Raw genomic sequence first — 71,787 nt, 5'->3', positions numbered from 1 at the left:
GCCAGTAAGGAGTTCATACACAAGAATCCCAAGGGACCAAAAATCCACACTGAAGTCATGGCCCTTACTCAGAATGACTTCAGGGGCAACATACTCAGGGGTTCCACAAAACGTCCAGGTTTTCTGCCCTGATCCAATCTTCTTTGCAAATCCAAAATCAACCTGATCAAAATCAACATATGCTGCATAATGCAGAGGTGTTTTGCACTGGGAAACCTTAGGTCTTAATTGCTTCCTCACCTCCTGAAAAGATCTCAAGAATTGCCAGTGTACAGCTAAAGCAATTACACAGTGTTGTGAAGGAGAAAGAAGTAATTCCACTGGTTTACTGAATGTTATAGAACAGATTCATTTATTCTCATGGGTAATTTCCTGAATTGTTTTTCTTTTGGATAGAACAATCTATGCTTTCCTTGAGGACTCATGATTTACAGCCCATGGAAAATGGTTCATTATCCTCAGAGTGGATATTTCAAGCTCTTTGAAGAGTATTCTCTTTGCACTTTCCATGGTGGAACCTGTGATTACTTAAGGCTGGACAGGAAGGTGATTCTGCACCTGGGAAATGTGGTTCCTGCCTTTACGGTAAGATTGGCTGCTCGGAGAAATTACTTTTGCTGTTTATGCTGTGGCAAGAGCCCTCGGAGGCTGCAAATCCCATTTGTCTATGGCTTGCAATGCCTTTGTTTCTTACCGTGCAATGAGTAGCCTGCCCTCTTTTTCCAATGAAGTATAAGGGTTATTAAACTCCGGGATCCTCATACTATAATTACATGGTACCTATTTATATCCCTCTGCAAGGGAACAGGTTACAGGCACAAAAGGATAACATTACAAAAGGATTACATCTTACCAGTTTTATATATCCTTCAGCATCCAAAATTAAATTTTCTGGCTTCAGGTCTCTGTAGATAATCCCTATGTGATGAAGATAGTCAAAAGCCTCTGTCACACACCCAACACAGAACTTCGTAGTGGCTTCATCAAAGCTGCCTCTGGAACAGAAATAATCACTATCCTTGCAGACCAGTAACTTCTAAAAAAGCCCCGCTCATTAACGAGATAACATACATACACCCAGAACATTAACAGCTTTTTTTTGCACTGACATTCAGTACGTCATTCATATAGTTGAAAGCTGAACTAAATGTCTTTTTATCAGCCCTTGAATACAGTACACATATGGAGCTGACTGGTGATTTTAAAGGACAAAATTCCACTTCATTTGCCATTACCTGTCTCTCAGCAAGCTCCACAATTCCCCTCCAAGGCAAGCCTCCAGTAGCATGTACACATACTTACTATCTTTGAATGTGCGATATAGTCTGTAAAGACAAATAGCAGCTATTTAGGAAAAGCAAAATAAAACACAAGGCTTCAATGTCTCTTCTCCAGAACTCAGATATGCCAACCCTCATTCTTAATAACGCTGCCCCATGGGTCAACTGGGGGTCAGCTTTCATGGGAATCTTATGTTCAACTTACTTGACAATGAATGGAGAACATATCTGCTCGAGGATTTTCTTCTCAGAATAGATATGTTCTTGTTGTTTGGTGTCCACTACGTGTTTCTTCTTTATACGCTTCATAGCAAAAGCCATGCTCTCATTTTTCACTTTAACCTGTGAATAAAAATGATGAGTATGTTGAGACAAAGAAAGGATGTTTTACCAATCTGTTCTCAATAGATACAGTGATATCCATCTTTTTCACCACAGCATAGGACTGGAATTGATGACTGTAATGAGGGACAAATGCCAGATTTTCTACAAAACTGTTCTGTATGATTTTAAGTCAAGTCAATCATCAAATCTTTTTAGTGTCCCAGTGGCCACTTGTAAACTGAAATAATCTCTGCGGTCATTTTATGTATACAAAATAGCAGCAGTTTGGATAGGTGCTACATTTTAAAGCTCCTAATTTCAATTTAAGATTTCTAAACAGTAGCATAATACAAAAGAACAAAAAGTAGAGGCAGTTTATGAAGAACATTCACAAATAATTTTGTGTTATACTGAAATATTATCCAGTATGCAATAAAAAGACGGAAGTTAAAACGGGGCTTCCAGAAATCCAAAGGAACAGCTATCAATGTTCTTCAACTGGGTGAGAATTCAAGTCTTAGCTTCCCATTCAGGTGATGCTGTAGAATTTCCAATCTGGCAGTCAATCAATGTGGAAATTTGTTTTGTGAAGCATGAATCACAATAAAATGATTGATGGTCTAACTACTGTAAAGGATTATTGACTTCACTAAAATCACAGTCTCCTTTAATTTACTGTTACTTTCAGCAGCCTGCAGAAGAAGAGTTTTTCTTCATGCTCTCCCCTGAGTTTGCTACTCAGCCAGAAGAGAGTTGAATCTACAAATTTAGTGTAATTAGGCTCTTCACATCCTAGAAACACAGTTGCTCATGCTGTTGAATACCACTCAAAAGGGCCAGTACAAATTGTTGGAAATTTCAAAGTCAATGCACCTCAGAAGCTAGATTACACTGGTTATAGTTGCTGTGGGGCATACCAAAGTAATTCTAACAGCACAGACTATGTCATGCTGGAGATTATTTCAGGTCCAGACAGCATCTTGGGAAAAGACTTGCAATTCAGGGAACACAATGCAGGTAGGCACATCTGAAAACTCCACACACAAAACCTGATGAATATATGTCTAATGACCAGGAAGATACTTCTAAGAGCACGAGATGAAGGCATGCAAGAATGGATTTTTTTTTCCTTTGAACACTGAAGTCCACAAAGTGTTTTTAAACTATACAGAATTACCTCTGTCTGAGAGGCCCAAGTATTCAGAATATTAAAATCTCTCATATTTTTCAGCAGTTAATCATTAAGACAGAGAACTACTTGAATATGTTTAAAACAAACCCTTACAAGCTCAACCCTTCCGAACCCACCAACACCCAGAGTTGTGATAACTTCTAAATTCTGGAACGGGGAAGGAGGGAACTGGGCTACTTTTTCCTTCAGCTCTATCATCTCCAAAGACACGTCTTTGGCCAACTGTCCGCAGAAGGATCTTCCTCTGCATTAAGAGAAATAACATAGGTTAGTGCTTTCCTCGCCAGCAACCTGTATCACAGTACTCTAATACTCCTATAAAAAATAAAAGAAAAACCTTCTTAATTCTTCACAGAACTTAATTTTGTTTTATGCAGAAGCACTTTCTCTCTGGACATTCTATTGAAGTAAATTAGAAACAAAATGCTACTGAAGTTCACTGAGTACAATCAATGGTATTTTTATCAAGATTAGGTTGATTAGGCTGATTAGGTTCCTAATTACAGTCAGCTACAAAACTTGAGGCACTCCAAGTTGAAGAACCAATTTCTGAAGGAGTGTGTACCAGTTCCAGTAGAATGATCAGAAATAAAAATGCAGCTTTATCTGTAAATAGAAGAAAATCATACTCTGCTAATATCCCAGTAGTGCTCAGGTTGAACTCAGAGGCAGATAAAACTACAAATGCAGTCCAGAGCTAAAAAAGGGAACTCTTTAAAAGCACCAGTGCTACACTGAAACATTAAAAATAAATGGCTTCTTTTATGTCTGCTTATTTCTATTTGAAATGGCAATTAGTCTTTTGTACAGTAACACAGTTTCTTTAACTTCATTGGGAGTTGGCCTTTAGGGGTTTTGCCAGCCAAAGAATTTACAATCAAAATGCAAGAAATTATTTGAGCACGTTTTCACTTCTTTTCTGTGCTCAGTTTTCATGGGATAGAGTGAATTCTTGGTTTACAGTCAATAGACTGAGATTGTACGCAATTTTTGTTTTGGAAAAGAAATAAATTATTGGACTCCATAAGCATATCCAGTTATTATTATATTGATTACTTTCATTCCTAGGGCCCCATCTCTATCAACTACCATCCATGATTTTACCTACATATCTATCACTCTTTTTTATGATTACCTACTGAAGATGTGCCTAACAAATGATCTGACTTACTTTGCATGTCGCTTTTCATCAGCGCGGGTCAGATTAGCCACATAACCTTCCAGGTAAGTTTGAAGCTCCTCGTAAGTTCCAACAGTTTGATTAAATGTCCTAAAACCCCAAACAAAACAGTGTAAACCACTGAACACACAGTGGAAAGACAAAAACCCCAGTATCTGTGCTGCTGCACCAAGGCTTTACATTGCCTGTAAGTCATGACCCAGACTGAGCTTTACACTATCACTCTGACAATACAAATTCTAAGAGCTTTGAAGAGGCAGTAACCAGCTGAAGTACCAAGCCTGGTTTACTGAAGTGTAGGGGGACAAAGTACCTGATTTCCTTGGGTCATTTCACGTTATGTTTAAATAATTCGGAGCAGGCTGGGCGTCCTTTGACTTCCACATGCTTATTAAATGTGGTTTCACCATCCCTACCACAGGAACCAGGTTGGCATAAGTCCACACTATCAGTCCTTCCATTCCAAAGGATACGGCACTGTGTACCTAGGGCTCAAGTGACTGAAAACATCTCTGCCTCTTCATAGATAAGTAACAATACTGTAGGCAGAAGAGGCTTAGAACAGTACTAACAACAATCATCTAGTAAAACAATCATCTAGTCCAACTGCCTTACTGGCTGGTATGCTGTGTTTGACACACCCCAGGATATGGTTTGCCCTCTTGGCTGTCAGGACACATTGTTGACTCACCTTGAGCCTGCTGTCAGCCAGCACCCACAGACGTGGTTCTGCAGGGCTGCTCTCCAGCCACTCCTCTCCCAGTCTATACTTGTGCCTGGAATTACTCCACCCCAGGTGCAGAATCTGGCACTTGGACTTGTAAAATTTCATGTCATTAAGGACTGTCCAATGCTCCAGTCTATGTAGATCCCCCTGCAAGGCATTTTGTCCCTCAAGAAAGTCAAAAGCACCTCCCAGTTTGGTACCATCAGCAAACTTGCTAATGGTGCATTCATCTCCTGCATCCAGATCATTGATAAAGATGCCAAACAGAACTGGCCCTAGATTGACCCCTGAGGAAAACTGCTGGTGACCAGCCAGATGTAACCCCACTCACTATAACCCTTTGAGCCCTGTCAATTAGCCAGTTCTTCACCCAGTGCACTGTGAACCTGCTCATCACACAGTTGGACAACTTGTCCAAAAGGATGCTGAGAGGGACAGTATCAAAAGCCTCACTAAAATCCAGAAAAATTGTATCCACGGCCTTCCCTTCATCCACCAGGCAGGTGACCTTGTATTGAACGATACCAAATTAGTTAAACTGGACTCTTCCTTGAGGAGAGGTAACCCAGGTTGACTGTGCCTGATGACTGCATTGTTCTTTAAATGCCTTTCAGTAGCACCCAGTATAATGCTCTCTACAATATTTCCAGGAGCAGCAGTTAGACTAAGGTCTGTAGTTGCTTGGGTCTTCCTTACTGTAACAAGAATTTCCAAGACCTGCTTGTCACAGCAGTATGATATTCCTAGTTCATGTCTGGGACGCTGAAATCTCCTACAAGGACAAAGGCTACCCATCCAGAACTTTTTCATAATTGCCTATTGAATAACTCATCAGTGCTTACATCCTGGCTGAGCAATTGTTAGTAGGCACCCACTACAATATTTCCTTTGTTTTCCATCCCCCTAATCCTCACCCAGAGGCTCACAAACACATCATCACTAACTGTAAGGGTTGTGCAATCAAACCTCTCCCTTTACTGCAGTGCGACACCTCCACTTTGCCGGCCCTGGCTATCTCTCCTGAACAGGCTGTAGCCCTCCATGACAGCACTCCAACTGTGGGCTTCATTTCTCTAAGTCTCACTAATACCAATGATATTGTAGCTCTGGCAACTGACCAGTTCTTCCAGGTCATGCTGTTTTGTTTCTCATACTGTGTGCCACCCTCTGTCAATGCCATGTCAGCCCTTGATTTATCTACTGCAGTCCTGTTGGTATCCCCTTCCCCTAGAATGTACCAGCTTTGGTATGCTTCTCTGCAACCTGTTTAAACAGGCTAAATAAAAGACGACAATGCATTCACAGATCAAGATGCCATTTCCTAAGTAGGGATAGAATCTTGGCCCTCAGCAGGAGCCCGTCTGGGATTCAGCAAGGAAAAGCATGGTGGCTGTCTGCACTTCAGGTAATCATACAGCTAGCTTTGAGAAATACAGGTTTTCATCTCACTTTCCACAGGGAGCTTCTTTTCTTTTATCTTCTGTCTGCTCCATTCTTTTCCACTTTAGGAAGTGTAAAATTCCTAATAAAACCAGGCATTTATCTGCATGTCCTGCTCAGCAAAAGGACATCCCAGAACCAGGGACAGCAGGGGATTTTGATGTTCCCTGAGCCAGTGAATAGTACTTAACAAATGTGAAACCTCAGCACCACAAGGAGAGAAAGAAAAAAGTAACTCTGAACTACTCTGAGCTTCCTTGCTCCTGCATCCTCTGTCAGCTTCTCTTCACAAAGTCTTTGTCTAAAGCATAGCCACAGCTCAGTATCCCAAAAGCATAACCACTCATTCACTATTCATTTAAGAAAACTGTGATTACGCCTACAGCGAAGTCACATCTTACTGTTAACTTACTGAAAGAGAATGCAAATCTTTCATTAAACAGTAGCACAGTACTTACTCTCTATCTATAACGAGGCACTCCACATTGTATTCATCTGCAATAACATTTGCTGATCTGACATCATCACTAAAAATTGAAACAGAAGAATTCAGAAGCATGCAAAAATCCTCAAAGCACCACACACTGTACTCATAGAGGGTCACAGCTGCTATAGGTGACACTCCTCAAAGGCCTCTGCAGCCTGTATTCAGATTAGTATTACTGAACCAAGTACATAATTACAACATTTTACTAGCCATTCTTACTGTCTAGCACAGTATTTGTTTTCCAGTTTCAATAGAGTTTGGATCATGACTTCCTTTAGCAACTTTCCAAGTATTTAGGATGAGCTGTAATTGGCATTACATTTATGATGATCTCAATTACATGAGATGTAATTAGCATTACAGCTTACCTTTCCTGAGATGTAATTAGCATTACATCTAGTAGTATATCAGGATTTACTACTCACTTCTGAAATAATTCTCAGATATAAAGCATCTTAAAGACCTAACAATCCCTACTCCATTACCCACATAAACATGTGCTATATATTTGAACATATCCTCTCTCTTCTCCTTTTCTCTATTTCTTACCATCATTAGCACCATCATGGAAACAACACCTTAATCCGGTAATTATGGTACCTATCCATACTAGGAGTCATATAGAGCCTGGCATAAGGTTTCGTCACAGCTTTTACTGAATTATAAAGTACAAGCAACAACGCAGAGAAGGCTGGCATTTGACTTTTGCAGGGAAAACCAAAGGTAGATGACAGTGTGTACGTTCAAGTTCTCTCTACAAAAACCAAAACATTAAGTCAAATTCAGTCATTGCCTTCATCTGCTGACATCACAATCAAAGCAAAGATTATATTAAAAATAGCCATGAGCTGTATAATCTGACACATAGTGATAGGTCATTTGAAATACCATACATCATGAATCAGACAATGTGAACTAACCTGATCAGAGCCTTTTCTCCAAAGTAATCTCCTTTATAGAGATTTTTAATCAGCTGAGGCTGCGAGTGATCTGCAGTACTCTGGGTAACTATTACCTGGAAAGTACAGGAACAAAAAATCAGTAAGGAAAGTTTCCAAGTATTGCATGGTTTCCCCTTCCCTTCTGAGTATTTCATAAATGTCTTAAACTCAGTAATGATGCAGAAAGAGTTACAAATTTATATAATTAGTCCCTCCTCACAAAAATTAAAACCTTCAAACATTCTATGATTCTGTGATCTCTGAGTTTTGCTGAGATGGAAAAAATAATACATTCATTACTGCCCAATCCCCACATTTTCTCCTCTTATCTTTTAAAACAGAGCAAAATAAATTGCATTTTAATGAAAAACTGAAAAGTGCTTCAGTTCCCACAGCGGGCAGGCATCATATGAGCTTTTTGTCTTCTCCTGTCATTAAATTCCACTTCCACAGTAGCACACATTCTGCTGATGCCACAAACCAAATCAGAATATCTCCAGACACAGACATGTTTTGGAAACTCAAAAACCCAACTAGAAGTTTATTGATGAAAATTCTGATTTGATTCTTTAGAGTCCCGTGTCTGCCTCTAATATAACAGCTGATGGATAAAGGCTGCTGCCTTACTCTTCTGGGAGAAGGAAAAGACCCTGAGTCACCTAGAAGGCCATTCTCCATTTAACTTAGGACTCCGTTATTTCTTAGACATTTCACAAGCCTATAGCTTGCCCATCAGATACTGAAACATTCAGGATAAGACATAGGACCAAATCTCATTTACAAAAAATAGACTTCACATCTCTGTGTCAGTGTCATGATGCTTCAGGACATACTTCAATTACATTATAATTAGAACAGTGTAACATGGGTTCAGTGTGAAAATTAGGCTCCCTGAATCCCTGAAATGCTGCTCCAGGCTTTTATCATAGTGCTATGAACTTAACAGCATCCTCAAAAACTCTCTGCACAGATTTTACTAGAGACCAAAGACCACATCCTTCAAAGTAGCTTTTGAAATACAGATGTATCTGTTACTTTGCAAGTTAGGTTTATTACATCTTACCTTTCCTTTTGCGATTATGAAGAAGGTATTGCCTTCTTCTCCTTCCCGAATAACATAATCTCCCTTGTCATAGTACTCCTGTTGTGGAAGGAGGCGAAGAGAGACAATATTGTTCAGTACATGATTAGCTTCTTTGAAAATTCTGATTACTATGCAGAGTTCTTAATACATCTGGATGTTCCAGTGATGTTTAACTTCCTATCTCCTGCGTATGTTGCATTCCATAATATGCAATCATTCCCCTAAATAAAGCACAGCATCCAATCTGTAACATATCTTCATGCAGCAGCATGCTGCTTGTTAAAAAACATACTAACACTGGTATCATCCTTACAAAGCAGGGGAAAACGAGGGGAAAAAAACCCAAAATAAAAAGCTCTTAAAAGAGTTCTAGATCAAAATCCCATTTCCAAAAGTAATTCTGGGATTGACACCTCAGTGGGAATGCCTAAGTCATTTATTGCAAGCTATGAAAGCATCAACTTTACTGTGTCTGCCAAGGAACCCTGCCTTCATTGTTAAACATTCAATCAAGAATTTTTCCATGTTAACTTTCAGCTTTGTAATCTGTTTCTCATGAATATTCCTCATTTTTTTCTCCTCTAAGTGTTTCATTTTAATAAAGGCTGGATTATAAATCCTCTTATCTACTTGCTTGGTTCCTTCCATGTCAAAGATATAACTAGCTTTTATGCCACTAAATGTTATTATTCGCTGCAACCTGGAATTCCACTCCAACCACTCCAAAACCACTGTCATGTTAAAAAAAAGCTTGGCTGTTTTTTCATTATTTTTTTTTAAACTTATTTATTCTTCTTTGTTATTTTGAAAGCTTACTGAATGCTATTTAGAAAAACTTAACAGCCTCTTACCACCTCCAGGCAGTCTATGATCTTGGTCAACTTATCCTCAGGTAAGTTTTTCAGCAAGGACACGCTTCCAGAAAACAGAAATGCAAAACAAAACAAAATAACAAAAGTAGTTGTCATTAACACTGTTTTAATGATCTCATCTATACAACTTCAGTACTACTTGGACAAGTACTAAAAGAGAATCCAACCACGGTGATGATTTAGTGAACTTGCTGGTGAGAAAGAAGAAACTTCCCATCCTAAGCACTCAGACTTGTAAAAGTTAGGAAATCATAAAGCTCTCCAGCCACCCAGGCTCAGCTAAAGAGTATTTATAGAAATCAAAGGTGGAGATGGATGCAAAAATACACACGACATTCTCTGCATGGCCAGGCCTGATGTCTTGATTTGAAGCCAAAACAGAATGGTAATTCTTTGTTAAAGAAAGAAAATATGAAATCAGCTGATTATGGTTTGGAACCTCTAATTTGTCTTTCTTTTTTAGGAAAAGCACTGTACTATTCTGTGTTCCATGCAGGAGTAAGAATTATTCTACTCTGCAGATTTGCTAGTAATTTATATTGGTTCATAAATTGAGAGACATTCAGTTCTCATATTCAAGTCTCCAAGGGATGAATATTGCTTAACCTACTCCAGCAGCAAATTAACTTCTACCTGGAGGATTTATTTAATTCTATTTATTTAATATATTGTTTTAACTTCTAGCCATGTAACCTTCCCATACACTTCTTCCATTACTTAAAAGCATTCGAGAACCTATTGCTGTTTCCTAATGTAATACAGGATAAGAACATTCAAAATGAGAAGAAAGATTTTATGACTCTTCAAAAGAAAAATCAAGAGAGGTAAGTATTGAGGCTTTTGAGGCCCTTTGCATTATGAGCACTTCTTTCTCTTTGTAAGGCAGACTCCATATTGTGCACGTTACGAAGAAGCTGAAACCAGTATTAGAAATCTAAATGCATTATACTTACCTTCTAAGGAAGTTTCTGTATTGCTCTTGTCTTGTTTGTGCTGTCACCCTCATGATATTTTGAAACACTTCTCTGTCCAATGCCCATGTTTTAACACCGGTGATTGCTTAAGAAAACAAAAACCAACAACAAAATCAACAATGCTTCCCAATAATGTGATGGAAGATATTACAGTATCAGGTCACAGTACTAGGCAGACTAGCTCTTCCAAAATGCCCACTGCCAAATTTTAGAGTATATAGCACCTACTGCAATCGTACTTGTAAAAGAATTCAGCTTCCACTTAAACAATGCCCCCTGAAGTAAGGCATAGGTTTCCAAATGGCTCCTCCACACAGCACTTTCCATGCAACTCCACAGGCTGGGTAACCTTGAAAACCTAGCCATTTACTATGAGCACAAACAGGGCTGAGTACTTCTAAAGATCTATTTGTAATCATGGACAATCATTGCATTCAAAAGCTGCAATGTAATCTGCAAAGAAGCTTACTTGAAAGAAAAACTTGGCTGAATTTTTTATCATTTATGAGATAAATGTTGAATAATGTGTCTTGGACCCATTTCTAACTCACATTACATGCAAAGTTTGTGAGATAGTAACATAGAAATAACAAAGGTCAAGAAATACATTTTATTTAATCCTGTGATCCTCACACAGTTTTCCTCCAATGTAGCCATTTTGTAAGGGAATAAAGAGTAATCAAAACATTAATCATTATCTTTCGAGGGGTAATCAAAATATTAATACAGTAAACACGCATAAGATCCAGCATCAAAGGTGCAAACCACTAAGCGGCCTCTATGTGCAATCACTGGCATAACAATACATTGCCCTTTTTAATTTAAGCAGAATAAGGTGATTCTTTTCAATTTAATATCTTATTTTAAAAGATGCTACACCATATTCGACAATTTTCCTTCTGTCATAAGAAGGAACAAAGCTGTTTTCTCTGGGATAAAGGAAAGCTGCAGAAAAAAAATAAAGCAATTGATCTCAATTTATCATGCACACAGAATACAGGAAAGAAAAATGCCAGGTTTAAAATGATGCACAGTCATTCCTTATACTTAACCCTGATATACACATATGCTCTCAACAGCCATTTATCAAAATAACTCAAAAATAGTTTTGGATGTTGGAAGGGAGAACAAAGGTATTGCTTTGGTTTTGCTTTTCTCCTAAATAACATCTTTCAGGTTACTTTGCATGAAGAAAATATGGCAAGTATCCAAGCTATCGTGGATGCTTTTCCTGTATCTTGCACCTTAACTAAAGAAAACAATTATATAGCTAGAAAAGCGCATGTAATTTCAAAAATGAGACAGAGAAATTTATAAACATAGGAGTAAATCACATTCTCAGTGTCAAATACAGCTACTGAATGTAAACATGCTGCTGTATAGCAGCAGCCATTGAAGTGCTGTCTGTCTTGTCAGTTTTCAAAGACTGCAGGCAAAGGGCATCTCTTAATTCAGTATCAAGAAAGAGTTTTCACGTATGTATTTACTAGTCATTTATGGCATTGCACTGCTCTTCCTTCACAACAAGAAATACAGGAAAGATATTGGGGAGGAGCAGGTTTCTGCAGGGATTTTAAGTAATCAAACACAGTTGTCCATAATTGGACAACTCTTATCCTACCTCAAAACCAATTAATGTTAAAGGTCTAAAGCAGCACAACATCTTGCTATGCAGAAACACTACTTTATAATGCTAATACTATACAGCAAGCAAAACAGGAAAATAGGGAACACATTCAAGTAGATCAGTGTGCTAGTAAGAAAAATAATCACATTATTGATGCTGCTCTCTTTATCAGCAACAACAAAAGCAGATTAGATGTAGTAATTTCCATCTGCACAGCCATCAATGATTAAGTGCTTAAACTGGGAGCAGGAAGAAAGACCAGGAGCTTTAAAGCAAACAACTTCTTGTTTTATTCAATTTGCTCATTTTTAAGTCAACATGAACTCTTCATTCTTACTGGTGGTTCAAAGTTCCTGCATATTTAGACAGGAAAAGAAATTAGCCTTTAAGGAAATCTTTATGGAATGGTAGAAAGTGGGAAAATTAAGATTTTTATCATATTTGGTCACTTCCTGGTGTGTCACAGAATAATTATGTCAGGTTAGAAAATGAATTAAAGGGTACTTAGTGGATGAATACCCAGTTTTATGCAGGAAGAGGCATATATGTGTCAGAGCAACACTTAACAACTCCATCCTGGTCTGCTGGTAAACACAAAGCAAAAGCCACTATTTGTGTCAGAGAAGCACCACATCTCACCTGGAAGTTTCACCTTTTCTACTACCACATTTGAGATCAAACTGAAATCTCCTGAGTGCCAGTTGCAAATACCAGGTGCAAGTGAATATTGGCAAGACTCAGTAACTTAACGATACAGAACTAAAAGAAGTAAAACAGCAACTAACTCCTATATATTTTATTTCCTCTTGAATTACACTTTATCTGCCCTATTAAAAACACCACAGTTTCAAACTAACTGTAATTTCAACCTCAGAGTTGCATTTGATACAAGAAAGAACATAAGAGTCAAAGACCGCCACTGCTACTGAATCATTCAACCCTAAAACATAGTCCTTCCATAGCAGATAGTTTGGTACAGATCTGGCTAAACAGCAGATCTATAGATGCCTAATTGTTTATCAAAGGTCATGATAGAGATGGAATTATATTCATAGCATAGTGTTAGAGTTCCCAAGCAGAAAGAACTGAAGAAAGGAAACATGAGCTGAAGAACTGAAGAACTGAAGAAAGGAAACATAATCAGGACACGCAGAAATGTATTCAATGAAAACTTCAAAGATAACCTGGCTATAACAAGGACCTCACAAAAAATTCACAGTTTTCTTTTTGACCAATGTTGTCATAGTAAACCTTAGGTACCTTTCACAGAGGCTGTCCTTGTGCAGTTGTATAAAATGGCTAGTTCACCAAATGCCGTCCACACAGGTATTGAGGAGAGTAGTTTATCCTGCTGAAAGACCTCCAGGCTCCCCTCTGTCAAAAATCATCAGGATAATAGGTGTTAAAACTGAGCTCAACTGCACAGAGTGAAGAGAAAACAAAACAATATTCTGCCTTTGCCACTCCCTGGAACAAAGAAATAGGAGCAACAACTGAAAAACAGTAGAGGTTTGTGGGGCTTTTTGGTGTTTACTTTGTTGCGATTTTGGGTGGGAGGGATGCTTGTTTTTTGGTTTGGTTTGTTTTTGTTTTTTTTCTTAATGTATTGGTAATCTAAAAATCTGCTCTGGAAGGGAGGGAAAACAGAGAGAAACCTTTCAACACTAAAAGGCCATAGAAAAGAGCCCTTCTAAATCCTGATGGGATAAACCTTTGCTACAACAAAACAGTCAGTACAGGTTCAGATAGTCTACTGTAGCGTAGACAGACCAGTCTTAACATAGTGAGCTCCTGAGGTTTGCCTGTTTATACATGCTTATGTATATATGTGCAGAATGCAAAGGAAAGGACAGAAAAACAAAAAAGCACATTAAATATTCAATAAATTGTCTTTGAGCCTTACTACAAACCTAGGAAAAGTCAAAGAAAATCTGAATTTCTTCATAGGTTATGGTCCAAAAAACCCTTCTCCTAAATATGCTCTGAAAGCTTAGCCCTCTTCTCTCCAAGAGACCCACTGACTCCTCAAAAAATCTCATGTGCCAGAAAAATTTCCATGTGAACAACTTCCTCATATTTTATCTGTTTTCCAAAACGTTATAATTTTATCTAGCAAGAATATGACTAACACATTACAAATCCTGCCTCCTCTTTCTCCCTGCACCATCAATGTTATCCTAACATAATGACCATCAATCATATGAAGCAAGAAGCCAGAAGATGTGCTTTCCAAAAATCTGTGATTTAAGATTTGAGTGTAAGCACAGTGGCAGTCAGCACAGATGACTACTGCAGTGAGATTACTTCAGACCTGCTGTCAATACTTTAGGAAAGTTTTCCTATCCAAAGGCTTTTTTGTTGTTGTTGCACCTCTAATCTTTGAGAAAAATAAACTCAGACCTCATCTTGCAATTTCCCCATACACTGAAAACAGGTAGAAGCTTCCATGAATGTTGAAAAGGAAATTTGTTTCAGAAGTGGCTTCATTATTGAGCAGTTTTCTGTATTTTGGAGTATACTTGCTCTTCCTTGGGCTATAGCTACAACAGAAAGGATTTGCTAACCTCTAGGCTTTCAGAAATGAAAGAGGCCATGAAATAACATTAAATCAAGGTTTAAGTTTCTAAGGGTTTTTTTATTGCTCTTACTCTGTTTCATAAAACTCACAGGTAAAACTTGCATTGCCCTCAGTAGGGCCGGCAAAAATGATATAAGAGCACAAACATCATCATTGTGGTTTCCTGCAAAGACTTCTAAATTGCATTCCACTTTCTCGCACTTGTGGGTTATGAGTAAGCAGTATTCACCTTTGAGCACAAAAATGTGATTGCCTGGCTCTCCCTGTCTGATGACATAGCTGCCTTGCTGGAAAGTCCTTTCATACATACATTCCACCATATCTCGGATCTGGTGAGGCTCCAGTCTCTTCAAGAACTGATTTTTATTCAGGGCATCTGTGATAAGTTTCTTCTCACTGGTTTTAAACAAACAAACAAACAAAGTTTAAAGATCTAGCATGGTTGAGGTATATTATTGACTTGGCATTCATTCCTCTCAAGATGTTTTCTCTCATTTCTGACAGTCATATGACCAACACCACTGACAAATGTTACAACACTTGCAATCAATATGCATACCCATTAGCAGTACCATGCTACGGCCTCTCTTCTCCTACGTGACCCTGCCTGCAGAAAGCATTATTTTAGATGTAAAAAAGCTCCCAGTAGAAGACATGCTCCCCAGAAAGTTTTGCACTGTTTCTCACCATATTCTTTCCCCATTGCACAACTAAGATAAATGCACTTGCTTACCTGAAGGAAAGAAATGTGAAAGGTATGCCTTTCTATACCCCTGCCTCTACAGGAATGGCAACTTGGTATAAAATCAGACCAACTTCTCTAAAATTCTATCACGTTTTTCCTAATGCCCAGCAAAAATGTAACACTGATAATAGTAATAAGGTTAAAATCAACACTGATGATACTAAGACCTCATCAAGGTGGTGAGGAAAGATGCAAGGAAAGAAAAGTACACAAAAAATGATTTAACAGCTGCTGTTGTTGCTTAGGGGAATATTAGAAGGCACCGTTGGTGGGAAAACCAAAGCAAGTTGTACTGCTTTTAGGAATGTTTAGAGTATAATCAGAAGTAAAAATGTAATACAAGGGCTTGTGGATATAGGTATGCAGCCATTAATGTTGACCTCTTTGCTTTCTGAAATTCAGTGTTTATAGCTGTCCTGGGTTCAGCAGTAGCAGTCATGTTTCTCCTCCTTGGTAGCTGGTGCAGTGCAGTGTTTTGACTTTCGGCTCGAGAACAGAGCTGATAAAGATGTTTTGGTTTGGCCAAGGACTTTGTGAGCCTCATGCTCTGCCAGGGAGGAGGGGAAGCTGGGAGGAAGCAGAGACAGGACACCTGACCCAAACTGACCAAAGAGCTATTCCATACCACAGCACGTCATGCCCAGGATGTAACTGGGAGTTAGCCAGAAGGGCTGGGAGACTGCAGGGTTGGAGGAGGTATCGGTCGGAGCTTGGTCGGGCTTGGGGGGCGAGTTATCGGTCAGTTGGTGCTGAGGTGTTGTATTTTCTTCCCTTGTTATTTCCTTTATCATTATTATCATTGGTGGTAGCATTAGTGATCTGTGTTATACCTTAGTTACTAAACTGTTCTTATCTCAACCCGTGGGAGTTGCATTCTTTTAGATTCTCCTCTCCATCCCTCCGGGAGTAGGGGGAGGGAAAGAAGGGGGGGGGGGTGAGTGAACGAGTTACCTGACTGGGTTTAAACTACGACAGTTCTTTTTGGCGCCCAACGTGGGGCTCGAAGGGTTGAGATAAGGACAGATTTGACTGGATTAATAGTCATTCGTCACAATGCTGATTTATTGGGTATCAGAGTTGTTTTTCTTGATCTCACAGCTTCAGACCATTGTAACTTACGTAGAGCCGGTATTCGCTGTGATAGTGTTTATCAAGTGTGGGGCCTGGGCTAAGGTTCTTGTCTCACTGTGCTTTGTGGCAATGGCTTGTAATACGGGTGGGCTCCAGCAGCAGGGCGGGACGGACGTGGCCGTGGACTTGTACCTGGCCGTCCGGCTGCTCTTCACCGTCCTGGCCCTCGCCCTCGCCTCCATCTTCGTGAGGCTGCGGGGAACTGAGGGGGAGCGGTCGCGGGAGCCGGCGGCTGCTGAAGCGGCCCGGGAGAGCGGCCCCGGGGACCAAGCGGCGGCGGGAGCGGGGCCGGAGGTCGCCAGGGGACGGCTGCCGGTGGAGGAGGCCGGGGCGGTCGAGGAGAGGAAGGAGGCGGCTGCCGAGCAAAGGGAGAAGGCGGCGGAAGAGCCCAGCCCCGCGGAGGAGCCGAGCCCCGCGGAGGAGCCCAGCCCCGCGACGGCCGAGAGCATTCCCCGGCAGCCACCCGCCGAGCCCCAGGAGGATGCAGGAGACCACGCAGCATTTCCCAGCAAGGCAGAGGAGGAAGAGCTGGACTCAGGAAAAGAGAAGCCGGTGGTGGGAGAGCCGGCAAGCACAGCAGCTACACCAGCCCCAGTGACAAGCACAGCAGCATCGTTTGAGAGTTCTGAAGGCTCTGAATGGCCTTTGGGTATCCCTGGGACCTGCCTGCTGATTGTGATGGGGATCAGCATGTTGGCACACACACAGGCTGTGTTCTACCCACAACCATTTTGTCTGATCTCAAAAGTTAAGCAGAGTCAGGTTTGGGTCTTGTCTGGGGTTAGACAACAATATAGGGGGACCAAGAGATTTTCCCCAAGGCTGGAGAGTCATGAGTGGCAGGGTGTGTGGGACAGTATGGGCAAGTATCTAGTCCACTGGGCCCCTCCAGTGCTTTGGAAGCATCGGAGATGGAAGGCAACTGTATGGAGTCCCCAGCAACAAGCTGCAGAAACTGCTTAAGGGGACAGTGAATTATTTTAAGCCTGGTGGGCCCATGGCACTTCAGGCCATCAGAGCAGAGATGCAACATAGAGATGGACTCATGATCGAGGGGTGGACTTAGCAATGGACACTATTGCCCAGGTTATTCACGAGTGTGAACACTGCACACAGTCTCTCCTGCTCTGGAAGACTGTTACAAGAGATGGAGCCTGACATGGACCAGATGGGCGCAGCAGCTTTATAGGGACTGGTCCATGCACTAAGATAAGAGTGCACTGAGATAAGAGTGATGGTATATTGAAAATGTGGGATCTGAGCATGACGTGAATGGTATGGAATAAGGGGTGGATAATGTCCTGGGTTCAGCAGTAGCAGTCATGTTTCTCCTCCTTGGTAGCTGGTGCAGTGCAGTGTTTTGACTTTCGGCTCGAGAACAGAGCTGATAAAGATGTTTTGGTTTGGCCAAGGACTTTGTGAGCCTCATGCTCTGCCAGGGAGGAGGGGAAGCTGGGAGGAAGCAGAGACAGGACACCTGACCCAAACTGACCAAAGAGCTATTCCATACCACAGCACGTCATGCCCAGGATGTAACTGGGAGTTAGCCAGAAGGGCTGGGAGACTGCAGGGTTGGAGGAGGTATCGGTCGGAGCTTGGTCGGGCTTGGGGGGCGAGTTATCGGTCAGTTGGTGCTGAGGTGTTGTATTTTCTTCCCTTGTTATTTCCTTTATCATTATTATCATTGGTGGTAGCATTAGTGATCTGTGTTATACCTTAGTTACTAAACTGTTCTTATCTCAACCCGTGGGAGTTGCATTCTTTTAGATTCTCCTCTCCATCCCTCCGGGAGTAGGGGGAGGGAAAGAAGGGGGGGGGGGTGAGTGAACGAGTTACCTGACTGGGTTTAAACTACGACAATAGCACACATTGGTGATGCTATAGCAAACTACAGCCATCCTGAGTTATTTTGTTAAAAAGTCTTTAGAAAAGCTTCAACCCATAAAAGACAGTGGATGGATTTTTAAGAAGAAAATGTGGAAAATGCAACAGTGGTCAAATCCACTAACCAATCAATACAAACCTGGCTATACATACATACATACATACATACTGGGCAATCTATGAGTTCTGGCTGACTTGCATACGTTCTAGGTCAAGGGCTTTCTACAAAGCAGTGCCTTGAATCCATGCCAGAGTGAATGCAGTTAAACAACTGCTGCACTGATGGAGTTCTTATGGACCTACTGATTACTTTGACCTTACTGCTGAAGCGAAAGATAAATTCTGCCTTCAAGTCCTTTCCTTAATGTGCATGTGTAAGGAAGCTGTATAACAAAATAAACACCCTAACAACTTTCTGAGGCATTTAAAGTTCACTTTTGCTTGTATTCATAAAAACACAGCACAGTTATAATCAAAAATAGGTTGTACGAGAAAACCTCCTGAAGAATATCCAGGAATATCCCACCCAGAGGGACCCTGACAAGCTTGTGAGGTGGACCGATGCCAACCTTATGAAGTTTAACCATGCCAAGTGCAAGGTCCTACACCTGGGTTGGAGCAATCCCAGGCACAGCTACAGGTTGGGCAAAGAAGAGATTCAGAGCAGCCCTGTGGAGAAGGACTTGGGGGTGTTGGTTAATGAGAAAATGAACATGAGCTGGCTTCAGTGTGCGCTCGCAGCCCAGAAAGCCAACAGTACCCTGGGCTGCATCAGAAGGGGTGTGACCAGCAGGTCGAAGGAGGTGATTCTGCCCCTTTACTCTGCTCTTGTGAGAACTCACCTGGAGTATTGTGTGCAGTTCTGGGGTCCTCAACATCAAAAGGACATGGAGCTGTTGGAACAAGTCCAGAGTAGGGCCAAGAGGATGATCAGGAGACTGGAGCACCTCCTGTTTGAAGATAGGCTGAGAAAGTTGGGGCTGTTCAGCCTGGAGAAGAGAAGGCTGCGTGGAGACCTCATAGCAGCCTTCCAGTATCTGAAGGGGGCCTATAGGGATGCTGGGGAGGGACTCTTCATTAGGGACTGTAGTGGTAGGACAAGGGGTAATGGGTTAAAACTTAAGCAGGAGAAGTTTAGATTGGATATAAGCAGGAAGTTCTTTACTGTAAGGGTGGTGAGGCACTGGAATGGGTTGCCCAGGGAAGTTGTGAATGCTCCACCCCTGGTGGTGTTCAAGGCCAGGTTGGACAGAGCCTTGGGTGACATGTTTTAGTGTGAGGTGTCCCTGCCCATGGCAGGGGGAGTGAAACTTGATGATCTTAAGGCCCTTTCCAACCCTAACTATTCTACGATTCTATGAATGAACAATCCGTTAAGGCAATTTAAGTAGACTTACAATGTTACTAGCCATATAATGACTGAAAATAAATAAAAGGTGATGAAATGAGACAAGAAAAATAAAATCAAGTAGCTATGGTGAGGAGTGGGTTTAGACAGAGCTATAATAACTCAGCTTCTGCTGAAAACAACAGGGTTATTAGAACATAAGATCTAACTTTGTTTTCTGCTTGCTTATTTAATTCACCCTGCCCTCATCATGCATACAATACTGCAGTAAAATGCAGTAATGGCTCATAAACTGTTACTTAAAATGAGCAGTAACGCTTCCAGAACTACAGGAGACTATGCTGTTTTCAAAAAATGCAGTTGGCCACAGACCAAAGGACACATGAATATCATAACCATGGCTGAGGCTCTTGAATGAGTTTCTTGCTCATTTCATGGGCAAACAGCATAGTATTTGTCTTACAGTTTCATAAAACTGTAAGATAAAAAAAAAAATAAATAAAAAAAAATAAAACTGTCTTTGCTGTTTCCTCATTTTCTCATATACCTGCCCTACTTCTGCAAACTGCTGCTGGGCATAACTAGATGTCCTGAAAGGACAAAAGATGTTTAATCCTGTACTCGAGCCAGTCACTGTCCTGATGAATACTACTAAAAGGCCAAAAAGTGGTTGCACAACTCCACAAACTGGTCTGGTGTTGAAGTACTTATTGGACCCACCACTAGTAGGACTTCATCGCCTGGGGCTAGCTAAGCCATTAGCATCCTTCTCCAGGCTTTTCTCCCCTCATTGCTGTTAGCTCTCATGGAAATGTTACCCCTTCGCCTTTCAATACATTCCCAGTAAACCCCTAGGAATAGCATTTGAAATTCTATGAAAGGCTTCTTCTTAACAGAATCGGGAATTTAGTCCCATCACGAGACAGTCATTTCATAGGTACAAGTGTACAACATATACTTTACAGAGCAATGCTGTCTCTTAATATATGTTTCTGCTACTAATGGGAGATTTTTGGTTATCTGCTGTCTTTGACTGGTAAAAGACATCAGTGTCAAGTCTCAAGATAGTTCTTCCCCAACAAATAACTGTTGATAACAGAACTGAGTCACGATCCTGACTTGATGTAGCCAGCTTAAATTCTGAGGATGGTGATAGCATGCTCTGGAAGGACACAAAAATAGAGAAACAGGTCCTAGAGATACTGAAACACATAGATTCTGAACACTGCAAAGGGTAACAGATAAAAAATTTTCATTTGAAAGACCTTAGAGACCTGCTTTCATATACCTTGTTCAAACTCCAGAATATTGAGGCTTTAGTTAAATTTTAATGCTCAAACTTCCATTAAGAAAAATCTTAAACACTCAGTTTTGGAAACTGAGATGGATTCATCCAGCTAGCTCAAGAGATGAAATATATACATAAGTAAACATTCAGTAATACAGACAGATCAAGAATTACTGAAAGCTTCTAAAACTGTCATTAAAATAATTCATGCTGAGATACTCCAAAGTGTGCCACCTAAACCCCTACTAAATGAATAGCATAAAATTGTGCTGTTTTAAAAATGCTTCTAAAAGGGATTGGTAAAACTCTAGACTCAAAGCAAATTCAAGAATAAAGCATGGAGCTTCCCTTCCTTCTGAAATAGCTCCTTTCACAACTGTGGAATAACACAGGTAAGGAAACCTTCCAGCATTTGGTTGTCTCCGTAACAGGTGATGGTGGCTTAAACAAGTGCAAGTGTAGCACAGGCTTTCCTGAACAGCACAGTAGTGCTATGTGTAAAAACAGTTTTGTGGTATTTTCTTTGCATCTGTTTGCTTCCAAAGTATTTGGAAGATCAAATGATCTTCCACTATCACGTCAAAAGATGTATCTGCCCTTGAGAAGTCTGAGCAAATTCTTTCACTATTACTTGACCTGTTAGAGAAAGCATAAATTCTTCCCCCTGTGACTATAATGTATGTTAGTTTACAAACAGAATCACAGAAAAGCTGGAAATGGTGGGAAAGAAAGGGGAGGATGGCGTGCTCTTACTGTCAATGCAGTGCATGCTTAAGCAGTCAGTTACTTCAGGGCAGTAAATACCTGAATAAATTTAGGAGTGGTGTGTTCTGAATTGTTATGAATCTATGGGAGACTCAGCAGTAACAATGACAATCTCTGAATCAGACTGTAAGAGATGAAAGGAGGGAAAAGGAAGAGAACTGCTCCTTTATCCTGTTACGTTACACTAAATCTTCTAGAAAAACAACGGAGATGGCATGCAACAAGAAAAAAATAAAACGTTTTTAGAAGTGCTGAATGAAGAAGGAAAATTTTAAGACAGGTAATTACGAATAGAACACTCCTAAAGCAAATGATTACTTAAACTGCCCAAGTACCTGTGATAAAATGTTAATACAATCCCTTTATTCTGGAAAAACATTGCTAGTTGACGATTTGAGCTCCTTATGGTGATGCTACAGCACACTGGTGACTCAGGTAGCTTTTCTGTTTCACAAGACAGCCTCTAATGTGCAGTGATGTATATAATGGAGGGGGAATCTAATAACTCTTAGGTCTATTACAGTACAGACTCAGATTGTGCCATGAATTCTTAACAGAATGATAAAGATCCCCACAAATCTGAGGCACTTAAGATGCTGGCTGACATCCAGATAGATTCTGGCTACCAGCATGCTAAAACAGATACTCAGGTTACGTCTACACTGCAAAGCAAAAGAGGGTCTAAGGTATGCTGAAAGTTACCAATCTGGTACCTCTGTCCACAAAGTCAGCTGCGACCACAGAGCTCCACAAGGAGGTTACCACTTCTTGTATGTGAGTTGAAGAAGAGGTATTTTTTCTTTTGCAGAGGCTAGAAGTGTATTCACAGAGGAACAAGTAAAACCAGGTTCCTACACCATGACTGTCAGAAGCTGGGCAGGAGGGTAAGAGGAAGCTGCTAAGAGGATAATCACACTACACAACAGATTTCATATTTCACACCAGACTGAGTTGAAACTAGGCTGACAAACTTTGTACACAGCTCAGAATCTGTGTCCATACCGCATCTGAAAGAGCTGAGCTGGGGCTACCTCCTCCTTTCTAAAGTTGTCCATGCAATGGGAATAAGAATCTGAAACCATGTGAAGGCCTCCAGCCTTCTGCTCATCAGTGTTCCAGAGTACATCTTTAGCTGCAAGCACTAGGTGAATCCAGACCTGAGAAGAGGTTTAGGTTCTTCTTCACTGGCAGTAAAGATAAATCCCAAAGAGACTTATTGTAAGAGTCTCTCCTCCTCTAAAACACAGAGGCTACCCACCACTCTTCATCTGCAGTCTGTGGGACACAGATGATTCTTGTTTAAAGTTGCACACAAACTCAGCCAGCACCAAACTACCACAGTGACAAAGCCTATATAAACAAGATGGATACTTTAATCTTGATTTGTCATAAGGAGAGGATATCATTGTGATAACATTTATATCTCTGTAACTCAAGCATGTAATCTCCCTGAAATGAGCTCACCTGGAATCCTTTCGGACTGTTGCTTTTTCCAAGGAGAACGTAGTTTGCTTGTTCAAATCATAGAGCCGTGTCGTTGGCTCTGCAGATACACCTTCCTTGGCTCCTCTTCTCCTGTCAGCAGATATCTGAATCCTTGAAGCTGCTTTAAAAGGAGAAGGCTGAAGAGAATGCTCTCCTTGAGTGCTAACAACATCCTGCAGCTTGTTCAACTGTATACACTTGTTGTGAAGCTCCTTGGTGAGTTCTGCTATGACCTTAGCCTGCATAGCCAGCTGTTCCTGAAGCTCAGCAACACGACTTTGACCCTCTTGCAACTCTAGATCTTTTCTCTTCAGTTCCTTTTCCAGTTCAAGCACCCTGCTGCAAAGAATATCAGCTTGCTCGCTAGTCACATTGATGCCTAGCCCTGGGTCCTTCAAAAACTTACGGTTGCCACCACAGCCAATAGAGAGGTTTGCCACATGTCTGTCTGTTCTTCTCAGATGCTTGGGTTTCACTAATCCATTCCCCATTTCGTCCAGAGACCTGGGTGAGAAAATAAATTTGCAGGTTTACTTCATTCACCAACAAGAAAAAAAAAATAATCATAGAATGGTAAGTAATGAATTTAGTCTTTAACTGGCAGCTGAATTTGAGACATACATACAACTATAGTAAACATAGCTGATTGCTTTCATCCTTTACAGCTCTGAAAATTGGAGCATGGCAAAGAGAAGAAGTAGGTAGATGGCAGATACAAAGCAAAGGATCTGATGGTTACCACTTCTTGTTTGTGAGTTGAAGAAGAGACGTGTAACAAAGAAAACCTCAAAAACCATCAGGAAGGAGGAAAGCTTGCACTGTACTGCAGAAGCAAGAAAACTGTTAGAAGGAGGAGCCTGTTACACAGGATCCCCAGGGAAGCAGTCAGAGCACCAAGCCTGTCAGCATCTCGATGATGCTCTTAGTTGTGTGATTTAGGTATTTGTGTGAGGAGCAGAGAGTTGGACTTGATGATCCTTATGGGTCCTTTTTACCTTGAGACAGTCTATGAATTCTGTGATTAAAAAAAAAAAAAAGAGTTGGATCACTTTCCAATTGAGGAATAATTACTGATTACACAGACTTGTTTAATCTGTGGGTGCGCAACTGCCTGGCACAAAGGATATGTGATTATTAAGCACATGTTAATAATACTAAAACAAACAAACAAAAAACTTTAAGGGTTATGACCATAAAAGAACAGTCATACTGATCAGAACAGGGGTCTTGCTGGCTTGTAAACTATCACAACTATGGCCTTAAGATGCCCAGCAAAGGATGAGCACATAGGCTGCTTGACTGAAATACTGTCTGAGATTTCAGATTTCCTGAGCCTGATATGCTTTATTTAATCCTCAATGGATCTGTAATACTAGTACTTGTCCCATTTCCCATCTAACCCCTGTAAACTTCATATCTGCAGACCCTGGTAGGACCCTAGTGAGGATTTACACAGGTCTACTTTTTGCATGAGGAACTACCTCCTTTAATTTGTTTCTTCCAGTACAAAACCAGAGATATAAAAAGTAGGAAAATTCAGTTTCACAAAGATTTATCTCTATTAACCTTTTCTCTACTATTTTGTATATTTCTGTCCTACCTCTCTGCCTGCGCATATTTCTGAATTCTTTCCCAGAATGACAAGTCCTAGCTTACTCAGTCCATTCTCATATAAGCATCACTCCAAAAGTTTGACCTACCTTGCTGTCTTTTGCTGATGCCAAATTCAGAGCATCACAGTTACACCTAATTTAATCCTATCAAGAGCAGGCAGGTGGCACTGTTTCTATAGCTCTGTGATTTTAAACTGCCTCACATTTGTTAGTGTAACAGCAGCTACTGCCTTCAAGGAACAATTACCTTTTGAGAGGTATGGGGAATTACCCTTTGGCTAGTCTGGGTCTCTGCTCCCTCCCAGCTTCTTGTGCCCCTCCTCAATGGCAGAGCATGAGAGACTTGAAAAGTCCTTGGTCAGGGTAAGTGCTCTGAGGAACAACTAAAACATCTGTATGTTATCAGCATTACTTATACTAAAGCCAAAACCCAGCACTGCACCAGCTACTAGGAAGAAAATTACCCCAGATGAAACCAGGACACTCACCTTCTTCCCTGGACACTATCTTTGGTATATTTTATTGTATAATTTCAAGAAGACCAAGGAAGAAGTGCCTGCTGCTTAGGTCAAGCTATATTAAATGCACAAGTTGAGGGGAAGAGAAAAATTAACACATTCCTTCTTTTTAGTCTTGGGAAGCAATGCCTGCCTATAAATCCACCTGTGAGCCAACAGTGCCAGGTTACAGTTTGGTTTAGTTGAAGCCTAAGGAGACCTTCACCAGGAGAGAAGGAATGAGCATAAGGCTGCATTTCCACGCCTTAGTACCACACTCAGAGCTTTTCCCAAAACACCTGCTCAGGCTCTTGAATCCTGCTCAACTGTATCCTGCTACTGCAAAAGACCACAGCACAGAAAATACCTTCCTTAGACTAAACAGAGTTTTCTTCCTCAGACTCTGATTTTTGCCTCATCAATAAGCTATTTTAATAAGTTTTATAAAAGTACTGGTGTACTAACCAGGCACTAACCATACTGCTATAGTGATCAGTCACCCGTACAGCCAAAAGTAGCTGTTGTTCTGCCTCATGAATAAAGTACAACATTTTCAGGTTGAACCACAAGTGATATGGCTTAAGTTTTAACCTCTTTTAACATTTCATTGGGTGAGGACATGTCCCTGAAAAGGTACACTGATCAGACAGCAAGAAATAAACTGGGAGGCCACAGCAATTTGCCTTTCCTAGCTATTACAGCCACAATTCTGTTCTGGTTTGCAGCCTTCAGTGGATTAGAACTGAAATACCTGACAAGGCAGCTCACACTGCAGATCTAGTTTTCCTTAAAACAGTCTTGCTGCTCAACTCTGCTTTGCTTATTGTGACTCTACATAACGTTTTTGTTTTACCCCAATTGCTGTATGCATTTTGACAGCTGGTGCTTCAGCTCAGAAACAGGGCAGTATGTCAGAAATAAAGGTAAATCTGACTGCAGAGGGGGACTTAAAAAAATGGCACATCAAGGTACCAAATCAAATAACTCTCAAGAGGGACCTATGTGTCACTGCATGGCTTAACCAAAGATCTTGGCTCAGTATGCAACCAAACACAAACAAACCAAACACAACAACAAACCAAACATACCAAACAAACCAACCAAACACAACAACAAAACAACTACCAAGCTAAACTAAATGTTGCAATATTTATAGAGTAAAATATAAAATATACTCATTTTTACTCTATAAAACAGAGTAAAAATGGAGATTACAGGAAGCATGTCATCACACACAACAGGGCAGCAACATCTGCTACCAAATACAGTGGCAGTCACCACATTTCACAAAAAGGGTACCACAGACATTTTAAAGTTACCTTTACAAATGGATAGCGTGACTGCCGCAGGGCACAGGAAACCCTGCTATTTATACTGTACCCAGAAACAGAGCAAGTCCACTGTACAGAGATGATGATTAAAGTTCATAATATAACTGCACCAGAATGAAAACATCAGGAACTTCTGTCTTCCCATATGCACAGTTAATCATCACGGTACAATGGGACAAGCTAGCTGGATCTGAAAGATCCCTGTTTCCACCTGGTGCCAGTTATTGGATATTTGTAAAGGAAACTCATGGCCAAATGTATAGCAGGAATCAAGAAAAGACTGACAGGTAATTCAGCATTACATTACCTAATTCTAACAGAAAAACCTTTAATGCGTCCGAGGTTTGACCAACCTTACCCATAAGGAGTAAGACAAGAAGCAAGAGCAGTACATGCTCTGCGTTTAGCCTGGGCACCTCACACGCTCCCTGAGGGGTCTGCCACCGGCAGAGACGCGGCCAGCAAAGGACAGACCCAAAACCCACCCACTAGAGGATGCCGCAGGGCTGCTCAAGCGGTTCAGTGCAAGCCGGCTGCCCTCCTCACAAACCGGTGCACCCCAGGCCAGCGAGGTGCCGCTGCTGCCCGGCCAGCCGAGACCCCCGCCCCGCCGCCGGACCCCGGCGTCACCCCGGGGAGGCCGCAGCTCCTCCAGGCTGCGGTCCCGGCCTCCCCATGTCCCCACACGCACCCGCCGGTCCCGTCCCTCACCTGCGCGCTCGGCTGGACCGGGACCGGGGCCGGGGCCGAGCGGCGGCAGGCACAGAGGTTGATGCTCCCGCGCTCGCTGCGGAGCCGGGCTGGGCGGGGACGCCGCTGCCTGTCACGGGCGGCCGGGAGGTGCGGCGGGGCCGGGGGGGAGCAGCCGCGGCAGTGCCCGTGTCCGCCCGTGCCTCCCGCGGCGCTGCGGCGGTGCTGTGCTGTCCGCCCACAGGGGCAGGCAGAGGAGGCTCGCAGCGCGCGGGGAGCCGCCGGCGCTGCGTCCAGCATCGGGAGGGAGGCGGGTGCCTGTGGGAGGCCGGCAGGGTCAGGAGCTGCGGGGACGGACCAGACTCCTCAACCCATTCTGCTTCTCAGAAGGGTAAACGCAGGGCCCAGCTCGGGCCATGTTGGGAAGTGTTTGCTTGATTTCCACTGCCCTTTGCTGGGGTCCTAGCGTGACTGTTGGCTGAGCTACAGCAATGGAACCGCAGCCCTTATTCTCTGGAACTGGCCCCCAAGCCTCACTGCACAGGCCTCCTGCAAGGCACCTTCTCATGCACCAGGGTCTGTCCTCACCCAGGCTGGAGCACCACAGCTCTCTCCAGAATGGAGCATGGCCTCTGTGGGCAGCACTGGTTCTTGGTAGAGTACAGGTTTCACGAGGGCTGTTCTCTCCTGGCATGATTCCAGTGATTCAAAACAGCTGCGTTCAAATCAAGTTTTCAAACACCCTGTGAAACCATGAGAAAGGGGCTGTACAACAGCTGAAAAGCTGCATGTACAACTCTGCTGTCAAGCAGACTTGGTCTAAACCCAACCTGTAGCTTCTAGGACAGTGACCCTGCAATCTTCAGCAATGGAAAGCTGGAGAGAGACTTTTTAGCCGGGCCTGTTGCAATAGAAGGGGCAGTGGTGGTAAAATAAAAGAGGGGAGATTCGGGCTGGACGTGAGGAAGAAATGTTTTACAATGAAGGTGATACAACACTGGCACAGGTTGCCCAGATAGGTAGATGGTGGATATGCCATTCCTGTAGGCATTCAAGGCCAGGCTTGATGTGGTTCTAGGCAACCTGATCTAGTTGAAGATGTCCCTGCTCATTGCAGGGGGACTGGACTAGATGAGCTTTGAAGATTCCTCCCAGTCCAAACCATTCTGTGATTCTATGGTACTAGACCAACTGGAACTGGAGGAATCTCCCTTTTTTCCTCTCACTCTTCAGAGAGATCAGTCCTAGTTCAGCATTCCCGGTGGTGGGAATGTAGTCCTCCAGTATGAAATGAAAGCTCGACAAGAGAGGCCTGAGTATCATCCCTGTCTCAAGGGTGCTCAAGCCTGGTGCTCAAGTGCAAGCTCCGTTTGCACTTCCCCTCCCTGCCGCTTTGGTCTCAGTTACTTTCCCCAGCTGCTTTTCTTCGGGATACACTCCTGTGTTCTGTTCTGTGTCGACATCTGGTGGTCGAGCCCGTGATGGCAGATAAACAAGGGAAGCTCAACAGGGGCTGCAAGGGCTTTTTCCTTACACCCTGGCCTACCAGTAGGAAAACCGAACTCTGCTATGCAGCAGGGATCTATTTTCGCTGTTTTTCCCCCTCCAACTTGTCGCTCACCTGCTCCCCACTCCCAGCCTCAGGGACCTGCAGCTCCTCGGTGTTTAAGGAGTGGGCTGCTCACCAAACAGACTGCAGGTTGCATCTGCAAATGCAGGTGTGTTTAGAGCCAGAGGAGGCTGTTTCAGCTTGGGACTTGATCTGCAGAGCAAGCAGTGTCAGCTACATAGATGTTCCATCTTGAAAAGAATGGCTTTAGTCTGTCCTGCCTGATGCACATAACTGCATTTTAATTCTCTTTATGAGAGCCAAGAGCAGTTGGCAGCTGGCAGCATTTCCAGATAGTGTGTGTGACCCTCTTGGGTCACCTCCATCTGCATGCAGTCTCCTACCTCCTCTTCTTGGATACATTTTGTGTTTGAACAAGGTTAAACAAGGATGAACAAGGAGCTACTTAGCAAACTCTAGCATAAAAAGGAGACCTACAGAGGGTGGAAGCAAGGATGGATAGGTTGGGAAAAATACAGAGAAATAGTCAGAGCAGCCAGGGATCGGGTTAGGAAAGCTAAAGCCCTGACAGAACTTAATCTGACCAAGGACATTAAAGGCAACAAGAAAAACTCCTATAGGTATGTCAATGATAAAAAGAGGACAAGGAAGAGTGTCCGAGTGTCCCCCTTCCCCCCCCCCCCGAAGGAAATGGAAGACCAAGTTACCTAGGGCATGGAGAAGGCTGAGGTACTCAGTGGCTTTTGTCCTTGGTCTTCACTTGGCAAGAGCTCCAGCCACCTGCCCAAGTGACAGAAGGCAGAGACTGGGAGAATGAGGAACCACCCACTGTAGGAGAAGATGAGGTTGGGGATCATCTATGGAACCTGAAGGTGCAGAAATCTATCGGACCTGAATGATATGCATCTGTGGGTCATCAGGGAGCTGGCAGATGAAGCAGCCAAGCCATTATGCATCATATTTGAGAATTCATGGCTGTCTGGTGAAGTTCCCACTGACTGGAAAGGGGGAAATATAACCCCCCTTTTTAAAAACGTGAGAAAAAAAAAAATTGGGCCCAGGGAACTACAGGTTGGTCATTCTCACCTCAGTGCCCAGTAAGACCATAGTGCAGATCCTCCTGGAACTATGCTAAGGTGCATGAACAAGAAGGTGATTGGTGACCGCCAACATGGTTTCACTAAGGGCAAGTCACGCCTGACAAATTTGCTGGCCTGCTGTGATGTGGTGATAGCATCAGCAGATAAAGGAAGAGTGACTGATGTCATCTACCTGGACTTGTGCAAGGTATGTGGCACTGTCCTGCATGTTATCCTTTTATCTAAACTGGAGAGGCATGGATTTTACTGATGGACTACTCAGTTGATAAGGAGCTGGCTAAATGGTTGAACTCAAAGAGTTGTGGTCAACAGCTTGGTGTCCAAGTCAAGACAGTGGAGATTAGTGACAAGTGGTGTTCCTCATGAATCAGTCTTGGGACCAGAGCTGTTAACATCTTTGTTGGTGGCATGGACAGTGGGATTGAGTGCACCCTCAGCAAGTTTGCCAGTGGCATCAAGCTGTGTGGCGTGGTCAACATGCTGGAGGGAAGGAATGCCATCCAGAGGGACTTTGACAGGCTCACAAGATGGGCCAATGCCAACCTCTTGTAGTTCAACAGGGCCAAGTGCAAAGTCCTGCACCTGGGTTGGGGAAATCCCAAACAAAAATGCAGGCTGAGCAGAGACTGGATTGAGAGCAGCCCTGAGGAGAAAGACTTGGGGTGTTGGTTGATTGAGAAGCCATGACCCATGCACATGACCCATCAGTGTGCGCTCGCAGCCCAGAAACCAACCATATCCTGGGCTGCATCAAAAGGAGCGTGACCAGCAGGTCAAGGGAGGTGATCCTGCCCCTCTACTTCGTTCTCCTGAGACCCCAACCTTCAGTACTGTGTCCAGCTCTGGGGGCCATGAAGATAATCAGGGGACTGGAGCACCTCTCGTATAAACACAGGCTGAGAAACTGGGCTTATTCAGATCAGAGAAGAGAAGGCTCTGGGGAGAACTTATAGCAGTCTTCCAGTACTTAAACAGCAGCTAAACTTTTCTAATAAAGTAGACAGAAAAAACATACTCCAGAAGAGCTTAATGCAGCACAGTGGAATAATGGCAACGTGTCTGTTGGTATCAAATGATACGCTTTCTGGCACTAAATTCTTGCTTCTAAACTCATTGAGCTTCATCAATATTGAGTGTGAAGTGTCAGTTTAACAGACACCTAAACCCAGTAATATTGTAAATAGACTAGTTCCTTTGAAAATACTTATCAGCCCTGTTCTCAAGCTAAAAAACAGCGATAACACAGGAGCCCATGACTATAAAGCACAGGTTAGGATACAGTTGCTTGGTAGAAGCAGGCTATGTGGATCCAACTGACAGCAGCAGAACAGATGCAGCTGTGATGGAATGCATCTCTAGGGATTAGCCTCTTCTTTTATGTGCGAAAAATCTGCTCAGCATGACCAACGGGAGACAGAGAGGAACTGAGTGAAAAAAGCAGACGCTACCAAAGCACTTCTTGTCAAGCAGAAATACTGCAAAAAGGCCACAAGGGGTCCTGCTGCACACAACTAGCACAAGGAAAGCCGCCCAAAGCGGCAGGGAAAAAAAAAAAAAAAAAAAAAAAGTTCTCTTTAGTGCTAGATCAAGGACCAGTTTCAGCTCTGTCAAGAACAGGCTGTCTGGGAAGCCTCAACCCCCCAAATCTCCACATGGAGGTGGGGATTTGCTTGCTCTTTTAGAGATGACAGTTGTAAATAGGCTTGCATTTAATTGCATGCAACTGTCTAATTCATGGTGATGCTGTGAAGCTGTATCCAAGTAGGAGAAAATGTAAATGGATAAGGACAGGATAAGGACATCTAGACTCTTGAGCATATTTTGAGCAGTGGCATCTGTATATGGGTCCGTAAGACCCACAGGTTTTGTCTCTGCACCACAGGAAGAAAGTAATGTTCCATAAAGTAAGTAATGTTAAAGCCATTTATACAGGAGACTTCAATGTCACTTCTGTCCCCATTAAGCACTGAACATCTGTTAGCCCTGAGCTGGAATTTCCAGTCATGGGTGAACACTGAGCTTGTGGAATTAATGAGTTCTTGTAACTTCTCATTTCAGAGAGTTTGTGATGTTTTCTAAAGGAAACAAAGAGCTCCTAAAGGAGCTCATAGAAGAGTTCAGTCATTTTCTCTCCCATTTACTACAGACAGGTTTGAATGGTTGTTTCCAAGCCAGTGGTTCAACAGTCTGACAGTAGCTCAGGATGCTCAAAATTAAAGCTCTGTGCAGTGGCTACACCAAATGATGGAACAGAGGGTACAGTGCACAATGAGACTCATATCGCTCCAACATCAAACATCAAGTTCATTAATGCTCACAGAAGCAGCCTCTGGCTTGCCTGGGGCTAGCTAGGGCAAGCACCAGTTGCAGGCTCTGCACCTGCATCCAGCTTCTGTGCCAGGCAAGTAGCCGCCTCCTCCATACCAATTACTCTGGTACACGCTGCCTTTTCTCAGCAAGAAGCTGGCTCACAAGACAAAACACAGAGCCCACACTGTGGACAGAGGCTGCAATTTCTCCTTTTATTTACAAAAGCTTCATTCCAACTGCATAAATAACAAATCCATCCCTAAATCAGGCTAGTAATCAAACTGTTACAGTGGAGGAGTGTAGGAAAGAAGTTATTTTTCCAGGTAAGCTAACTTTGTTCAAGCCTCTGGCTTCCCCTAGAACTAAAACTGTAAAAATTAGGTTAACAATTAGGATAGCAAATCATGGAAACTCATTTATGTACCTGATTATCATAGTATCCTAATTCCGGAAGATGTGGAAGAGGAATATACATTTTCCCTGGCTTTTTACACAAATTCCTTCCTGTAAGCATCACCAATGGTGGCAGGATGTAGAGGGGAAGATGGAAAAGACCTCACCTTATGGAAGCTGGGAGGCAAATCTGTGAACCACAGAAGTAGTCTCCTTTCAAAGAGTTAGCCTCTTCTTTCTCCTTCACCCTAACTCAGTGAATAGGAGGAGAGAAATCCTCCCCACTGTCATGACTTGAGGCCCTGGTGCTCAAGGAGTATGTAACTCAGTGACTTCCAGCACCTTGTACCAGCAAACAGGCTGTAGTTAAGGACAGTATCCCTGTTGACGAAGGCTTATTAGAGCATGTTGTTACAGAATTCAAAAATAAATATTCGCCTGAAAAGGCATGGACAGAACATAAATAACAGTTTACCTGAAAACTCAAGAGATGCAGTGCGACAAATAGATATATTTATTATTATTATTTTTTTTTGTTTTTTTAAATAACAGTGCCAGGATAATTGCAAATACCTTTGTTGCCAAGTATGTGCTTTTGCTTAGCGATTTTGTGTCCACAGTGATTTATAGCTACAGTTTCTTTTTTTCCTATTGGGTTCTTCCTAGGATAAATAGAGTGACTAAGTATTTGGAGCTACCACAAACTCATTAGGTGTGTAACACAGTGAACTACTTCACAGTCATAAACATAATCCATAAAGCAAACACACAGGGAGACTGTTTTGTTCACAGCTGTAGCTGAGAAGCCTCATCTTTTTGGCATCTTGCTATTTCAGTCAAAGTGGATTGTGTTCTCCATTGTTACCCTTTCGAAAAAAGCCGTTATAAAAATTACTTAATAGAAACATACTTTCATATTTCAACACAGTTTGTACACCAGTTTCTCAAAAACTATTCTAGAAAAGTCAGCTTGTTCAACCTAAGACAAGAAGAAGGTAAAGTACAGAAAACTAGAGTAACAAAACCACCTAATAAAAATAAGAATGTCTGTAGCATGTAGTAGTTTGTTGTAACCAACTGAAAGAAGAAAACCCCTCACTAGAAGTTGTAAAGTAGTCCAAGCTACATAGCTACTATATTTTGTAGCAGGTATGTTTTCTACCAGTCTTGATTTTTATTATTTATATTTTAAAAATAACTTATAATAATAATGAGTTTGCCTACCAGCAGCCAACTCAAAACAACAGAAAAAGAGAAAAAAACCAGCCACCATTACAGTGGTAGGAAGAAACTCTTCCCAGCAGCCAATTTGTTGGGTCCAATCCTTCCCCTTTTTAGCAGTCCTGATCAGTCAAAGTTCGTGGCTATATTCAGCTTATTGGGTGTTGAAGTTCTTCAGTGCAGACTTGGGTTTCACTGAAAGGGGTGATATTTTCCTCCTCCATAATCTACCATCAATTCTTCAAAGTCCTTGTAGCAGCAAGCTGAAAGGAAAGGAAGGGGGAAAATACTCCATCCAGGTGTGAAATGATTCATAGGCGGCATCTGAGCTATTCAAAGGATTCCGTCAGCCCTGTCCTCAATCAATAATACTTAAGCCTGAATCACAGCCAAGCGGGCTGCGATTTTATCTCCTCTGTCAGATGTGAGAAGCTGCCTGTTTGTTCTTGAGTTAACTTGTTTCATCTTTGCTGACACAATATCGCAACTGACTGCACATTTTTTATCACTTTGAACCCTGCTCCGGTGTACAGAAAAATAAACCAAGCCATGCCCATTGGTAATCCACATAATACAGCAACAGCGGAAGCAACAGGCCATCTTGTGTGCTAGACTCTGCCCAAAAGTGATGACCTGAAAGGAAAAGGGAAATACAAATAAGACAATCATTAGAATGATGTAAATCTTCTCAAGACAGCTTCAGAGTGCCTTGAATAAGAGTTATCACAGATTTTCAAGCTCAGAGTCTTTGTCCATCTTGCCACTATGTGTAACATGGAGAGTCTGTGCACTGATGCAAGTTAACTCTCCCTTTCTGTCCTCTCCACAGAGTAACTGAGATTAATCAGATGTTACATCCCCCTGTGATATCCCAGGAAAAAACAACACAGCCTGAGGAGAATCCTCAGGGCTGTGGTGTACAGCTGTGTCTCTACAGTGCTGCACAGTGGATCAGAAAAGTTTGGATGTTACGTCCATGGGTACCTCTAAGTGTTAAAGTTCCAGCTGCCTGTAACAGTGACAAGAAGACCTGACCAATGGTCAGTTCCTTGGGATATTGGTAGTTTTAAGACTACAGTGGAGGTATGGCTTAAGGGTGAAAACAGAGACTGTCTGTACATGTGCTTAATTCTGTGCCTCAGTCTATGCACCTGATAAGTGTTCGCTGCTGGCGTGAAAAAAAACTTGATTGAAGCAATGAGCTAAAATATTGCCCTAATGGTTCATGCATTTTTCTACTGGTAGTAAAATGAAAGAGTTGATGAGTCTATGTTCAATCAGCAGTAGAAGAGAAACCAAGAACAGGATTTTGCTTAAATTTGTTTTTCCCAGCCTGGACTTCAAACTGTTACCTGGTTTTATGAATGAATTTTCCCCAGAATAATCTTTGCATAAATTTCATCCCTGTCTGAAAGGCTGGGTTCATAAACGGATGCAATAGGTGCAGAAATGTCTGCTTGGAAACCAAAGTGCTCTTGTGAGGAAATAGACATTTCTTTGAAGTTTAGAAAGTATTTTCTCCTGCACTGAATAATATAAGAAATTAAGATAGAGAATTACTTATTCTCATTCCCATCCCCTAAGGGAGAGAACGCTTGAGAGGGTTTAAAATAAAGACTGATTGTTTTCTTTTTTCCAAAAGTCCCACACTGGAGGGGGGATTTACACCAATGCTGTGTCCCATCTGTTGAAACATGTCGCATGGCATTTGATTTTAACTGTTTGATGCTTGCTCTGTATCCCATTCTCTTTATTTATTTATGTGGGTAACCTCTAACACAAACCTTAGTGTCTTCCATCTGTCCTTCTCAATGTGATTCTCAGGACTTTCGCTCTCATAGGAAGCCAAGTAAAGTGCTGCAATCGGAAGCAAATACAGTATGTTAGGCCTACTAACATTTTAAAATATGCTTTCCATGGAAAGTGGCTGAAATTAAATGAAGCAGGCTTATATTATCCATCCCTCAGATTAGGGTTCCAGAATCCATTAGGAAGTATAGCATTGCTTATAATTACATCCAGACAATACTACCAAACAGTGCATGAGAACAAAGACTACCCTGAGGGGTAAAAATCAACTATCAAAAACTCAAAAGCACAGGAGTGGAAGAAAACAGTCAAAAAAAAAAACTGAGCCTAGGGACATGGTGCTTTTTTGTAAGCAACCAGTGAAGTCCCATTTTCTTTCTCAAGCAGCACCTTTTAGTAAAGAATCCTGAAAGTCCATATAAATACATTTCAGACGATGTTTAGAGGGATCACAAATGCTTTTTTTTCATTCCATTTCAGGGAAAAGGATAATGTAAATTCTCATAGACAACATGCATGTAGAAAGAAAATTCTTGTTTTCTCTCTCATTTGCAAGGAGCATTTTTTGCTTACCAGAGATGTCTCAGGACAGCGTCTTTCTTTACTGTGAGGAAGCAACAACTTAACATGAAGAGAAACTAAGCAGTAGCCAGTGACACCAGACATGCAGGAAGCCTGGACCTACTTACCATCATCACTGAAGACTGGGACAGTGAGCAAGTACTGCAGAATCTTCCGATCCCTCTCAAAGGGACACTCCACTTGCTTCCACGTCATGAATTCACTGACTTGTTTTGCCAGTTCCCAAAATTTCTATCAGAATAGGAAACAGAAGAGGTGCTATATACTGAACAGTACTGTTCACCCTGAACATTTTTTTTTTTTTGAAAGACAGACAGATCCTGCTTTCAAGTCCAAGGCTTAGATTCTGCCCAGCTTTTGAACGTGATCTTTCTTGACAACTCAGTGTCTATCTATCTTCTGCATTTCTGTTTCGAATTGAGATGACTTCCCACTCCTCCACCCCAGTAAAACTGTTGTTATTTGTGAATGTAAACAGTAGACCATGAGCTGCATTCATTTTCTTTTCAAGGAGCTGCTAATGCTCCTTATGCCTAACTTTTCACTTTGATTATGGTCATGCTTGTCTGTTTCGCAGTGAAATTTCTAGTAATTTTTGAGATGTTTAATACTGATATTTTGAAATGCAGATGTTCCATTTTCATTAGTTAATCTGAAATGCTTGATTTTCTTGCTGGAAATTTATGCCAAAATAAACATACCCCATGTAGGGTGTTGATGTCACTGACTGATAAACTCTTTCAATTAAAGCTTAACATGCCTCAAGTGCACACGGATTCCTTGAATAAAAGGACATTCCAGATCATCACATAGTCTAACTTTAGAGCCAGGCTAATTCGGTCAATGACTACAAGTGAAAGGTACTGTAATTTTGTTCGAGTGACCCAGGCTTCTTGAAATCTGAAAGCATCAGAAAATAAATCACTGGGTAATGCACAGAGTCAGATAACAAGCATGAAACCAGAGGCAGAAGAATTGCTGCAATACAAGGGACTCAAAACTTCTTCACTACTGCTCTAATCATGTTTCTTCAGAGACAATCTGTGACTCACATGTAAAAATACTACAATATGTATCTCAACAAACAATGAACCCACCTTTTATACTTGGAATTAAAAAAGAAGTTCTAAAACACTGATTTGAATGACTTTGTCATTAAGTATAATACACTCGTGAGTTTAAATGTTTAGATGAATTTGAGCACTGGGAAAAAGTTCTGACCTATTTCCACACTAAAAAATGTGAATATCGAAAGGGTTTCTATAAGCATTCCATCCTCAGTAAGACTGTTTTTTCCTGACTGCTTCCCAGCTCCTGTGTGAAGTAACAGATATACTCAAATTCCAGTCTAACTTTGCTTTCCCAGAATCCAGAGGAAGCTAAACCATGATCTGCTTCAGTTTTCTGTTAAAGGGGATAACCCTGTATCAATACCCCACTTAGTGCTCTACTTACTTCAAAATTGATATGACCATTTGGAAGACGATTGGCACAGCCCTCATTGAGGAAGTAAATATCTTTGATCAAGAGGCTGAAGAAAGGTATTACAATCTAAGGAAAGAACAATATTATTCTCAGTCTAGTCTTGAACCAAAACATAATGCTCTATAGAATAAAATAAAAGGAAGACAGGTGGTACAAAAGGTAAGCAAAATAACAGAGGACTAAGATCTCTGTGATATCTCTCTCTTTCACTACAGGGAAATTTTGCATTCAACACATTTTAAAATACGTGATATTTCTCTAGAAAGGAAGTCCTCCCTTGGATGGCAAGCTAATCCCTATAGTTTTATTATCAGCTTTGTGCCAAACTGCTTCCTTGAAGTCTTCCTGGCATGTAGATCTCCCAGGGTCACAATTAAAGTACCTGTTGGCAGTCCACTGCTTGTCAAATGTGGCTATGAGGCTTGTTCAGAACAACTATATGCTTAACATTTCATTTCTATGTTGTGTCCCTCTTGTTTTCACTTTCTCATTCTCCTTGCAGATTCCAAAATGTAATAGCTCAGATGTGCACACTTCTTGCATGTAATTCCTGCACGGTGTATCTTAATGAAGTTCTCCCTCTTGACAGGAACTTGCTTGGTAAATGAGGGGAGTTGCACATTAAAGCACAGCATGGAAAATTTGGGGCTAGAAGCACAAATGGCTTTAGAGCTTCAGTTCCCTGAGCTCATGCAAGAGATTGAACCTTGGCAGTGACTGGCTCAAAACAAAGCAACATTTCCTGCCAGCTGAACAAATCAGAAGTATTTTTCTTTGGAGAATGCTGGAACATTCTTACATTTTTAAAATGACTGTATTTCCATTTGCATCCTCCAAGAATTTTCACAGCCACGTGTTCTTGTTGCAACTGGGGATAAAACAAATATCACTGTTTCCATGAGAGACTTTCCTGCACCATTTCAGTATCTGTAAGTTCTTTCTTTGAAGTATAAAACTCACTTTTATCTGAATAGAAGTAAACACCTTACATTTAAACTTCTGGTAGTTTGAATGATATGTGAACAGATCCCTGGGAATCAGAAAAAAGCCCACCCTGTTTTTATTTATGTGTATTTATATGTATTTATATACACATTTATGTGTATTTATATACACATAAATTTATCTATTTATGTGTATTGATATACACAAGTATAACAACAACATAGACCATCAGACTACACATGGATTTGCTTCATCCTGCCTGGTAGTTTATTTTCTGAGCATCAAGATCAGGTTTATTAAACACAGAATGAAGTTCTAATATTATAAGCAATTGATGAGCAACTGCTTATAAGTGGGGAGCATCTAGGAAGCTATTTGGCTCCTTTCCAAGAGAACAAGAACTATAACTGAGATTCTGCATTAATGTGTGACCAAATCCAGTTTATTTCTCAAAAGCTAATTTATTTTAAAGAGTAAAGAAAGATGCAACCTCTATTAATGCATAATTCACTGCCACTCTTGAAGGTGGAATTCAACACACTGTATTCCACAAACACCTGATTAATCTATTTCCACTAAAAAACTCCAGAGTATATTTAAAGCTCATAGAATCATAGAATAGTTAGGGTTGGAAAGGACCTTAATATCACCTAGTTCCAACCCTCCTGCCGTGGGCAGGGACACCTTACACTAAATCATATCACCCAAGGCCTCGTCCAACCTGGTCTTGAACACTGCCAGGGATGGAGCATTCACAACCTCCCTGGGCAACCCATTCCAGTGCCTCACCACCTTAACAGGAAATAATTTCCTTCTTATATCCAATCTAAACTTCCCCGGTTTAAGTTTTAACCTGTTACCCCTTGTCCTATCGCTACAGTCTCTAATGAAGAGTCCCTCTCCAGCATCCCTATGGGCCCCCTTCAGATACTGGAAGGCTGCTAGGAGGTCTCCACGCATCTAAAATCTGTACACAGGAAGGGGACTCCACAGAATCTAGACAGAAACTCAGACTAGATTTGAATTTTAGAATACCTTCTCTGAGTAAATTTTAAAGCTTTCCCACCCAAAACCATAGACTGAGCACAAGTAACAGCAATAAGAACAAATTACTAGGAACCTCATTTCAATCCTTGGCCTTTCCATCTCTATTACAGGTTTGTGAGATAGAGTTCTCTGTCAAAAGAGACAACCTGAGGCAATGTACTTATTATATTTAAATAATCAAAATGATCACTTAATGTTTGCTGCTTTCAGTTAGCACCAAATCAAACTGGCAGCCCTAAGATGGTCATTTTCATTGAGCCACCAGTTTCCTCAAATATTCCATTTACTTTCTTGGTAGCTTAGAGTAATATTTAGACACTCCCCATAAAGGGGTAGTTTTTAGGCTTTTTATTCTTTTTAAAAGCCTACCAGGGGTAGAGTTACTGAGAACCAGAATTCCAAGACAAAAGCTTACCATGAAACTTAACAAGCACATTTCACCTTCACCCATTGCCAAGCCATTTGCAAGCATACCTTCTCTCTGCTGCTGTGAGCTGTCAAGGACCTTTGAGTGGCTCCACGCAGAGCGGTTCGGTAATTGTAAAAATTGCTAGAAGGGTCCATCTGATGCTACAAGCCATGAAAAAATGTAAATAATGAGCCAGTGTCATCACCACACACAGTTCTTTTTCACTTGAGCAACTGTTTTAAAAAAGCAAGAAGTCTGGTGAACAGCAGCACTAATACAGCTTTCTAGAGGGCTGCAGCATCATTTTAACTGTTCACTCAATCAGAAGAAAACATTGCTTTCAAAAATGTTCACTCAGCACAGTGAGGGAGACAATAGAAGTCAGGGGCAGGAAAGCAAAGGCAGGCTTCATGGACCTTCTTTCTCTCCCCATGAAGGAGGTAACAGAGCTTTAATTCAAAAGTCAGAATCATTAAACTAAGACAACAATGGGTCTTGGCACTAATATTCAGCTTTTCCTACGATGCAGGGTTCTCAGAGCTGATTCAGTTGCAACGGCAAAATAAGATCAGACACACGAAGATGTCAGTGCCCCCACTTCATTGCTCCAAGACTGACTGCTGTACCTCAATGACTAGGATGATTGCATGGCTCACAAAGCATGTCCTTAACCAGCAAAAACCAGCCTGCATAATAAGGTCAAACGAAATAGGGCTGTAATCTTAAGAGCAACTTCCTGAGCTGTGCAGACACCCTTGATACAAGGAAGGCTATTTCCCACCCAGGGGTGGAGGAAGGAAGCATGAGGTGGCTATAGCCATCCTATTTTAATCTGTTCTCACAACACAAGTCAAATCTTCTGATGATATTAATAAACATTTCAAGTACAAAATGCTACATTGTCTTTAACTTCCTAATAAATAACCTGAATTAACTGATTGCCATTTATAGCAGGATAATTAACTAATAGGCAAATAATCTGTTGGGCAACTCACAAACTCATACACTGCTGCACCTACATGATCCTTGACAAAGGTCTCTGATACGTGAAGGTAATCCGCAATCAATTACTTCAAGGCAAATTTCTCTGAAAGGGCAAGGCAGCCACCTTACAGCTCAACTTGATTTCCAGAGGTAGGACTGCATTAGGTCAACCTACACCATCCCTCTCAAATACATCTCCTTTTCAGAAGGTTACCTACCTTTGTTGTTTTTTTTTTCCCTAAATAACTCTTATGAGGTGAGTTTGGGAGTTAAAAACAAATTGCTTCAATTTCCTTCTTCCCAATTAAGTCAACTGAACATTTCTTATCTTCTAGAATTTCCATTAAAAGCACAAATATACTAAGTTAAGCATGTTATAATGAAGCTAAACTTGCATTTTAGAGCAGTTAGAAGTGAAATGCTATTAATAGCCTCGTGTCCAAATAGTGGCCAAACATACCTCAAGAATATCAAATTTAGCTGTCTTCACTTTTGCCCAAGTTTTCTTTAACCGAGACACAGGACTCATGTTCATGCCAGCTTGATACAAGAAAGAGAACTTGTTGGAGTACTTAGAAAAAGAAATCTTTCAGTAGGTAATGCTAGTAAGTATTTCTAAAGTAAAGGAGCTGTTAACAATAACAAATATTTTCAAAAGAAAATATACCCAAAAATCACACTTATTGTTTTCACGAAATTCCAACGTTAAAAGCAACTTAGGAAGCAAATTCAACATCTTTTACAGAATGAAAGCTCTAAGAAACTGCTATGGCATTATTTAATGTGGTTTTGCTAAAACGAATATATGGTAGAACAGTGCACATGAGTTCTCTCAACATTGTCTCTTACATATTTAATGGAAAACTACACATATCTATGAAGTTTTCACATTTCTAATTAAAAAATATTCCAAATATTTTCTATCATATATAGAAAAGGTGTGAAATCTTTAAACCACTAGGAAATTTATGGTGTAACAGAAACAATAGGAGACATCAAGCCTTCATATTAAAGGAAGAATTTCTATTTCAATTAAGCACTAAAGTTAGTTTCAAAAAGTGGGGATTTAGATCTCTAAAACAACTGCAATGAAAACTTTGCTTTTCTGTAATTTACACTACAGCAGTAAATTATTTCTTAAGCATGTAACACTACAGTAACATTGAGCAGCTCCTCACCACTTCCCCTCCTAACTTCACGCTGTTGAGTGTGCTACGCTGCAGACTTGTATGAAGCACTGCACTTCCTTTATCTGGATTCAAACAGGGAGGGAATGTCTCAGAACACATACTTACAAATAATAGCCATTAAGGAGTTAAAGTTGCCAATGTTAAAGCATTCCCGTGCCACATCAATGAAATATTCTATCACTCTTGCTCTGTGCTTCTTCTTCACAGGCTGCAAGACATGCCATTGAAGTGTTACAAGTGTTCCCCAAAAGAAAAACAGCCCTGTGTAAAAGTCTCTTCCACATGTACCACAACCTCATACTATGCTTTACATGTAGAGGAAGCCACGCTATTGTGTTCAAAAGCCCTCAGGACAGCAAGGACAACCCAGACGCTGGGCGGGTAGAGAGCAAGGACAACAGGTAAAGAGGTTCTGCCAAGACAGATATGAAAAACACTAGAGCAGAGAAGGGGGTCAGCACAGAGGAGAGAAAAGATGCTTCTATTCACATGAGGCATTCATAGGAGAGAGGGGCAGGCCAGATGGATTCCTGTGCTAAGAAGGGCTAATCCAGCATAACTGTCAGCTGAACAAGGCTGAGGCACTAGCATGATGTTGAAAACATGGAATTTACTTCCATCTACACATGGAAAAGTACAGAGCTGAGAGAATGAAGTCAAAGGCACACTGAAGGGACCCTAAATCGGAAAAGGCTTCACTGTTTTAGACAAGTAGACTAAACAAAACCTTTTAGCAGAAAAAAGTCTTTGCTCACCATACAGATTTCTGTTGCAACCAAGTAACTGAGCCTGTTAAACCATTCCACATAGGCTTCCAGATTCCGGGTCTTCTTTTGATCTCCATAGCAGCTCTGCAGACAGAAGAAAAATAGCAACTTTTAATGTAATCTTTATCTTTTCCCTGAGAGAGACCTTTCGGCTTTCTGCCATGCCATCCCCAAACACTGTCAAGTAACCAGGAATAACTCAATTACCCAAAGTAACAAAAAAGCTTATAAGAGAAATTAGCAGTGACAGCAGAACTTCTTCCTGAGCTGTCGGCTCATTAAGGCATTATCAGACATGCGACTCCATCACCTACTAGGATGCTTTAAGGATTTAGGATAGACTTATGCAAGCAACGCTAAGTATCTGCATAAAGCTTCCTTGATTATGAGCACTGTTTCAATCCTCAGTCTGTTATAGAGATGACATTATACCCTCTGCAAGTGCAGAAGGAAAACAGGCCAGCCCACTCCACTGGCCCATTAATGTTCAGTTGTTGATACTAAATTAATTTAGTGCATCCTAACTTCGAGAGACTAGCTCTACCATTTGACTGGCTCACTGCTCCCTTTTTGTAATGTGTGCTCCACCTGCAAATTGCCCCACTTGCCAGTTTGCTGCAAAGAGTTCAATTTAGTAAAAGGAAAAACGCTTGTTGAAAATGCATAATGCAAAAGCCAAAGCTAAAGCCAGCTTTTTCCAGCTGTAGGCCACATAGATGACCTATGCCTTCACAGGATTAAGCTCTCCCTTAGCTTAAATCGGAAACAAACCAGAAAATATGTAATTTAAATCAAATTTTTGGCTGAGTTCTGAAGCTCAAAATTTTTAAGAGGAATACTAAAGCATTTTCACTATAAAGCTTGTTTCTGCTGGTCCTTCTTTATTGCTAGACCTTACTTCCAGCTCATGAGACACCTGAGCTCAAGGATGTTAAATGCCACATTTCAGAGCTGCTTCAGACATGCTCCACTTACCTTGTCATTATCCAAAGGATCCTTTTGCACAAACGCCTGGACAAATTCTTCTGGCCCAATATAATTGAGTCTCTCCTAAATAAAGCACACGAGCAGCCGAGTCATATCCTATGTGAAGGTGCATTTCAAAAAGAGGGGAAGGATGAAATCATACTTGAAGTATAACAACTCACAAGCTCTATGTGTGTCAGCTGCTGAGCTAACACATAGGGATCATTGCAGACTGTGATTATGTCCCTCTCAATGGACTGGGGCTTGGTCTTTATAACCATGAGACGATCTGTGGATGCAGAATTAATTTTTGCAAGTACTTCCTCATACTGGCTAACAGTGGCAAGCTTCCGAATCAGGTTCTGGAGGAGCTGCTGTACGTTCTTCCGATACATCTGCCACGACGTGAAAAAATTGGGATACATTTTCAAAATGTGAGAAGGCAGTATTAAATTATCACATTATTAATCAACACAACAGATGGATGCTGATACCTGTATTTATCAACTTAATCTGTGATCAACACAAAAAAATAAACTTTTCCTAAATTTGTGGTTCATGCAAATCCAGAACTGACAACAAAATCAGGGAGAAAAGGGGTGAAGATATAAAGCTGAACCACCTAATTCTGGTCAATCTGCTTCTCTAGCTGGAAAACCCCAGATAACAGGCAAACTGGCACAGATATCCTCCAGCCCAGAGCAAGAAATCAAGGTAATTAGCCAGCATCTGATCTAACAGCAGTTGAACGTAACAAACATTCCTCTGTCCAGTGATGAAGTAAAACCCTCTTGGCACAAAGGCAGAAGGAAATGCCAGTTCCCTCTCACACCTCTAGATGTAACTGAGCCCACAAAACTAATATACCTCTTCTCTTTTGAGGATTGGTCTCCTCCAGAGCAAAGAGGCAGTGACCTCGAGGCGTCCTCTGCGAGAATAAGTATGTACAATACTTTGCACCCATAACAGGTATTTGCTGATGGACCATTAATCTCATGCAATTTTTTAGTATCATATATATATATATATATATATATGTAACAATACATAGTTACAGAACATGTCTTTTATCAATTAGATATTAATTTGTTTGTAGTATGGCTACCTGTCAGCCTAAGTATATGGTCTTCCTCTAAATTAGATTTACCATTTCCACTTACTGTGCCACAGTCTCATTTTTGATTCTACATTCACACTGACAATGCTGATATTTATTTATATTTAAAAACCACTAAAGAGTGGACAACACAGGACAAAGTGATGGGACGCTTTGTTTCTGGCCTGTGATAGTGACTGCAAGTACCACTGCTACCTGCTAGATAATGGAATATCATATGTTAAATGATTTTCCACAGTCAATCTCACTATATGATATGGTGGGATCAAAAAAAAAACAAAACCAAGGGGGGGTCAGTGTATTGTTGGGCTGCATATAAAAAAAACATCAGATACAGGACATGGATTTGGTCTGATTGTATACACTCACCAAGTGTTTCACTGAAAAAGCCACTGATAAATGTTTAATAGGAGGCAATGGCTGATGGGAAAGGCTTCAAAAGATATACCTTGAAACAAAGGTCAGGTAAGTGGTAAAAAGGACCAGAACAATCTAGAGATATCCTATGAGCATGATGACCTCTCAGGACACAGAGAGGGAAAATGTTGGAGGAATGGAATTAAATTGAGGAAGAAGAGGGGGGGAAATAAACCCACCAAGGTTTTTCCAAGCCTTTTTTTTTTTTTTTTTTTTTTTGATGGGGCAATATGTTAGCATGGTGAATGGTTTTAGTCTGAATCTTACTAATAGCTCTTAACAGTGTTGGAGCACAATAGTTCAGGAAGGAGAATAAGACGCTACAAGTAGAAAAGCTGTAGTGAACAGGAAACACTGCTTCTTTCATATCCTTCAAGGTAATGACTCACACAAATCCAAGCAATCTGTAGAAATGTAAGGTCAAGGAAGTTGCCATTTACTGTTTCAAGCACTTGACAATAACGCAAGTCAATTTACTGCTGTGCTTGCTTTCCCTTTGTCTTTCTGAAGGAAATCTCAAAGTCAGAAAACCCTCAAAGCTAGAGCTAGAAAAGATCTTTAGCTCACTGACAGAGTAAGACTGCTCCCTAGCACTCATTTTTTAGCAGTTTGTACATCTGCCCTTAATAGATGATTTCACTGTTTTAAACTGTCTGTATTGCCAGAAGCTTCACTGTGGAAAACCCTTTCCTGTTGCTATTTCAGTCTTGCATTCATCAGCTCAACTTGCCCCAGGCTGTACAGCCCGCTCTCTCTTTTTGTGCTAGTGGGTATTTTTCAAGTGGGTGCAAGTCCTCCATCTTACTACTTTTCCTTGAACAGAACTTCAGTTTCTTACCTTCCTATTAAGAGTACACAGAAATAAAGCAACAGTGCGGGAGCACCGCAGAGGGAAAGATGCCTCCTGTCACCTCCCCAGTGAAGGCAAACCTATTGCTTCTCTACAGTCCAAAGCCCCCTGTGGCTATCTTGCAGCAACTCTAAGCTTGCCAATCAAATTTGGTATCTGTTTTCTTAATTTGTATTTCATACTGCATCTCACTGTCTTATCCCACCTTCTCTTGTTCCTCCCCACTTTCACAACATCAAAATATATTTCAGCTTCCAAATTCAGTTTAGGTTGGTTCTCTTCAATCCTTGTTTACAGTCTCTCAAGATCTTTCCAGGCCTTTGGCAGCACTTACAGCTCCTCACAGTAAAGCTTACCTACATGCTTGCTAAGATGACGTTTGCTGCCTCAGCCATACAGTTACTCAAAAGCTTACACAAGGAACACCAGCCCCCAAGGAACCCTAGCAACACGATGCCATCTAGTAATTGCTCTTTGTATTTATAGTTCTTCCAAATACCATTCCAGTGTCTTTTGTAATCTTAGTATTATGCCAGCTACACATGATCTGTTTATTGAAACCCTGTTAACTGCCTTTCCACTAAGTGAATGTAAGCCTTGACTTTGGACTGTCTGTTTCAGTACTTAGAAGACAAGCATCAGTTAAGCATGAAAATATTCCGTAATACCTCTGTGAAACTTTACTTCCATCTGAGAACTGGGACCTAGAAAAAGGTCAAGCAATTTCCTCGTGTGCTCTGTCCAGAGGAAGAAATATGACAGGCTCCTCTGAGACCATATCTGATGCTTTAAGCTCAAGACAATTCTTCCTGGTAAAGTTTTCTTACAGAAACTTTTTTGCCAAACCTGCAATAACTCTTCCATTGACCTACATGTCAAAGGCCTTATTCCAACACACCTTACTCACACAAACCGAAGAAACTATCAACACGGGTAGGGGCTTCTCAGATATGCAAGGCTTCCCAGTGTTTTACCTAGCTTCTTCCAAGCAGAATCACTAAAATGAAAAATACAAATGCCCACCAATTTGCAACTGTCTGAACAATGTGCAATTATAATATGGGTTTAGGGATGGAGCAAACCTTGCCTGTGCTTTGAAAAGGCTCTGACGATTCTATGCAGTTTCTTCCTAGGCTTAGGTACTGGACAGAACTTTTGCCTACCAGCACCTTCATAATGAGTCAGCTTAACCACCCAGATCCATATCATGTTATTAACAACAAACCTGCAATATTAAAGCATTAAAGGAATGTCTTTTTATACAATAGCTTTGTGCACAGACAACTTACCTCATCACCGCTGGCTATTCTTTGTGCCAACTCTCTTAAGTTCCTCATCATTCTTTCATCTCGGAAATCATAAGGAAACGTCTCTGTCCATTCAGTCAACAACTGTAGGATTTTGGGTGCAATTTTTTGTATCTGGTTCTATTTGGAAAGAGTAAGGAGAAATGTTACATGTAATAGCAATAAAATACAGCATGTATCTAACCCAAAAGAAATAAAATTCCCTTATGTAGGATAATGTGGAGCATATGGGTATGAAGGTCAGTTAAATTTTTAAGTTTAATTCAGCACTGTATTACAGGCCAGAGCAAATTATCTATTGAAGCCAGTGAAGAGATACTCATTGGCTTAACTGACCTGGAAATCAGGCCCCAGGTAGGTGGAACTTTTAGAAGGATTCCCCTCATTATCAGGAATGTCTCAGTACAAGATGTTTATTAGTGTTTCCATAACTTATGGCTAACCATCAACAATGAGAGTAATAAGCTCCAGTTCCATCAAGACTGTGCACACACTACACCTTATAGTGAGAAAGCAGTGGAATTATTCAAGTATCTTTTTTTAATTTGTGATATTTTCTACTGGGGGGGGGGGAGGTTCTATCCAAACATCCACATCCTGTCCCCTATCAGCTCTAGACACGACACACAAAAAACCCCATGCATTCCCCAGCAAAGGGGCCATCAATCTAAGCCACTCCACAAAAGACTGTGGTAAGAGTGTAGCATCAGTGAATAAAAGGTCAAATTCTAGTTGCTCTATCATGTTTAACCCTACTGAGGACTCTCTTGAGTAGGAACATTTTGCTGTAGGTAGAGTAGAGACATTTGACTGGAACTAATAGGAGTCCCTGAGAGCGGGGGTTCTTACCTTGTCCAGCCCAGGCTCACTTAGTCTCTGCTGCTCTATGCACAGATGGCAGACTTTGTCCATGAGTTCATACGGATGCATGAACAGGCGTGAACTAAGAAGGAAGGTGAAGATGTATGTCCTCTGAAAAGAAGAGGAAGCAAGAGAAAGGGATAAATTACCACCAGTTTTACTCTTTCTCAAAATGTGTTTCTGACAAACTGGTACTTAATACTTTACTATCTGCAGAAGAAAATTCTGCATGTGACTGTGCCAAGAACTATTAGCATAGCAGCAAGCATCTAATTTAACACTTGTCACTCCTCCAGCATCTGCATTATAAATTCATGCTTAAGCAAAGTTATGCAAGATTTAACCAAAAGAAGGCAGGGCAGGGCTGGTTCAGCTCTCTATTGTATACAGCCTTATTATAAGCTTAGTACCTGCAATTACTTGGAATAAAATTTCAACTCATCTTCTCTTGCTCTACAGTAAAGCTTTGCAAGAGCCATTGCCAAATTACATAACTCTTTCTAGCCTGACAGTGGACTAAAATTCATGCTGCAAGTCTACTTAGAATACCAACAGAGAAATCTTCTCTGCTTCCATATTACTAGTGAAAGTAAACAGTCTTCAGAAAAAGAACAAAAAAAGATGCCACTTGACCAGATTGTTGAGCTGACTCAATTTTGCCACATACACCATCTTTACTATGCTGTGCTTGTCTGCCTTACCTCAGTAAACTGCACACTAAGACCTAGTACTTCCTTTAAGAATCACCAAATACTATTCATTTCTCATAGTATTGTCCCCTGGGTGAAAGCAGAAGGAACTATATAGCTTAATCTTACAGAATAAAAAATAGTAACTCATTCTGAGGTTACAAGAAGAGGCTTATTTTGTTCTAGTTTTCCATATATCATGATTTGGACTTATTGTGAGATGGCTACTCAAAATATCAACTCTGCTCCCCACACTGCCAGTAGTTAAGTATCTATGGCATCCACAAGAAAAAAATCTACAATGTCCCGGTTCTAGGGATTTGAAATAAATCATCATATTTGACCAACTGCTGTCTAAATTGCTATATAAATTTTACATTAAGCATTAATGGATAAGCAGTAGCTTAAGCAGCTCTGTGCTGCTGTTAACTCTGACCCAACTTAAAAAAGATCCTGTCTTGATAAACATGGATAGTGCTATGATGATAACAGAAGCTGAACACAAGCAGAATTTTGTCTCCAGCAGTTATGTCTCCTTACAACAAGCAGAGATGCAGTTTCATAGCCCCTCAGTCATCCCTAACTTCCTGCTGACCTTTTGATACCATCCTCCTTTTCCAAGAATTATATGAAATGCTTCAGTGCATACATGCATCTAGACAGGTCAAAAATTCTCAGACAAAAAACATCATGTTCTCATGTTCATTGTGTTCAGCCTCTGCTGATTCTGAAGTGTGGTACTAGTTCAACACTTGTGTTGCTAATTGCAAGATAACATGGACCATACAGGAGCAGTGGGAAATAACGCTAGTTTGAAAACTAAATACATTCATCCTGTCATGCTGGTGGCTATGCCTTTCTCTTCAGCTTGTTGTCAGATTTTTAAGGGTCAATGATACATCCAACCCATCAAACAGTAAGCCACACTACATACTTTATAAGTGAGTCACCAGGGTTGTGCACCCCAAAAAAGGGTAATAAAGAATTAGACTTCCTAGGTTAGGTGAGGTACTGCTTGCTGCACTCACATGAAACACGTTTATTTTATCATTGTTGATCAGTCATTTGATCCCCCTCCTTAGCAATTTGATGTGGCGCATTCTGCTTTTGCTGCACACATGAAAGTTCGCCTTTACAACATGCATCAGGCCTTAGCCATATGGGTGTATAGACTTACGTCAGGATAGTAATCTACATTAGGTACCAAGTGCTGGATCAGAGCTTCCAGAGACCCTGACAGGAGGTTGTTGTCATGGTAATAGAGGCCGCCACAGTTGCCCTCTTTTGACTGATACAGGTTCCTGTTGTAGCCGCTGCTGTCAAACATAGCTGCAAATGGAGGTGTTTGCGGCATCCTTTCCTGAGGAGACACACAAAAAAGATATAGGATAATTACCAGAAGGTGAAACTTAAGAGGCTTTCTAAACTCCAGAGATAATACTACATTAAGAACAAAACCCAGCATCACACCCTGGGTTGCTTGCACACAGCAGTAAAGATTGTACCGTCTTCAGCCCCTGTACATTTCTCAGGAAAGGACCAATGCAGGCTCTCATCACTGCCTGTCTATTGCAATTGCCAGGCAATTTTATATCTTGCTGTTTCTTCAGTAAATCCCAGATAAGAGGTCAAGGTTAAGAGTCAGAAAGAGCATACAAGAATCCTGACACATTTTGGGAACTCAAAATTTTTGTAAAGCTTTTGAGGTTGTGGCACAGTGTTCATTGGTAACTTTGGACAAATCCTGACAGTAGCTACCTAAGAGCAGCACTCTGATGAGGAAGCATGTTCAGGCTCTCAGGGGTTGACACAGGCCCAGCCAGTGCAGAGGGAGAGGAGAGAGACTGAAGTCCCGAGAGGTTATGTGCGAGGATTGTCTCCTTATGTGACATGACAGCCATGTAACTGCAGTCAAAGGCTCCAAGTTCCTAACTCCACCCTGGTAAATCAGTGCTGGGTTTTTCCAATTACACTGTGGCAGGTTGTGACCCAGGTTAAAGCCTGATGCTTCAGTGCATCTGTCTCCACCTACTCACTGAGCTGTTTACCAAGGCTGTCCGAGTTCACCAATGATACCACAGATGAGAGCAGAGTCACAGATCTGTTAAATCCTTTCTTCAAATTCTGCATCAATACGAAAAATACAGCCCTGTGTTTTCCAGCTTCAGATTTTCTTAATACTTGAGGAAAAATAAAGCAGTTACTCATCAGTTTGCATCTCCGTGCCTGTGGAATAAAAATGTCTTACCAAGGAAAAGATAACCCTGTGCTGCAGGCTGTTGAGTCATCCAGAGTAGTGGGTGGATGGCAAGGGGACTATGACCACCCAAGAGCTCTTCTGGTGAGGATGTGCAAAGCCAAAAGATAAATCCCCTGCTTACTTAAAAGTTGAGTTATACTTTACTTCCCTCTCCTCCACCCTCCTCTGCCTTCTGGGAGTAGCAGTGCTTGCCAGTTTAGGGAACCTGGGGTTTATAGCCTTGACTGCAAGCTATGCTTGTGCCTAATTTTAACCACAAATGAGTTCTGGTTTTAACTCCACTAGAGCAGTTGCTGGCTTACGAGTGCTCCTAGCCTATCTGCATTCACAGGGAGGACAGATCAAATGCATAAAGGTATTGCACACTGCTTCCCATCCTCCCCACAACTGTGAGGCAAGGGAAACCAAACTGAGAGATGATAATATCCACAGGCCGTTGTGCTCATGTGTTGACCAAGCATGTGCATGTGCCTGAGAAAAGCATTAATGCCTCTGAGCCACCATTGTAAGTGCAGATGCTGTTGCTTTTCTCTCCATTGTATCAAATCCCAGTTGGGAAAAGGCTCTTTAGAGCCACAGACCTCAGCAAACACAAGTCTGCAAAGGCACCCCATTTTGAGAACAACTAGTGATGTGACAGCCTGGAGATAAATAGCATACTGCCATCTGCGTGCTCCACAACTCCGAACAAAGCACTTTTCAGTGGAGATGAGAAGCTATTAAGTTATTAGCTAGATTCCTGGGGACCTGAAGCACCACACAGAGAGCCACAGACTTGCTGCTGGCAGCATGTCCAGACAATGCAGGCATTCAAACCAGCACAGGACTGAGGGATTCACTAAGTAAACAGTAAGAGAAAGCCAAAAATGGTTGCAAAGACAGAGGTGGATGGTGAAAAGAGCCTTCTGGCCCACATGACCTGTGCTAAACACACCTTGTGAGATGTCAAAAGATATCTGCATTAAAATGACAAAGAGTGAGGAGTATCCATGACTGAAAAGTGACATTAGTCACTCTGCGCAGCTGCTCAACCACCGATCAGTGCCATCCAGCCCAAAGAATTGGGAGAAGAGAAGAATAAAGTAAATACATGTACCACAGCACAAGGGAACGAGGTGTGCGATTGAACAAAACAAGGTTCTCATACAAGAGAGTTCAAATCACTGGGCAGGTGAAGTGCAACCCACCTGCCACAGCCACGCTCTGTAATGATAGAACATGCTCCATCCCTGGCAGTGTTCAAGACCAGGTTGGACAGAGCCTTGGGTGACATGGTTTAGTGTCAGGTGTCCCTTCCCATGGCAGGGGGGTGGAACTTGATGATCTTAAGGTCCTTTCCAACCCTAACTATTCTATGATTCTGATGCATAAAGACTCTTGGTCTTTCAGGCTCTTTGCAAGGCTAGCAAAGTTTAAGAATCAAAATATTACTAGGGAGCTGACAGCATTCCCTTCTGCAGCATTTCCTAGGTTTTCCTGCTGTGCAACGCTCACCATGGGTGTGACTGCAAAGTGCAAACCACAGACTTGGACAAATCCAGAATGTTCTGTCACTAAGTGCTCCATCTCCCCAGTTTGTGAACACTTCCAGGGACAGTGATTCCACCACTTCCCTGGGCAGCCTATTCCATTGCCTGACCACCCATTTGGTGAAGCAGTTTTTCCTAACATCCAATCTAAACTTCCCCTGGTGCAGCTTGAGGCCGTTTCCTCTTGTCCTATCACTTGTTACTGGGGAGAAGAGATCAGCCACCTCCTCATTTTACCTCATCTTACACATGCACACTATATATTACTACCCACTAAAATACAAGGCTTTTTAAAAGGTCAGCAGGCAGTGCTCCAATTCTAGTAAGTCCCAAAGGGACTGAGACTTTTTTGCAGCTTGCAGTCCCCTAGCTCTCAACACAACAATTACTCCCAAGACCCCGTGGATCTTCCTTTAGACAAAACCTGATTTGAGACCCACAGAACCTCCTAGTGCCTCATCAAAAGACAGAAGTCATGAGGTCATTAATAAAAATACTGATTCATAACAATAAAATGCTCAAATCTGGCCCCAAAAGGTACATATTGGCTCATTTGCTCGCTATCTATTTCAGGAATGTCATTCCAAACGTCTCTCCAGTGGGGCTCCTTTTATAACCTGGTCGAGTCTGAGCTGTGGTCAGATATGGGCATGTAGCCCCATGGGTTCAGGGTCCAGCTTCCTGCCCCTGTACCCACTGGCCAACACCATATGGGTGGTACAAGAGCTGCGCACGCAGCGAGCAATCCCAGGATCTTGTCTATGCAGGGAAACTTCCATGGGCTTTGGTCAAGTCCTTGTCAGGGCTTTTGTTGGGGCGGGTGTACCTGCCACAAGGAAGCTGCTTCATAGAGATAGCTTAGTTCTGCTTCAGGGACATATCAAACTGTACTACCTAAGAGACATTCTGTATGGTCTGCATTCAGACACAAGAGGATTTCACTTGTAAGCGAACAAGACTCAGGACATGTTCTCCATGTGATGAAAAGGGCTGATACCAAAGTGTGACATAGATAAACATAGCATAGCCAACAGGATGATTCATACAGCACATGCACTTTTCCAGCAGGACTCCTTTATTACCATGACCTTGACTCTTGTGCTGCATTTTATATGGAGGTGGAGACACAAAGCAGCATGCTTAGTTCTAATTAGCTCAGGAGCTAAAAACACCAAACCCTGCCTTCAGAATACCTCGAGTGGAATTGAAATTTAGTCACAGAGCAGAATCTGGTCCACAAAGCCTTGGCATATAGATTAGAGTGATCTAGGCACCTAAAAATATTGATAAACCACAGCAATGTCTGACAAGCAGGAATGAGAAAAAAAAAAAGTATTGGAAATATGATTCTCATGAAAATATCCTGAGAGTTAAAACTGGAACTTTTTAACTGGCCTTTGGAAACATTTGTCTATCACTAATATGGAAAACATTTAGTGCTCCTCTCTTTTCTTTTTTTGGCTGTGTTTTTAAGAAGTAAAAGAGTGGTGGGTTGTTTTTTTTTTATTAAAGATCTGACTTGAAGGAAAGAGCAATGAAATAATTTCCTGGCTCTACCAGTGATGTTCTCCTGTGACAGAGAGACATTGATAACTCTGCATTGTGGAAAGAGGAATAAAACTTTTTCTGCATTTAGTATCATTATGGAGAACATGAGATCTTGGGCATTAAGGTCCAAATTCTGACTCTGAGTAGCTTCTGACAAGAAAGAGGTCTCAACCTTTCCAGTAACAGTAATGTAGATAGAAAGCCAGAGCCCAAGATAATGTGCTCAAACCCCCACCATTTCCTGCAGGAGCCGAGTTGCAGTTTGGCAATACTAAGGGAATTAGAGACATAGCCTCCAGGCTGCCAAGTGCTTGTCCAAACCTCTATGTTCAGCAACATAAAAAAAATCAGATTTCTACCAGCAACAGTGGAAGGTTATATTAGTTTGTTTTCATTTACATTAAAGAGATCAATCTGTATGTCAGGTGTACAAAACAAAACCAACAATATGGAGAGCTTGCATCCTTTATTGAAGCACCCACTGGAGGGCTCAGTAACACCCACAAAAGGTGCCATTTTCAGCTCCTCTGTTATATACAGGTATTTCCCATACTACAACCCTCAACCAGAGGAATGGTGGGTGAATTTGAGAGTCCCAAGACATGTCTCCTTCCTCATAGAAGATGCAAACCTCAGGTGCGCTATTGCAACCCCTCAGAGCTGCTTTACCATACAGTCAGAAACCCCAAACCACATTTAGCAGGTGATTACCATCTCACATTATTCTTAAGGATGCTATTATAATATTGAGGTATGGCAAAACAAAAGACTGCTGGAGAAAGGACTATGAATCTTAACAGCTTGCACCAACCTGGGAAAGTCTGAGCAAGTCATAATGAACCTCAGCTTTAAAATACAGAAAGGAAGCAAAGACTAGGTGCTTGCCAGCAACATCCAGCTTTCTCTTAAGTGTTTCTGAAAAGAGTGGAGTACTTCAGACAGTAACACAGGCTACACAAAGCAAAAGCATACCAGACACAGAGAGCATTGGCTGCATTTCATACAGTGGGGTGTGTTCGATTTGCTTACAATGCATTGTTGGGTGTTTTTGTTTTTTTTTGCACTGAAACATAAAGTGAAATTCTACAGCTGAAGCTATTGAGAAGAAAACTGAAAACCTCCCCTATCGGTATTCCATATGCCTTACTTGCAGAAACTAAATTCACAGAACTATCCCAGCTCAAGCTTTCTTGCTTCCATTCTTCCATGAAGAATTTGCCATACAAATCAGGTAGTGTGAATTCAGCACCAACTTTGACTTACAGCTCCCCCCCTATATGTTGTCCTTCCTAGAAATACTTCCTATTACCTTGTAAGGTGCAGAGTACAGAATGGTACTTCATAATAATGTAGGAGATGGAAAGAGGAGTGACATGGGCTTTTTTCCTAAAACGGAGAGCAAGATCAAGAGCAACTCAAAAGGAATCCACCAGAGAGGACCAAAAGGACTAAAACTATTCATAGGTGACAACTGCTGAACAGTGACATAACTGTAGAAGTACATCTTGCACATACTGGAGACCAGTGAATTGCAGGGCAAACAAAGACCTGAGGCAGGCATAACAAACCTGATTGAGCCCTGAGATACTTCTTCATTTTCACTAGAACAGCAGAGGATGAACAATTCTGTAAAGTTCTCAAAAAATTATCCAGGCAGCAATAGCCTGAAAAGGAAAGGAAAAGAAAAACCCCAATGAGCAAAGAGCAGACCAGGAACTGAATTTCAATGAAAGGCATTCTCCTCCTGAATGTGAACAGGAACTCTTTCTTGGATCTATAAATAGATCCAGCTGATTATGTGGCAAGGTCAGATGCAGCACTGCTGACAGATAACTTGCGTATGAGAACTTTGGCACAGTAATTAAGCAGATCCTGAATCACTCAAGACTGAAGTCCTTGGATAATGAACTGCAAAATGGATATGAATGGATACGGATGCTTTTGTGTGTATGTTTAGGAGCATTAGGAAAAATGCTGGGGGGTTAAGAATGCCCCAAATTTCTCAAAATCTGTGGAAAAAGGGTGGAAAAGGGAAGAAAACAAGATCCTTTTAATGCCGATGTGCTATAAATCCATGTCCCTTGCTTGAGGGACATGGACATTTCCCCCCCCCTCAAGAATCAACACCCCTTCTACCCTTTCCCCATATTCTTCTTTTGTGGGTGAGGAAGAGCGATGCAAGTCTAATGATGCTGAGGGTGGCCATGCCACAGCACTGCTGCAGTACCAGACAAGCACACGCAGGCAAACTATACCATGGAAAAAATCCTAATCACAGGAAAATTACCCAGGCCAAGGGAGAGGGCAGGACATATGTTCCTCCCAACTAAAGCATATGAAACAATTTGCCTGTATTGCTGGACACACAACAGCAGCAGAGTTAAAACACAGAACATGAAAAGAAGAACATACGTGTGTTAGCTTTCTCAACACTTGTATCTTGCCATCATCACAACACAGCTGAGATTTCCATCTGTAGGTTAAAACTGAGGAGGCCACAATTGTTGAAAAGGACAAAATAAGGCTGTTCTCCTATAAATGGGGGGGTGGGGGTGGTGGTGGTGGGGGAGGGGTGTGTTTAACCTTGTAAATCTCTGAAAAACCTACAATTATTTTTTTATATACTGGTTTCAGAGGAGAAGTTTAAAAACATGAACCATAAAGGATAAGTACCTGTTAGAAGTGACATGATGGATTAGAACAGCAGTAATTATATGTCATAAGCCACCAGAGAGTCTAGAAAAGTTTAGTCCATTGCATGTTCCATAGCAACTCCTGTGAAGTTCAAGTGATTTACAGAGTGAATAAAATGGAAAAGGATGCACAAAGGCCTCTGACCAGCCAAAGCATGCAATGAAATACTGCCCATCTTAAACAACAGACAATGCATGTAGCTACTCTTTTACACCTAAATTTATGAGCAGACAGCTGGACTGAAAGCAAAGAAGTTTTGCTAGACAACTGATACTGGGACTATGTTAAAAAACAGCTTCCCCCGCCAACTATTTCCTTTAGTAAAATTCATAAATGGCCTGTCCTCCAAGCACTTTGTCTAAACCCAAATGAGCGCACGAGTTGAGTATGATCTCTGCAGTCCTGTGTGTTACGTTTTGTTCCAAATCCATCAGGAAAGGCAGCCAGCCTGGTGGCTGAGCAGCACAAAAAATAGGCTGCAGGGCAAAAGTGAGAGCTTTGAAATAAGAGTACGAGTATATTAAATGCAAAGAAAGCACATGCACGCTACAAAAGCCTTATGCTTTTCTAACTCACTGAAGCAAGGTGGGTTTGTAGAAGCACACAGCATTCCCCTAATAGCACCATGTGAAGTACAGAAAAGTTTTGCTATTTGTTCTTACGTATTACAGTCATAAAAGCCTAAAATCCCACCTGTCTATTCAGCCAGCGGCAGTCTGGCTCCATCAGGGCTCCCATCCACCAGCAAGGTGCAGAGCTCTATGGACCGGAGGAGGTTACCTCCCCAGCCTCCCGCACTGCTGCTCATCAATCAGATGATGAATGGCTGCAGTTTGCTGTCAGGAGTTTTAAGGCAAGCAAACAGCAGTGATAATTTACTTCAGAACATCACGCTGTGAACTGAATGATTCAGCAGCTGATTCACAGTCCCTCAGCTGTCCAGGAATGGGGCATGGGGTGGGGTGGGCGGCTGGGATCTGCCATGTCACCCGTGCTATGCCATCTCCACCAGTGAATCAGAGCCCTGACACTCATAATTTCTGTAGCATACTTTGTGCCTCACGCGTACTTCAAGCTGAAAAAATAGAAAATTTATGTTGTCAATAGAGACGGAAGCAGATTTCCCTACGCTGTCATTAGAAAAGTATCACTGATTTCAACATGGTAATACATGCCCACTAACCTTGGGGAACATGTTCCATTTTATGCGACAAGGATGTGAACCTCTGTAATCCTAACTTATCTCAAGTGACCTAGGGCAACAGATTTACCTTCTTTATCTGCACGGGCAGTAGCTAAGCGTGGGTCTGAACTAGTTCATGGTGATAACTAGCTTCATCAGGAACTCTTCACAGATCCCTGCACACTCAATAGAGAAAGAATCTTTTCGGTGCATAAACATGGCAGCTGGGACCTTGGATCTCCTTCTGACTCTGCTACAAGCTCCACACGTGGCTTGAGTCAAGTCACTCAGTTTCTCATTACTGCATTCCTGTGCTTGGCAGTACAAAGACGGATTAGTGTGGGGTTATTTCCTTTCATTAAGTTCCAAGATCTTTTTTCTAAAGGGGTACTGAAGGTGTATCACACTGTATTAATGCCAAAAGCACAGTACTGGCCTTAAGCATGAAGCTGTCTTGACACGGTTCCTTCTTCAACCTCATCAAAGACAGACACCTTCTGAATCCAAAAGATGTTGCTCTTTGCAGACATCCATGCTTGGCCTTTTGGGAAACCTACAGCATGCTTCAGAAGAAAGCACCATTCCCTTTTATAATCATAATAGAAAGCCAAGTTATAATTTACAACAGCAGGCTGTAATAGTGTGAAATAACAGCACTTAATGTAATTTAACTGGCTCTACCTAAAACCTCATCACCATACGTCTCTTTTTCATTTAGATGATGCAGTAAAAATGCTGGTTTAAGGTGAACAGTTCACATAATCTCTGGTTTTCCATTTACTAAGACCTTATGTTTCCATAAACAGAATTTTTACTGACACAGACATAGGTTGAAACCTGTGTAGTTTCTGTAGTAGAAATACTTCAGTTAAAAAAAACAAAGCAACAAAAAAACAAATACACCTTCTAACACCTAGGTTGAAGATAAAAGAGATGGTTCCACTTTGGCAAAGTGGCTAAGAAAGCAAATACAGATCTGTATACAGATCAGCAACACTTGCCTCACACCCACTTATACCTGGGCTGAATGTCAGCCAGTGGTTTCTAGACCAGAGCTGGGTCTGAGGTATAGGTACTTGTAAAACAGCTAGCTACAGTCAGCTTGACTGACTCCTTGGGAAATCAAGAACTCCAGCCAAACAAGAAGAATCAAGCCCAGCCAAACTGACTGAAGAGGGTTTTTTCCCTAGTATAGGCAGGGCCATAGCAGGACTCTCCTCCACTCACACACTGCAAGCGCTGATTTGTGTCAGCCTTTGAGACCCAGCAGCAATTCTCATGCTCGACTGGAGGTGGACCCTTGGGCTTTGCAATTAATGGGTCAAAGTATCCTTGCCTTGAAACAATTACACCTATTAAGTCAACACACAGTAGGTATGGTATTGAACAAACATATAGCAGCTCAGGTTGTGAAGAGATCATTGTAAACTCAGCCTAATGGTGTCTGAATTCCTGCAGCAAGTTTGAGGGAGGACCAACCTGCAGCCCTGATGGGCAGGTTCTGTCAGGTCAGCGTGCTGCTTTCATGAGGAAAGCACCTGGCCTTGTATCAATGAGACCAATTATCTCAGAAAATATCCCACTCCCCAGTCTGACTCAAGCATATTTATCCTCTGTCTTACTACTTATGAATCTAAGTGTCTCATTGTGCTGGCTGATGCAGACTCACAGCTTCCCAGGCTCACCTCTCACCTGGCAAGTAACCTGGTATTCCTGGCCCTATTTCCAGATGCGACAAGACACAAGCAGAGCACTTGGCCCTGTGGGAGGGGCAGGTGACCTGGGGAACATTTTACTCTTGGGAGAAGATGCATTTTAATGAATCAAAACAGTCAAAACACGTGGATCTGAATCATGGAATGCAATTCTAGAGCTGCTTAGTTAAGAGTGAGCTGCATTGTTTCCATGATCCTGTTAATCTTCTAATTAAGAACATTGCCATTCTGAATATTGTCCGTTCATGTTCCTCACTGTAGTGATTTCAGGTTTTTTTAATCCTACTTCTCACAGCAGCTATAATAGAGGAGAAATTAGCAATAGCTTTCAGCAAGAGGTAGTCTTTGCCTCCTGTTTGTATATTAGGCATTGTCCTTGCTGTGGCTGCTAAATGACTGGAACTTTTGTTTGCAAGCTCATTTTCTAGCCAAGTGTTTATTAGATGATGTGGCTCAGTCCCACAAACCCACGCCAAGTAAAGGACACTTGTCAGTGCTTGCAGAGTACACCTGTATATCTACTAACATTCGGGAAAAGATGCTTAAGTATTAGCAAGGACAAATTCTGCCTCCTTCACTGAAACACAGGCAACCTATGCAAACCAACAGCTTCTTCCTGTACTGCCCAACCATCTACTGAACAGCAGAAAGTGCTCAAATGACTGGAGAAAAGGAAGATGTGTTGAGACAAAGGCAAAATTAGCTTTTTATTTAGAAACACTGCATAAAGATAGAAAGAAATAAATGGTTCGGATCATCTAAAAAAACGAGAGCTGACTTCTGCCATGCTGACCATGCTTTAAATGAAGACCATACTTCAAATTAAACCACTTATGACAGCTACTCTGCACAATGCTGGAGCTCTGACGCTAATCTCTCCAAATGGGTGAGAATGATCACAGTTAATGGAAGTTGTCAGCCCCACAAACTAAGCAGGGACACAGTTGCAAAGAAGGACACACCCGCATCAGGGGAGTGCAGGAGAGATGAACACCACAAGCTTGCTCTTACCCAAGTCATTTCACTCAGCTCCCCCCACGTTTTCAAAGCCTAATGGCATTCCAGTTAGAATCCGTACTAGCTGACTGACTGCAGCCTGCACAGAAAAAGTTTCTAAACCCTCTGATTTACATAGGAAATCTCCAGGGTGTGAACCATCCAATATTTCTTACACCTCCTCTCTTTGCACTAGGTGCCTAGAGCTTGATACTCAGAAAAGCTTACAGCCACGATGTGTCTCTGCTATCAGGAGCGTTCAGCATCTTTGACCCCACACATCACTTAACTCTTCCATAGATGATCACTTCAGAGGTGCTTGAGAGTACCAGTTCTAACAGGTTTTAACCATTTAGCATTGTAGCACTTTCCCAAGGGTAACACCAATGCCCAGGTAGCCATGTGGTCAAAGGTAGCTAAAGAAGGATCCTACCCATGTTGTCATTTATTTTTTCAGCTCACATTCCTTCGCTGATGGGGTATTGTTGAACTGTGCTTGTCATTTCTGACACAGGTGTGACAGCAGCTCACCCTACAGACCACGAACAGGTACAATGATTCACTGCATTCCCCAAGGACTGTTTAGATAACTCATACAACCGGAGCACGCATAACACCACACTGTGCTGCCCCCAGAAACCTCCACAGAAAGAAACCATGAAGAGCGTGTATCAGTGGGGATTCATTGTACCATACTAAAAAGCATTTTACCCAGTGTGTGGCACTGCTATGAGCTTTAACCCCCAATAAAACAGTAATTTCTTTCCTCTTTTACAAAGAGTTAAGAGAACCTATAGTGGCTTGTTTCAGTCCTGCATGTTTAAGGGAGTAATATCTCCATCACTACTCCAAAATCAGAGCTGGGTTTTACCTATTAAGTCTCTCCAGCACAGCCCACCAGTTAGACACTTGTCTAGAGTATACTCAGCATTGATTTTCAGCTGATTACCAGCTTCTCTCCAAGACATCTTATTTGGAAGCTGTAAGATAAGTCTGAAGGACCCATCCCTCAAATGCTGTTCTCAGCTTTCAAAACAGACAGAATAGATACCTGGTCCTGCTTGCCCAAGTTTCCGTTACTCACAGACAGCATGTTGTGTTAGTCCACCGCACCTGCAGTCTCACTGAAAGCAGCCCCTCCACACCTCCCACTTAGACAGAGAGCTGTCTACCTGAGGCACAGAGTACCTCTTTGTTCATAGTTCTTTTGACTTTTCAGGCCATTCTTTTCCTTTGAGAGAAGTCAGCTCTCCTTTGCTGCATTCAGCTCCTCTGAAACTGTTTTCCTTATTCCTCAATGCTATATTTAGCTTTACACACAGGCAGACAGGGAGGCACTGCTTGTTGTTAGGACTGCCTTAGTTTACAGACTGGCCTAGGCGCAGTAAATGTCACTGACAAGCAACACATTGGCCTTGGGTCATTTAACAGCCACTCTCCATCTGCCCCTGATCTGTTCCCACCTCATCCACCACGGGCGGGGACTTAAAGTTTTACCACATTCACACACAGCAGATGCCCAGCAAAAGAGAAGCTCATAAACACACTTGGGTGATACCACACACCCCCCTACCTGTCCTGCCACACACCCATTTTACACAGCCCTACAACCACAATCTGGCACATTACTGCATTTTCATCCCTCCCATCCAAAAAAGCAGCCATCAGTTGAGCTGATGGGCGTAAGAAAGAACAAACGGGGAAAGCTTCTCCCAGGACTATAGCCACAGAAAGATCGCATCGTGCAGTTTTAGGACCCCGTTCCATCTTAATACAAGGAAGGGGGCAGGGAGAAGGACACAACCACTGCACTGCTAAGTGCTTTTTCTGCTGTTTTGTTTTTTTTTTTTTTCCTGCTGGTTGGTCTCTCTCCCGACTATCCTGATCTCCCAGAAACAAGCTTCTCTGGCTGTGCAGAACCGGGTAGCTTGTAAGGATATAAACACCAGAAGGAAAACGACCATCCTGCTGGGACTAGCAAGAAGACGGAGAAATGGATGGATGGATGGATGGATGGATGGATGGATGGATGGATGGATGGACAGACGCACACTCGAACGCTGCAGACACTCCGTACAGTACCTGAAGTGGCCGCAGGATCTCCCAGTCCCAGCCGCTGCTCTACTGCCTGCAGGAGCACATCGTCCACAGCTTGGCTTGGTTCGGGTCGGCACAGCACGGGTCGGCACAGCACGGGTCGGCACAGCACGGCACGGCACGGCACGGCACGGCACGGCACGGCACGGCACGGCACGGCACGGCACAGAACGGCACGGCAGGGCTTGGCTTAGCTTGGCTCAGCTCACCACGGCTGCCTTAGCCGCCGCTTTTCTCTTCTGGACTCCGCGGGCGGAAGGCGGAGCGCCGGGAGACGGGAGGGCTGCTCCTCCGTTCCGTCCCGTCCCGCCCCGCTCCGCCCCGCCGGGCACACATAAACGGACGGTACTGCCTCCACTCGGCCTCTCAGCTTCTCTTTTCAGCGCAGGGGATTTCCTGAGCCCAGTGCTGTTTGTCTGTTACGCGGCGCGCTGGGGATCTGTCCTTCCAGTACTCATCCAGCGCCGGCTGCAGCCCACCCACAACAGGCTTCAAAAAGGACTTGTGCAGGCCGGGGTGATAGATAATCTTTAAGGTCCCTTCCAGCACAAACCACTGTGGGATTATGTATAATCGTATAACTCGGCTTACTAGCTTCCATCTGATATGCCCTTGCTCTTGCATGGAGTGACAAACACTTTGCTCCTACTCACTCTCTCTAAGAGCACTGAGTTTTCTCCATATCTTGCATAGCGTTCTCAGTCACCACTTTTCCAGACTGGAAAGTCCAGGTCTACCCAGTCATTCCATAAACATCTAAATCTCTTGATGATCCTTGTTATCATTCACCAAGATTTTTGCAGTGCTTCTAATCCCTCTGAGACGAGGGAAACAGAGCTGCATGCACACATTTAAGGTGCAGCTGAACCTGAGATTTAGGCAGCAGTACACCAACTTTCCATCCTGCAATGCCGCCTCCCCCGAACACCCAGTGAAGACCTTTTGACTGTGAGGCAGCAGCCAGGTCAGAGCTCATGCTTCACATGTGAAGCTAGTGACATGCATCAGATCTTTCACTAATTGAAGAAAAACTGTCTCCAGTAGTTGAATGCTTTTGCCCACATAATTCCCATTCTGGAATTGGGACTTTCAGCTGCATGTGATCTTACTGTGGATTCTACAAATTACTTGCAAGTCTGAGTTCTGGGTTCACACAAAAGCCTACTCTGTCCCTTTGCACACTGTCACGTATCATGTGAAGTATAATAAAATGATACTGCAGTGTTACTTCTGAAGGAAGATGACACAGTGCCAAGTCAGAAGTCACAGCACTTACACACGTATCCTGGTCCTTTTCCCACTTTGGTGAGGGTATCAGAGGATGGTGTTAGGTGTCTTCCTCCGTGTTGTGGTTTAACCTCAGCTGGCAACTAAGTATCACGCAGCTGCTCACTCACCACCCCCCTCTGCCCCAGTGCGATGGGGAGAGAAATGGGGAAAAAAGGAAAGCTGGTGGGTCGAGATAAGAACAATTTAATGACTAAAATAGAGTACAACGTAATACTAACAATAAAAAGGGAATTCACAAGGAGAGAGAGAGAAAACAAAAAGGGGAAAGTAAAATACCCTACAAACAACAGTGATGTACAATACAATTGATCACCACGGCAGTGATTGGCCCCTCATGGTCAACTTCCCCCAGTTTATACACTGGGCATGACATGCTGCTATATGCAACACCCCTTTGGCTAGTTTGGGTCAGGTGTCCTGTCTCTGCTTCCTCCCAGCTCCTTGTGCCCCTCCTCACGGCAGAGCATGAGGCTGAAAAGTCTGATTGGGTAAGTGCTACTGAGCAACAACTAAAGCATCAGTGTGTTACCAGCATTGTTCTCAGACTGAAACCAGAACTCTAGGAAGAAAACTAACCCTATCCCAGCTGAAACCAGGACACTCAGGCTCTGCTCTTGTGATATTTCTACCTTCATTTCCTCTCTGTGACAGGTTTCCTAATGCAATAAACTATTTCTTGTCCTGATTCCTGTTTCTCTTCAGAGAAACATGGAACCTACAAGAAACCTGCAAGAAATGTCCTAGAAAAAGATTTGGACTTCAGAGAAAGGGTTCTCACCTTTTCCTTTCGCCCTTCTCAGATCCGAGGACAAACATCTGTTTTTCCCCTCCCCTTGTCTCACGCATTCTCAGACATGAACTTTGATTAAAGCAGAAATAGTTTCCGAAGTAATCGCATGTACAGACACATCTCTCCTGGTTTGTTTTGGTGCAAGCAGCCTGTGGACTCCTTGGCAGAGAAAACTATCCCGGAGGAGCATGGAGTGTTGCAATGTACAACACCGTGCATGAATCAGCAGCACTGTGCTCCTGCAAGACTGGCAAATGCTACAGTTCAGTGGGCTGTAGTCAAGTATCATGTTAAGCAAGCGAGGTAATTTGTCTTCTGTGCTTGGCATTGCTCAGGCCCCATTTACAATATTGCAAGTGGTTATGAATAGCTTGGCATGGGTTGAGAGGAGATAAAGGATTGTAAGGAGGTAAGAAGTACATTTATGAGTCAACATTTCGAGCGAACATGCCCAGTCTGCATTGCTCACTTGCTTGGCTTGTTTATTGTTCCCAATTTTTATATGGTAGTGCTCACAACAGCAACACAATTAATTTGTGCTTAATTCTCACATTAGGAGAATGAAGCACAAATGAAAACTAAACCAAAAAACCCTAGATGGGTGCTGAATAAACCAGTTAGACCAGTGCTCACTAAACAAGTTCTGTGCAGTCAATGTTCTCCTAAAATGCAGGCTTGGGTCTCAAGGCTAGATCTACTAGCATTAAACCCAGCATCTAGCCTGGGCTTTAACCTGTGATTCTCCACTGTGGTAGAAATACAGGCTACAGACTTGGACTGCAAAGAAGACCTCTGCTTTTCCTGTTTATTTATGTTGTAGAAAATTTCATCCACAGCCCCATTGTATCTCCATTATTACCATAAAACCATTTTTTTTTCATCTGAATATGAACTGTGTTACTTCAAAACAAACTGTATGTTAGGAGACAAAGAGATTGTTGTATCTAGTAGACATTTAAAACCTCAGGGCCCACATATGCAAACAAGCTACAGATTTGGCCAGCTGTAACCAGGCTCCTTGGCTTTCAGACCCACTCTAGAAAAGGCAGGTTGAAACAGCAATACCTCTATGGACTGCTAAAGAAGCATGCGTTAAACTCCCAAAATTTCAATTTAAATTCATTTTATAGAGAATTAAAATGTATTTTTTTCCAAGATATTTCTGTTTACTTTTCTGGTGACTAGTAGCTTCCTACCAACATATTCATACAATCCAGTGTTTCCCCAAGACATAAGAATATATAATGAATGGAGAGGAAAAGCATATTTAATGGCATCAGATGACTTCAGGAAAAGAAACTTCAGAAAAATCACCAAGCCTGGGAATACACAGAATAGAGTTGTTAGCTACATGCAGCTTTGGTTGTGGACTGACTTCCATCATGTGGCTGAAAATCTGTCTACTGATTAAACAACCTACATGTTACCCCCCGTCGCTGCCCTGTCTCTGGGTTTTTCCTAATCCCATGTAGTACTGCTTATGCTATGGGTCCCAGCCAAACATTTCCATGTGATACACCAGAAACCACTTCCCTCAGTTTATCCAGTAATCTTTGACTGGTTAGATCCTGCAAGCATCGTCTGTGTAACAGTTACGTGATGCTGAATTTCAAGCATAAAGAGAGAACATTCTCATCAAAGAAGAATAATTAAGACAAAACAGCCAGTACCCATTCTTTTTCCATTTTAGTACCTGTTGCTGAGCAAATACATCGACTCTTACCCTGTGGTTTGTAGCACTTCCTCACATAAAGCAGAAAGACATCAGGTTTCATTTAAGCCCTATGTTTATTCATTTTGAACTCGAACTAGAAGCATATTAAAAACAGATTACAAATCACTTAAGAGCTATTAATGCTTGCCAAAACTAACCTGTGGTTTTAAGTAAGAAGACAGTCAAAGTTAATGAAAAGTGGCATTAAACTCACTGTAGAGAAGTCATATTACATAAAAAAGGCACAACATATCTGGCATTTCAAAAAGTACTCATCAGAATCTGGTACACAAAGAGTACTCTTGATACAAATGGATGGAAGGGAAGGAGTTAAAGTCAGTTGTTTGAAATTCAGAAGTAAGCATTAGTCTGACAACATTAGCACACACTTAAACCTGTGCACATAGCTGCTGCTGAAATCAGGACACCTGCACAGGTGCAGTTATTTGCTGAGCAGGTATCAAAACTCTTGACCATGTTTGACTTTACAATTCTCACTGTAAACATTTAGAGAGACCAATCCAGCAATCACTTAAACTTTGTCTTGGCTTCCGGTTTGAAATTAAGTGTATATTTCAGATTTGACAAGGTGATTCAAGCACAGTCTTCAATGTTTAGATGGAGAGGTGTTACAGTGCAATGGTTGTATGTGGAGATTAAGAGACGTACAATCACTCAGGGCACTTGACTGCTAAGCAGACATTTCTCGTAACGGATTTTTCATAACATGACTTTGATTTTAGCTGTTTACAGCTTTGTCAGATGTTAGGCAATTGGAGCTAAAAGTGTTGATGGCAGGTGCCTGCTTTAGGCTAGGGCAAAATTCAGAAAAAGTTATTTATGTTATGCTGGGAAGGTGGTGGACAAAAATCTACTCTTACTGCCTGTGTTCCTGTGTTGACTATAGCTTTTTATTTGTTACTATTAACTATTGAAGGAGAACATCCTGTGACAAAGCCCTGGACAGGGACTTGAAAATCAAAAAAAAAAACCAACATTTGCTGTAATTTGCCTCTAATGTTTTGCCTTTAATGCAAGAACATATGTAAGAATTTGTCAGCATGCTTGTTTCAGACCCTCTCATGACTGACAGCATCAGTCCCAGGTTCCAGGGGCTGAGCTGGACTTGCAGTGAAGTGATCCCCTTCTGTGCAATGGGCACCAGAACTGAGAAGATGGAGAGACTTCTGTATTTTCAGTGCCTTCCATGTTAGCATCAAGACAGCGTGAAAAGGAAGAAAAACTTGACAAAAAAGTTGAAGGATCAAATATTATATGTTGGAGAGAGAGAAGATATGATAAGGAAATTGAGTATTGGAATAATAACCATGACATATAGTTAAGGAGGAATCTTACAGAAGAAATTAAAACGGTGACATCTCTCAAATTGCCTTATTTCCATTGGAGCTCAATACCGTTTGCAAAGGAGGTAAGCACTGCCCAGGTGAGCAAAGCAAAGCACAAAAGAATCAAACTATGTGTCATCTGGCAGGCTAGTGAAAGGAATATGCACCTCCTGAACCTCAGTGCTTCAGGGGGAGAGAACTCTGAAAGGAGGGCTGTATGCAGTCATTTCACACACCTGAACTTGACAAGGTACTTCTGTTGTTTAAGTGGACATCAAATCTCTAAAGCCATTCACCTTTGAGAAAGACAAGGCTAAGTGCTGACATAGGTGGGAACAGAAGGGAAAGACTGACATCCTTCATGAGTGTTAATTTCTCCCCCAGAAGACAATGCAAGCCATTCTGAAGCCCTGCTCACTTGTCCCTTGTAAGGTACCACACAGTCCTGTTTCTTTTCCTATGAAACCTCTGTGTGAAGCAAGCAGTGAAAGATGAATATACCAATGGCTTGTCACAAGTCTCATCTTCATTTTTCTTTCACTGCATCTAACTTAACCTTTCTCCAGGTATGGTAAGTGTGAGTGATGTATCCATAAATTAAGACAGATAAGGCTGAAATTATGCTGGAAAAGCGTCTTCAAGCTCTCAAGGACAAGCAAACCCTCTTTTTTTTTAGGACAGTTTATAGGCTGCTTCTTACTTGAGAGTCTCACTGAATCCTTCAGTGTTAATGCAGTGTGTAACCACTAGCCATAATGAAAAGTGTCAGTATTTGACCTACTGTAGAATATATTTATACAAGGAGCAAATTGCTCTGTCTCCTTTCTAGTGAACATAACTTTGACAGTACTATTGGGACACTTTATGTAAAAAGTCCTAAACCATCACAAGAAGTGCAGCTCAGCGCATGATGTTTCACTAGTTCTTTACAAGCTGGGAGACACAGAAAGTTGGTGAAGCTGATCCCAACTCAGTACAGCTTAATCCTGACTTTTATCTCTAAGAGAAGCTGTTAATTCGTTGCAATCACTAGCATTATTGATGGCCACCGTTTAACTGTCCCAAAGGAATAAACTGTCCAGAGTGCAATAATGAAGTTTCCTGTTTACTTACATAAAACTTCCACAAGTATCTCAACTAATAAATCTTTAAATCTACTTGCAATTTGGAAAATATTCCACCTTGTCTTAAAGCTAAAGAAAATGAGGCATTTTCAGAGGCAGATGATGTAGCGTGTGAAGGCCTAACACCTAGAACAGAGCCAAACCTGATCATAGAATCATAGAATGGTTTCAGTTGGAAAGGACCTTAATAATTGTCTGGTTCCAGCCCTCCTGCCACAGGCAGGGACACCTTCCAGTAGACCAGGTTGCTCAAAGATGTTGAACAGCACCGGTCCCAATACCAGTCCCTGAGGAGCACCACTCATCACTGATCTCCACTTGGACATTGAGCCATGATCCCCAAGTCCTCTGAGGGTTTAAGAGGTCAGAGCCTTGTGGATTAGTACGTGCCTAACTTCAAAGCAAACCAGTTGAAATGGTACCTTGCACAATTGCTATTTTTAACTATGGGTAAAAGCTCTCATTTAGGACCGTGTCTGATGATATACACATCGTGTACATATAGTAGAGAAACAAGAGTACTGATGAATGTGATCTAGCTTCTTCTCCTAGTGGATAACTGCAAATGCTTCAGGCTGTGTCAATGACAACTGCCTTAAGCTTTAAAAGCCCCCAGTCCTTCCTTTAGTAGCATTCTTCCAAAGCTGGATGTTTTGATCTTTACTTCTGTTTAGCTATTGTTTTATGGTTGCTATTGCTGGAGGCTTCTCTTTCAGCCTCTCAAGACAAGGAAACATTTACAAATTCTCCTTCTTCCTCACCCTTTCTTTGAGCTTGACGTCCTCTCAAATGCTACCCGACAGACAGCAGCAATCACTCTGTGAATGGCAAGTAATTTCCTTATTGACAGCCACCCATTTACTCTGACATCTGCCAGGGCTTCCTGACACTTGAATAAGCATTAAGACATTAACAGTCTGACACAGGTTTAAGGGTTTGAATAATAATGTTCTGTGGACTCACTACACTCACGCGGGCAGCCAAAAAAACCTTGTGCGCTAAACTTTGCTATCCTTGCAGCTGGGAAAGCCTGATGGAGGGGTGATGCAGTGACGTATCACCTACCTGAATGAACGGCCACCTTTTGCTATTCCAGACAAACAGGCTTGATCTCTGGCCACAGATGATTTGGAGGTCTTTCCCTGTACTGCAATACAATTGGGATATGGGCTATAAGAAACAGGCTTATTGGTTTGAGAAAGTAACAGGAAAGAGCAAACACAAACAAAGGAAATCTTCAGGGAAAAAAAAACCCACCAACAAAACCGAAACAAAATCAAAGAAAAATTAAAACAAATAAACCACCCCCTCTCAAAGCTAAAACCAACCCTTCTCCTGAATTTTGTCATGTTCATAAACCCTTCCTGAACTGCTGAACTGGAATTGGAGAGCTTTGAACTGCCTTTGGAGTGCTGAGTCTTGTACTGCAATTATCACAAGAGGAAGTAGTCTCAATTTGAATGGATTATCAAAATGAGAAAATGATCCTGCTGTGTTTGCTTAAAGTTTTTGCTAGCACTTGGTTTATTTCTCTTTTGTGTGTGCCTAGCATGTAGTCAGCCTGGGAGTATGGTTTAATGGATGAGAAAAAAAAGAAGACATTTTCTTGAAAGACATTCTCTTCTGTCACTTCCAACCATACCAACCACGTCAGGCTATGCCACAGAGGAAATAAACAGCAGTGATGGCTCGTAGACAAACCTCAAAGCAGTGGTTACAGTAAGTAGCTTCTGTACCAGATGACTTGTAGGAAGCCTTATATGTTCCCAGATGTTTACTAAACGTGACTGCTCTCTCAAAAACTTGGCTAGAGTTCAGTCATCTCCACACATAACCAGTGCACAAAGGATTTCAGTACTTCACAAACCACTCTTTTGTTTTGAAGTATGACTTCAGCATGCACACATATTTGTCTGTGCTTGCTATTTTGTGAAGCGAGCTGGTGTATTTTCCAACGTTGTGTGCTGAAAAATAAACTTCTAGTTCAAAAGAAAAGACA

General features: G+C 41.9%; 2 protein-coding genes across 13 annotated transcripts in view; both read right to left on the bottom strand.

Annotated features, from left to right (window-relative positions):
• Nucleotides 1-26,079, bottom strand: part of PRKG2 (protein kinase cGMP-dependent 2) — a 29,695-nt gene extending 3,616 nt beyond the window's left edge. For 4 of the 9 annotated variants that reach the window (XR_009747748.1, XM_061479438.1, XM_061479447.1 and 1 more), the window contains exons 1-15: nt 25,939-26,047; nt 23,332-23,856; nt 14,936-15,102; nt 13,389-13,502; nt 10,481-10,586; nt 9,507-9,570; nt 8,635-8,712; nt 7,551-7,645; nt 6,602-6,670; nt 3,968-4,066; nt 2,890-3,040; nt 1,486-1,622; nt 1,236-1,325; nt 854-995; nt 1-162 (exon numbers count right to left, since the gene is read on the bottom strand). The exon at nt 1-162 is cut by the window's left edge and continues 2 nt beyond it. Coding sequence is in view for 8 of the 9 variants with exons in the window: in XM_061479438.1 (XP_061335422.1) it covers nt 1-162; nt 854-995; nt 1,236-1,325; nt 1,486-1,622; nt 2,890-3,040; nt 3,968-4,066; nt 6,602-6,670; nt 7,551-7,645; nt 8,635-8,712; nt 9,507-9,570; nt 10,481-10,586; nt 13,389-13,502; nt 14,936-15,102; nt 23,332-23,843 (1,986 nt within the window). In the remaining variant the exon portion in view is untranslated. Of the gene's footprint in view, nt 163-853; nt 996-1,235; nt 1,326-1,485; nt 1,623-2,494; nt 2,855-2,889; nt 3,041-3,967; nt 4,067-6,601; nt 6,671-7,550; nt 7,646-8,634; nt 8,713-9,506; nt 9,571-10,480; nt 10,587-13,388; nt 13,503-14,935; nt 15,103-23,331; nt 23,857-25,938 lie in introns of those variants that run through there. The other 5 variants (XM_061479463.1, XM_061479487.1, XM_061479477.1 and 2 more) reach the window with 5 other exon arrangements.
• A 6,573-nt stretch (nt 26,080-32,652) lies between these two features.
• On the bottom strand, nt 32,653-63,598 carry RASGEF1B (RasGEF domain family member 1B). 4 transcript variants are annotated; one of them, XM_061479362.1, is made up of 14 exons: nt 63,510-63,598; nt 50,680-50,862; nt 48,802-48,924; nt 47,935-48,072; nt 44,444-44,656; nt 44,271-44,345; nt 43,284-43,379; nt 42,634-42,736; nt 41,799-41,878; nt 40,420-40,515; nt 37,924-38,019; nt 36,576-36,699; nt 35,862-35,934; nt 32,653-34,710 (listed from the first exon to the last, which is right to left on the bottom strand). In XM_061479362.1, the coding sequence occupies exons 2-14, from the start codon at nt 50,854-50,856 to the stop codon at nt 34,686-34,688; spliced, it is 1,419 nt and encodes a 472-aa protein (XP_061335346.1). In that variant the 5' UTR covers nt 50,857-50,862; nt 63,510-63,598; the 3' UTR covers nt 32,653-34,685. The 4 variants fall into 4 exon arrangements, with proteins under 4 accessions (XP_061335346.1, XP_061335340.1, XP_061335355.1 ...); XM_061479356.1 differs by lacking the exon at nt 63,510-63,598 and adding an exon at nt 58,227-58,436; XM_061479371.1 differs by lacking the exon at nt 63,510-63,598 and adding an exon at nt 57,513-57,615.
• Between the last annotated feature and the right edge of the window lie 8,189 nt (nt 63,599-71,787).

Source organism: Pezoporus flaviventris, unplaced genomic scaffold (assembly GCF_033815535.1).
Source record: "Pezoporus flaviventris isolate CSIRO_AGI_PZ_B2104156 unplaced genomic scaffold, CSIRO_AGI_Pfla_v1 ptg000002l, whole genome shotgun sequence".
NCBI lineage: Eukaryota > Metazoa > Chordata > Aves > Psittaciformes > Psittacidae > Pezoporus > Pezoporus flaviventris.
The sequence above is the reverse complement of the archived record's forward strand: the minus strand, read 5'-3'. Positions and strand labels throughout refer to the sequence as shown.

What these genes read in the sequence shown, in the direction of transcription:
- RASGEF1B (XM_061479356.1), bottom strand. Translation starts at nt 58,271, where the DNA reads ATGGGAGCCCTGATGGAGCCAGACTGCCGCTGGCTGAATAGACAG. An exon ending in GTGAGCCTGGGCTGGACAAG is followed by an intron (nt 48,073 to 48,801) that starts GTAAGAACCCCC and finishes CTTTCCAAATAG; the next exon opens with AACCAGATACAAAAAATTGC. An exon ending in ATCCTTTGGATAATGACAAG is followed by an intron (nt 43,380 to 44,270) that starts GTAAGTGGAGCA and finishes TTCTGTCTGCAG; the next exon opens with AGCTGCTATGGAGATCAAAA.